Raw genomic sequence first — 72,089 nt, forward strand, 5'->3', positions numbered from 1 at the left:
GATCTCGGGTCGTGAGCTCGAGCCCTTGGCGAGGCGTATGTTCTCCGTGACGATTTGATAAAAGATATTGTGTCTGAAATCATTCGTCCTCCACCTCTGATTCATGTGGGGAAATTGGCAGTTACTTGCGGAGAACAGGTTTGTACTAGTACAGAATCCAGGTACACTGGTTAGGTTAACTGCCCACAGTTACATAACTGAACTACTGTTGAAAAACGGGATTAAACCCAAAACAAACAAACAAAAGAATGATTTGATGTCATTTACAGCTCTCCTCGAATGCTTCTAGATACAAACTCTTTGGACTGATCCATGTCACCGTTTATGTCTTCTCAGCCAGAGCAGCTACTTCTCTCAAGTTCTCTGTGATGCTTTCCAAGAGACAGTATTTAAAGACATCATTTTTACAATGCATCATGGCATTTTGTTTCAATATTCGGTACTTTCAAAAATATTATATTCTGTAATCTCATTGTTCTAGTTTTACACACATCTTTGCAGATAACCTCTCTAACGATGTCTTTAACCAAGAAAAGGAAGAGTTTGGTTAGTGACATTTGCACCAGTCAGTCATTTAGAAGAATCAGACTGACGTCACGCATGCCTAGTAGTGTTTTTTTGTAGAACAAGAAACACTAATTATCACATATTTGACGTCGTGGGAATGACATAAATTTGATAATGCACTAGTGTAATAAAGCTTTGACATTGACGACTTTTAAGTATAGCGTACGTTGGTCGAATTTACTTGTTAAGATAGAAGAAATTTTGATATTTCAACAGGAAAGAGCTTACATTTGATAAAAAGAATATTACATTTATGTCTTTCCACATTGAATGCATTTAACTCGTTGAAAAAATTTGGTAGAACCTCGCATTTTATTATTTTATTCAATGAATTTGATAAATTCAATATTAAAAGACACTCATATAAATTCTGTTTATTGTGTCTTTATTTCATGACATATTACGCAATTTTAGTTTTGGATCGATTAAGTCATTTATAAATGTCTTTGAATAATTCTAGTATCTCTTATTCATGACGTACAATATGATACTCGTTGAGAGTAGCATACTCATTTACTCACTTGAGCGCATTGTGAATCTTTTATTCAACTGTAACAATATAACATTCGTTAGGAAAAGTAACACACTTAATCATTTACTTACTTGGAAACTTCTCTTATTCGTGAAGAATAATGGGTCGCCACTGGTAACATATCTTATCATTTGCATACTCAACCAAAAACCAAAAAGCCAAACTGAAAAAAATCGGTTTAGAGGAGATTTTTTTGTCAGTTTAGTGTCGAGTTTTAAAGAAACAAAACAATGAAGACAGTGCTTAAAATGGAGAATGAATTTCGCGATCAAGAAAATTGTTTGGTTTGGAGCGGTTTCCTTTTGGATCATGGAGTCCATTAATTGTTCATTCAAATATATTTCCACGAAAGCGTAAAAAGCGTTTTATTTTTCATAACTTCTCGTGAACAGACTCATTTTAAAGTGTTTTCTGTTATATGTGTTCTATCAGTGAGGTCAACACACCTTTCACCCTTCAGACCGATTATGTTACTACGGAATTCAATCTAACGTGTTTCTGTTTACTGAGAACCTTGGGGGCATATGTGTGTCATCATATTTATCCACAACGTAACTCTAAGATTGCTTTTGGCTGCTGACAGTGAAACCAGTGTTTTCTGCGGACGGATATAGACAATCAAAGATCCATTTCATTCCTGCAGGAGCGCTTTGAGGATTTAGAGTTTTAAGAGTGCAACAATTCTAAGAAAAAAAAGGCATCTTTAAACTGATAATTTAACTATGCAGAACTGGTCCAAGAGTTGCGTGTGTGTGCGTGCGTGCCTGTGTGTCATCGTGGGAATGGCTGGGGGACGGGGAACATTAAATAGTCCCTACGCTAGAATTTAGGTAACCGACTCTTCCGCCTTTCCAAACTCAAAATCGAATAAGTAGTTGACCTATGAATGGCTGTGTCTAGGAATTTTGCATGTCTGTATGGCATATAAGTTAATGGTACAAAATAAGACAATGAACATATTTACTTAATGAATCCAATTTATCATCGTTCATTCAATTATAGTAAATGAAGCTAAATTTATATCTAGCGGAAACAGCTAAAAATATACTCACATTAGCATAGTTACTGTAATGACTTTCCATATTTTAAGTTTTTGTTTTTAACTTCGCAAAATCGCTGACTGTACAGGCAAAGTATACCTCATTATGTCAAACGTTAAGCGGTGCCTCCGTGACAAAGTAGTTAAAGTCGCTTATTTCGAATCGTTGTTGGGTTTGAAAGATCGCCAGGTGTGGGAAACTCATTGATCCGAGGAAAACAATCATCTAGCTTAGGGAAATAATGCACGAAGGGGAATCTGGAATACTTTTGCCGGAGTCACCGTATGATAATTGTCTTTGTGAAAATAAACCTAAATTACTTTGCAGATATGTTTTAATTATTAGGCATCATCTTGTTTCCATGAAACTAACAAATACAGAATTTAAAAGGTCGTTTTTCCAGCTGTACACTAGTTATCATTCATGAAAAAGACAACAGCATCTATTTGATGAAAGCAAATTCTAAATCATATTTATGATACGAATAACAACTACAACCGTTTGTAATTATGCATAAAATAACACTCTTTTATGCGAATTGTTGAAGTCTAGACCTTTTTATAGGAATGTTGAAAATTTATTCAGCCCTAAATTGCGTCAGGGACTGCACAGGAAAAATGATTTAGAAAATTCGAATATCATACTACTATTCTTCAAAGACTTCAAAATATTCTTTGAAATATAACACCATTTTACACTTGTGCAGTATATATATGCGGGTCGCACGTATGGGAAAGTCAACTGTTTTGAATTTATTTACAGCTTTATCACTGTAAAATTCATCGTATCCTCCAGTTCCAGTAGAAATATAATTATAGCTTATCTGTACCAGACTAAACGTCATTATAGATTTGTGAGGCATGATAACAGAGATTTGAGTATATTTGCAAATTATGTGTAGTACAATTCGGGTGTGTATATAAAGTGACATCGAAATTAATCTTAGGCCACACCAAATTAATTTCTTGGTCATAGGATTTTTCCCAAAAAATTTAGGAGCGAGCAAGCCAAATAAAAATAAAAATATTTATTTTTTGGATTTCACCTACTTTTGGAGCGGGCGAGGAGTGATTTGAAGAAAAGAATAAAATACTTTGTCACAAAAGTCAACAAGCACTGCAAAAACATATCAAAATGGCTTGAAAATACATATAAGAACCAAAGATTTTTAAATGTAGAAGGTTTAATTACAAACAGGATCAGATTAACTGCTGTGCACATATTGCCTCTTTTTTTTGTGGTGTTTAGGCCTAGTCCGCCGCAAAGGACAGACTTCAATTCAGTTTTCACAGAAGGAAGAACATGAAGTGATGAATGCGTGTGACATTTAGTATGTGTCTAAAAAGGTAAATATAAACGCAAAGAAGAAGATGAAAAATAAAGAAATGAAAAATATATAAGAAATACAAAAAAAAAATGGAAAACAAACTACATCCTCATCGCTAGTGGCGTGCGCGTCGCGAGGGGGGTGGGGGTGTAGGGTGGGGAAGGGGGGAATGCAGATGATTACCTGGTGTGTTGCAAGTATGTTAAAGCACATATTTGTCAATCTACTGCAACAAACAACCAGGATAAGCCAATGAAAATTTAACCCAACGAATAATAATGAATTCACAGTATTTGCTTCTTTCATTACTTTACATGTATAACATGCCTATGTGTACCCCTTCAAACATTTGTATAGTATTTGAGTTACAAACAGATGTAAAAATATGTGACTATCAATTTATTAAAATGAACATAAAAAGTATTGGTTACTTCACATTTGGGAACACCCTGTAGTTATATTTTTTTGTTTAAAAGTACTGTTTCACCCCTTGCATCAACACAATAGTCACAGAAAATGTGTATAATTAATATCTACATATGCTGGCCAAATATGGTTTTGATGCACGGGTGGGAACAATGTTATATAAAGCAAAACACTTTTTATATCTATATAACAGGGTACGTAATTCTATTTAGAACAAAAATCACTGTTCTATGAAACAAATATTGAAAATTTGACTTTAAGAAATAATCTCAGATATGTATTTTAATGGCATATGTAATTAAATACTTATTTCTTAGTAGTTTATTTTTCACTCTTAGAGTAGGCAAATTCATATAGAAAGTGTCCGAAGTCCTTTCCACTATGACACTGTCATAGGCATGAAGGGGGCATTTAGCCGGATATGCCTCCGTGGTCCACTCGAATGTAGTCCATATCAATATATAGAGCAATTTTCCCGCCTAGTAAAGGCCATTTTCATGCCAGATATAAGCTTTATTGGTGCTTGATTGTAAAAAGGAATGTCCGCAGATGATTTTAAGCTACGTTATATGCTTCAAAATTGATTTGAAGCTGCCTTGTAAAATGAAAGTGAAAGTAGGTATTTCCTGATGTCTACCTACGCAATATTAGCGTTTTCATCACGTGTCTCAGTCACGTGACCATGGTTTCACTGCATTATGGTGTACCCCATATTTTTGGGTATATTTTGATTGCCTAAAGACAGACCTTCAAGACAAGGGTAGTCTCGCAAGAAGTGAAAGGCTAGAAATCTTGATAAAAATATGTTATAAGTTGTTAATTTTATATAGAAAATGGTAGCGGAGGCATTTTATACCATCATACCTATAATGAAAAATTCGCAGTTCGTGAAAATTGCTTCAACCGATGTAAAACTGGTACTTTCTGATCAGAATTGAGCAATAAGCACCATTTTAAGACAAACGTGGCATATCATTTGCATATTTTGGGCAAATTTGCGATTTTTTCAGGAAAGTAGGCAAAATTCTGATTTTTAAGGTGTTCCCCACATCTCAGTTTTGCATCAGCGACACCATTTTAGGTAAGAATGACAGAAACCGATTATTTTTCGTGTACTTCTAGCTGTTTCTTGCAAACGAATTCTAGAAATAAGAAAAGTAAGGCCGTATGATACTATATTTAATGAAAAATTGGCATTATCTATGCCTCTGACACGTATTTTGCAGGTGTGGACTGTCTGTCTGAATGGGGCATAATTCCGACAGTAGCCATTCTTTCAAACTGAAAGTTGGCAAAATTGTTGGCAATTGACTTACGTACAATAATTGACTGCAACAGAACGATTTTGAAAACTTTGGTATTTCTTATAGGCATGAAGGGGGCAATTAGCCGGATATCATACCTGTCACACACACCACAGGGGCGCCATTTTGCATTTATTTTGCTTATGCCGTAGACAGGGCACCAGCCAATAATGAGTCATACTGTCTTCCGGTAGAAGTACAGAGTGTGTCTAAGCTAATACACACACGATTTTCATACAGATTATATGCAAAACTATTCACCAATTTTGTCTTTTTTATCGCATCACTAAAATCCAGCTTCTAATTCAATGTTCTAAGAGTAATGATAATCTTTGAATTTTTTTAAAATGTTTTTTTCTAATATCATAGGCGTAGCCAGAGCTTTGAAATCCTCTCCTCCCTCTTAAAATCCATCGAGTTAAGACGTTTTGATGTTTCGCCTAATACTGATATTTCATTCATTTTTGTGTAGTTTGGGGATGTTACGTAAAATTTGGTGTCCTCTAACCTGTAGGCGGGACTTAATTTGCATAATTAATGAAGACAAATGCTGATCAGCTGGTAGACGAATTTGTAAACATTGCAAACATTTGCTTAATCCATGGATTTTTTTTGGATTTTTGCAATAGATATGTGAAAAATACGATTTTAATAAATATTGATTGTCTAAAAAGTTGTTATATTTCGAAGAAAGGAATTCCTCTCGGGCCTCAAAGAGTTTTTGTTTCACCTGTGCATTCCCAAAGCCTAAATAATTCTTTGTGTCCGGTAACATGCCTAAAAAATAGGTAGTAAAAAGGCAGGATTTTTTATACTCTTTTTGTTCAATGAGACTTTACGGAAATTATTTTTATGTAAAAAAAATGAATACGAATAATTTCTAATATCACTGACAATTTTTAAAGAATAGAATGAGCAGTTTTTAAAAACTTTTTATTAAAAAGTTTTTAAAAAATCTCAAAGACCATAAAACATTTAGGGTCATGTAAAAAAAATAGGATAGGTCGGGATAGCGATTACGCACGAAGAATTAATGCAGCGTTGAATATTGAAAAGTTTTACACACGGTACTCCGTATTTTTTAAAATATTCCTGTATAAATATATAGAAACAAATACTGAGATAGGTTTGTTCACGCAGTATTCTGAGTATCTCTTGAACTTAGTCGACTGAATTGACGTACGATGAAAGTCACAAATTGAATATATTGTGGTACATTGCATTTTGTGGCATAGCCTTTGCACTTTCGATAATCGATTTCATATTCGGCAGGTTGCTATAATGTTTTAACATATTTTTTATTTTTTTTAAGTTTGCAAGTAATCTCTGAATAAAATGACTTACTTAAGTTATATTCAAATTAGTTCAAAACTATACAGAGTAGAATCGAGATACAAATTTTACCTTTTTTTCATTTTTGTACGGATGTCTCGTAAACCGGAGGTCGCGGGGTCGAATCCTGTCAGCAGATTTTGACCGTGACTCCAACAGTCCCTTCTTTCGGTGCGAGTTCTGGTTAGTTTCCAGGAAGCAGTCATCGAGTGTATTTCACATTAGTTGGTGAACCAAAACTCGACGCGAAAAAGAAATCTTTTAAATGAGAACAAAATTACCATTTAACTGCACTCAATATACAGAACGATTCACACTGTTTCGTGAAAAAAGACCAAGTAAAAACTTGTTAATGTTCGTTTGGATATTTATCAATGCTCTACACTTTCAGATTATGAATTTAGATACTTCAAAATTAAACTTCAATGGTCAGACATATCTTGCAAAACTTTGCAATTTATTTAGGTTGATTTGATATATTATTGTATACAGAATGCCTTTTCAGTCAGTTTGCTAGTGCTCGGCATTTTTGATACATAACAACTGAAGAATCGTTTGAGCCCGCTAATCATAATTTACAAATAAGACTGGAAAAGGCTAAATAAAAGTTTCAATGGATGTTGTTTCTTCAAATCTCACAAATTTCTTCATTAAGATTTTTTTTTTGTAAATATATCAATATCACAATGTACTACAGACGATTTACTCTAACACTGCTTACTTTACTATGGTCACGTGACCACACCGGAAGTGAACTGTACTTGGATCTATATGCTGTCGCATTCTGAGACCTTACGTTTTGTGAGTTTTTCATTGGTAGAACCAAACCTATTGTAATTATGCAAATAAAACTGTTGCTCTTCTTTTGTATACCGAGTAATTGTACGATAGTTTGCAGTTTTTTACGAAAGATCTGAGTGTAATTCTTCAGCTATAATTGGTTTGTTAAACTGCCCATGTGTGGCCAAATCCATAAAGCATCTCAGAAAAGTTTTAACCTTACAATTTTTTTTCAACTTTACGGTAAAGAAAGTGTAATGAGCGGGATTTTCGAAAAACAAGTTGCATCCTTCATAACTTGTTTAAATAATAGTAAAAGTTGATCTTCACCCGATATTACATTGTATTGAAAAGGAAAAATTCGTACTCCTTACGCAAATCGCGTCGAGAAATCACATTTTAGCTCAACCCTAAATATATATATATAGTTGTGACGTTTCTGTTTTACGGAGATTAATTTATTTTTTGGGTTTCCATTATATCCAAAAAGTAATTATGTTTCATTTGGTATAATAGGCCCATTGAAACCTATATGTTTTCAAATGGAATGACTACGTAGTGTGTTCTTTTTTCACAAATACAATTATGATAAAAAAATTTGAATTGTAATATGAGCGAAAAATAAACAGGGATCTCCTTAGTTTTCGCGGTATTGTCTTAATTTTCTCCTGCCCTTTTGTCACGCGCTGCTGTTGCACACTCAATTTTTACATACAAATGCTTGTATCTAAGGGAAAAATAAGTTAATCACCGCAAAAAAGTTTACAACAGCATAAATTTCATTTAATTATATTCTTATTTTGTTAGCCATTTTCGATTTTTTCCAATCTTTATTGTTACGCGTGTATCCCTGAATACGTGTTACACACAAAAAGCGGCGTAATGAAAAACATAATATCGAGGGGTAAGTGCCAGAACCTGCTATGTGCATTTTTTAAAATTTTACAGGAGAGCGTTTTTTTTCTTTTTTCTTTTTAATAGTAGGGTTTTTTGAGATATCAAAACTATGGTTTTATTTACTTTATCATTGTTTGATACATGATATATGTATTTTGTTGATATCTTTAGTAAATTAGGTCAAATCCTAAAAAATTGTTTTGGCACAACTAAAAGGCCATTTATTTGCAAATATCAGAATAACTAAAACATTCCATTGAAAGATATCTGGTTTTGGCATGTACAATTCTGTTAAAACTTTCGAAACAATACTGAGCCAGAACATGCTATAAATTGATAGCTGGTGAAGATGTTGCATGTCATAGTTTTTGTAAGTGTCGAAAACATTCTATAAAGCAATAGAATCTTCTAGCATATGCAAAGTTGACATAAATGTAAGTTTTTTGGCATACAAATATATTCTATAAAAACATAGATTCTTATGGCATGATACTTTCTTTGTCTTAGCTTAAGACTTTTCAAGTCACAAATAGCCTATATGTATATAGCTCCATTTTAAGCTCTTATTAGAATGTCTTATCATGTATTAACAATCATCTACAACGTTTTAGGTAATGTGTTTATGTATTTCATAATACATTAATGTAATGTTATGAAATATAAACACTGCATTAATAGAGATATAAAGTTTGATACACATGCTTATGACTGTAATCTATGTAACTATCATTATTGCCACACACTAAAAAAGATAATAGGCAAGGGTAGATTTCTCGAAAGCACAGAGCACCAAAAACACAGACCCAGAGCCACGCATTTACATAGTAGGCCCACAACAAAAAGAAGCTGTAATGGAAAAATATTTCAGACGGGTTGCTTCAAACATTCAACAAGTACATATTAATATAAGCTAAATATAGATAAAGGGGAAGGAAACGGTAAGGGGCGAAATTGGGTTGGGGGTAGGGGAGGAATCCGAAGGGGGAAAGCTGAACAAGGACAAATATACAAGGGAATGCCATGTTCTTTAAAAACAGTCGCACTACAACTTAGACTACAGTAGCGCAGACACTCATGTACCAAAGACAAACACACAACGACGATCAACTGAATAACATAGAAAAACGAACAAGCAACACATAAGAAAACAGTAGGGCACCGTTATAGACTCACAAGCATACAAACACACCCGCACAAGTAGGAAAAAACAATCAAGTACCGTCTTGGGATTCGGCTGCCAAAATAAAGAGGAGCCACGAAAACTTACTAAAAGTAAAGGGGATGGGATACAAAAAGTAGCATAAATGCAAGGGAAAGGAGAGGGCTAAGTCTCAGGAATCACATTGTCAGTCACATTTAAAATGTAGTGGTAAATTTATCTGACTCTCAGTGTTAAGTTACTATTGGAGTCATTGCTTGAATCTTGAACAGCATTTGGTTCTGGTAAACAATCTCTGGTACTGTTTATACTGTTCATTAAAGCCGTGTAATACATGGAAATATTCAGGAATATTACCACTCTTGCATAGTTGCGATAGATACTTTTTCTCTGCGGCAGAAATAGGTAGCTTTGAATGATACTTAATTGGCAACAGTATTTGCTTGTTGTCTTCTGGAGGGAAACATTTTCAGTTTTTCAAATTCATTACCTATAACCTTTTTAAAACTCTTTTTGTTCACCGATACATATAAAAGGGAGGTTATATATAAAACCAAATATTAAACATTTTTTGTCAAAATATGTTGTTTTAAAAACTATTGTCCCTGATTGTTGAGTCTTAATATCTACTGATCACTACAAATATTGTTTAATAAAATTGTTTAAAATTAATTTTTTTACACCCTAAACTTATTAAAACTGTCTCATAAACCTAAACAATGTTTGCAAAAACAGTTAAGTTTGCAAGATTGCGCAACCTTTTTTATGTTTACAAAGTTGCACGGGACTCACAATGTTTTTCAGTACACTGATATGTGTGTGTGTAAGCTTGCAAGTTTGCGCAAGCTTACAATCTTGTTATGATTGTGCGAGTTTGCAAGATTGCGCAAGCTTGCAATTTTATTATGATTGTGTAAACTTGCAAGGTCGCAATTAAGATCGCTGTGGTTCCAGTCGCAAGCATGCGCAACCTTAAAAGCTTGCAAGATCTTAAATAGGTTGCAGGAAGCGCGCAAATTACTTTGCGCAAGCTTAAATTATGGCTGCGATAGTTCCAATCGCAATCTTGCTGCATGCTTGTTAAGATCGCAACTGCAATCTTGCTGCGACCTTAATGCAATCTTAATTAAGCTTGCCATTTTGGGTTGGGTTCTTTCTTTGCTTAGGTTTGTCAAAAGCATTATTTTGTTCATAAATCATAATTCATTCTTGCCATGCCATGTAAAACTGATTACTTCTGTTGCACTGGTCCTTCTTAGGTACAACATTAATCTGTATCCTTCCAATAAAACTGGCTTTGTTTTAATTGTTTTACTCCTCCAGATAGAGGTATTACATTTTTGGCAGTGTGAGATGCAAATCCAGGAACTGTCTCCTTTTCCCTTCTCGTACATAATGTGAACTTATGGGTGGGAAAGATTCAGTATGCTTTTTCACTGCATCTACTTTGAGAAATTACGTTACAAGGGTTTGTTTTCCTCTCTAAGCACTTCCTGTAAAATGTCCATCCTTTATGTTCTTCAACGTATGATCAATATAGTTATGCCTTACCTATTGAAGTTTTCTTTTAAAAAACGTCTTACAGACTGAATACCTTTATTTTCAGTTTCGAAAGAAATTCTTCTTGACACCTGTTTTCATTTTGATTTGGCTTTGATATGTTTTAGTGTCTGTCTCTTCTACAGCTGACAAACATTTTTTTGTCTATCATAATTTGTCAATGACCAAACTGATTTAAAGAATTGTTGCCTTTGTTCTGAGGTAACTTTTGTGTCACATTTTGTCTGCAGTTGCTACAGCCTACTGGCTCAACTAGTGGTGTTTGGCTTTCAATCTGCTGATTTATACTCTGCACCTGACAGCCTGTAACGTTTTTTCACATTCATTCCATGTTTCTTGTATTGCTTTTCCTTTTCTAGTATGGAACTCCTCAGGCATTATAATAACTGCTTTTTTCTTGATGTAGCTCTTTTCTGTGGTGTTGATTTATCATTGGTGGTAGGTGTATATTTGTTGTTTCTGTTAGTCAAATTGTTCATCTTGTAACGGCAAGGCAAAGTATATTTTAGAGCCTGGATTTTAAAGGTATCTTTCAAACTGATCCAACATTCCAGAAAGGATGTATAGTTACACTTACTTTTATCTGCAGTGGCAAGTAAATCACTTTTGGTTGGTTTCATTGGTTGACTGGCTCTTCAACATTATTTGTGTAGAATATAACATTGCGCCCTGTGTAATTAGCCAGTACTAATGGGAAAAGGTCTGCCACTGACACGTAATCAACCAGAATCTTCTATCATAACATAGCACAATATGGCTATTGCACTACTGTAAAATATCAGTAAGATTTAGGTCCTATCTTTACATGACTTTTTCTGGCTCAGTTGGGTTAATGCATAATATGTAGAAAACTGCTCTGCTAAAACGTGCTATCTTTACATAGCATGTTCTGGATTCAGAAAAATCCTCCCAAAGCCTTAAAATGCAGTCTGCCAAAAGCAGCTATTAGTATATAGATTGTTTTGGTTCATTTCGAATAAGATAAACTTACTTTGATAACGTGCTATGTAATGAAAACTGCTTTTGGCATAACTTATTAACAGAGATTCTGCAATGACTGGTTTGATCCCAATTAAATAACTTAGGAAAGAAATATGATATAATGATGCAAATTGGTGCAAAATGTGCAGCTTGAAAAACTCTACCAGAAAATGCAAAAAAGTGAAAAACGTAAAATGTGGTACATAGCACCTTCTGGCACTTACCCCTCGATATAGTACTTCTTATTAAACATTTTACTGATCGTTCGCCGCTCAGTATGTATCTTTTATTTTCTGAAAATGTTCCTGAAATGTTTTTGAATGAGATAAAATTATAAAATGACTATCAGGTTCATTTTTATGCTGCGGTGCTAGGAAAATTTTTGTGCATATCAAAGTCCCGACCAACTTAAAAGTCAGAATTAGCCGGGAAGAATTATTTCCTGTTGTGGCCTTTTAGGATTTTAAGCCCATTTTCGTCAACATTTTATTATACATTTAAATTTTAAATACAAAATTCTTTCTCTAAAGTAACATACAATTGTCGCATTGAAAAATATTAGTCACGGATAGAGTTATTTTGAAGGATCACACTCTCAGGAATACATTATTTATTTTATTATACCGAAAAAAATAATGAAATGATTTATTAAACATTAAAAAAAGTTATTACTTACCAAATAATGAAGACAGAATTAAGGAGGCTTTACTAGTAAGCACTTAGAAATTGTCGCGACTTTGCTGTATAAAAATCATTACTTTTTGATAGGTATAGTCTTGAGGTTACATAACTACGGAAGCCCTGGAGGGACATTTTAGTTACTTCTTATGACTTATTTGTTACTACTTATTTGTTATTAATTAATTGTTGCTACTTATTTGTTACAACATATGAAAGGTAAAACGCGGTAAACTGCATCATAATGGAGAATAGCCCTAGTGTAAAAGAGGTATGTATACGTCGATTTATCTGGTACAATTATTTTAGTTTAAGAAAAAGACAGTCAGGATGACAAATGTGTTCAAGTGTTTAAAAAACCATGTTTATTGCTTTATAATGGCTGCAGTACTAAGTAGCATCGGTATACTGGGAATAATACCTAATACGTTCTAGTGTAATTTTTACGTTCAAATAATTTTCTCTGAAGATATCCCACCATTTGCACCTATTAGGCCTTCCTCCTACATGTGTACCTATGTATATGTGTTTTAGTTTATCTTTTCCGTAGGATTAAACTACATGATTTCATGTACGAATATTTAATATCTTGTGGAATATCTTGACTTTGGAAAATATGCGAGTTTGTAATACAGTTTATATATAGATGGGAATATTCGTCTCCCAGCTACTAGTAACTGTTTTGCGGTAACTCTACAGAGCATTAGCAACGCCAGAAATTTGCACACGAGCCGAATCTGCAGCAAGTGTAAAGAAGTATTACTAGTAATATGCTTTGGATCCTTCTACTGCATTACATCCCTTTATTCGTGTAAATCTTTTTATACGCTGTGCGCCAAAAAAAGTTTTATATGAATTATACTGGACTCCTGTTGTTGTCCATTTAAGTATGTCTGCACTTCTTCTTCAAAAACCAAGGTCAGAATTGAATGGAGCTTTTTGAGTGACTGATAAGTGCGTTTGCTTTTGGCACGATTTGTCATTTTTCATATAGTTGTGGCCTTTTTCAAATGCAGATATTTTATGCAAACTTAAATATAGGACTTTTGGCCAGATTTGAAAGAAACTTTGAGAGAAGGGCGTATGAGTTCTTTCAGCAGATTTATTTACAGCTTTTTGTTTTGGGAATTTGTACATGCTTCAACCTAAAAACACTTTGCTCACACTAAACGAAACTTGGAAATAACTAAATAACTAATAACAGTAGGAGAACATCCCTGTCGGGAAATCAATGGTTTTCCCCTACTTTCCGAACGGGAGACTTGTTACTAAATATAGTAAATCGTTTCCCATTCGTGAAGCAAAGTCATCATTTTTTTTTTACTTGTTTCCATCAAAATGGTCCGGTGCATACCAGTATACATGGTGTCATTAAATGAAATATGCCAATGTTAACTTAAATATTTTATCTAAATTTCTACTGTTCAGCTTTTTTTTACTGTCTTAACAAAATATTCATTCAACTTTTATATTTCTTAATTTCAAAGTTTACCAAACAGGAAACGTTACTTCCCAATCGGGAAACACTGGTATGTATATTTACATTAAATTTCATTCAGTCAGAATTATGTCCCACTTGGAAGTCGGTCATAATGTTATGAATTTAATGGCATTTCTGTATTTTCAGAATCAAGCTAATACTACAAGTTCAAGAAACATAGTCCAGAAATTAAATGTGATGGGAGCATTATTCGTTTGGGAAGTACAGAAATGTGACTATTAAAATAGAGGGAGCTACCAAATTGCTGGAACCTAAAAGCCAAAGAATTTCCCAAAATGTCAGGGGTTCTATTCATACTGGTGTGCATTTGTGCCATTGAATATTCTCCTGACTGGAAATGGTCTGACAAGAAATGAACTGATTAAAATCTATTTTGCGAATGACTAAAGTATTCGGAAATAATTGTTTTTATTCTGTAAACACAACATTAAAATCAGCATACGTCATTTGAAACGAATTATGCGCGAACTGCGTTTACGGAGACGTCCTCAGTCCTACTCCTCTGCAGAAGATGTGGTGAACGCAATAAAGCGCGAGTGCAGTGTCTAGGGTATAGAACTATGTGGAAAAGACTGATAAAGAAACGACGTCATGAAATTCTTGAAACAGCTTTGTCCACATGCCACAGAAGAATGGAAATCACATAGGTTGAAGAGAAGAGTGTATACACTGAAAGGGCCTAATTATGTGTGGCATGCGGATGGATACGATAAATTAAAGCTGTATGGATTGTGTATTCATGGATGTATTGACGTTTACTGTCGTTGAATCATGTGGCTTGAAGTTGCCTTCAGTTATAATGACCTAGCTGTTGTTGCCAAGTACTACATGGACTGTTTAAATCATGTTCAGTGTGCTCCACGAATTTTACGAGCAGATATGGGTACTGATCATTTTGCAGCCGCATTCATTCGTTTATGGATGCTTTGGAAACGGATTACTTAAGACAGAATTGAACAGCACTGGAATTCTCGCAGTACACGACCACAAAACCCGATGTGTGGTATTTTTTCCCTGAATTGACTGATGCCCATTACGTGTGGTACTAATAAGAAAAGGGGGATATGAATGCGTGCATCAGTCATTTTTTTATACGGAAAGACTTTTGCAGTAGAGAATTTAGAGCGCTTGAAAAAAAGTTATAAAACCAGGTGTACATATCCATGTTTATCCATTTGATGCCTTAAAATTTTTCATCGAGCTAAATAGTCGTTTGGAAGAATACATATAGGGAAAAAAGAAAAGAGTTGCATAGCTATATTTGAACAGGAATTCTTCTATACCAAATCTAATATGTCCTTTAAGTGTCATTTTAAAATGTGTCACCCTCCTACAGATTTTATTTGAACTGTGTTGTGGAAGTATATGCATGTTTTGTTAAATTCATGTCCCCTGACTATAAATGATACTCAAATAAAATCGATGGGTTTAACATATTGATACTTTCTATATTTATAGTCTTTCCAATGTGGTAAACATGGACGTTTTCACGTAAGTATATATAAGTACAATGTATAACGATAATTTTGCATTACAACTTCTGGGGTTTTGAACTTACATGTACATGTACTTGAAACTAAGCTTGATATGGCTTAGACCATGTTGTCGTGCGTGACTGATGGAGTTATTTTTTCACCGTACTTACAAGAATGCAGAAATAAAAAGTAATCACCTCATTCTTAATTTGTGTTTTCTTAGCAATGTTACAAATATTGGTAATAAAAAGGATTATGGTATAGGGTACTTCAAGATTACATCATTGTTCTGATGTTGTTTATCGTCAAAGGGTGGTATATGTTGCGCAGTTTTCCGCGTCTAGAAAGGACTGATCAAATTAGTTCAGAATGTTATCAAACTTCCAACATTACGCATATAAAGTTGGTCTACTGCATTTAAAAGAGTATTTTATAAGTTCCATATAATTGCTATATAAGGAAATCTTACATGCCCACTTGGCAAATCAAAATTCCGTGACATTAGGTGTCTGAAAGAGTAATTTTAATGTTTTTCACATGGTGATGTATGTAGGCTAAACCCCTGTCCCCTTGTGGCTTTCTTTCGCATATCAAAATTACTTGAAGACATTTGGTAGAAATCTTACAAGTAGTTTTTGAGAAGATATCCTTTGGTTTCTAAGGTAAACTTAGCTCTGCATTCAATTACATTATTTGAAGGAATCCTCAAAACAGCCATCAAAGCAAAAATCATGTAATGTTTAGGTGAACTTATCAAAATCACCTTCCAATGTACTTACGCAGAATTCAATATCTAATATGCACCGGACTGTCTCGCAACTATTTCATATCTATCCGCTGTACAACGTAGTTCAATGCAGAGGTATTTTATCACCTCCGATCTTTATCACCATCGTTACAGACCAGAAAATGAATACGGAATTTTCCGGTGATGCTGAGGGGAGCTTTGCTTAAAATGAGTTCGGGGATTTCTCGCCCAGGAACAACGACTGTTAAAATTCTGTAAAGTTGACAAGACTTATGTATGCAACTAGTTTTTCATCAGTCTTAAAACTGACTGTGCCAGATAAAATGCTGAATTGTCTCGATTTACTCAAACTAAAAAATCGCCTACTATCTGTACGTCTGTACTTTGATTTAGGAGATATTTTTTGGATGAATTGTTGACGACGCACGAGGACACTTCACGGCAACCGCTAGTCATAGGGCAATTACAATAGCTTGAGCCCTTTGTGCTCGGTTGAGCTTCTTATGTTACACATGCTCGAATCAACTCTAGTCAACCCGAAACACTTTATTTTCTCGTTACTGTTGATGTCTTAACATGATCACATGAGGTATAAACATGACAGGAATAAAGTGTGATTCGCATGCAAATGTAGAACTGACTACAATGTGACTTTAAATATTACAACATTAGGTAGCTTTTGGACATCTGATATTATATTTGATGAATCAAGATACTAACAAGAGCTGTCTGCCCGCCCAACTATTCGAAATTGGTGGAGGTATGGGGTCAAAGTATTACCAGAGATGTTCAGACAAAAGAAGAAAAATAGATAAGACAAACAATTTGGATTCATCTTGCACTATATGGCAATGTGTGGCTATGATTGTAAGCAAGTGTTCAAAGTTTCAAAGCCAAATATCAAACAGCTTTGACAAAGTAAGGAATGGTATGCCAAATTTAATTAATTTCTATGTCAAAAAAGGTCATAAATGAGCTAAAGTCCTTGTTCTAGTTATGTAGTCTTGCCTACATATGTAGACTACGGCGGTAAACAAGTGGCCAAAGTTTCAAAGCCATATGACAAACAGGTTAGGCAAAACATGGACTGGTATGAAAAATTTACTGATTTCAAAGTCCAAAAATGGCCATAATTCAGCAAAAAATAAAGGTTGACAGTCTTAGGTTATGTTATCTTGACTACAAAAGGAGATTATGACAATAAACAAGCTTCAAAGCAACTTTTCAACTAGTTTTCACAAAACGTTGACATGTACGAATAATGTGACAATTTCCAAGTCCAAAAAGGGCCATAACTCAGCCAAAATAGTTGACAGGGTTATGTACTCTTGTCTGCAGATGGAAATCATGATGGTAAACAAGTGTTTTAAAGCCACATGTCAAATAGTTTTGACAAAACATGGGCTTGTACGAAAATTGTACTAATATCCAAGTAAAAAGGACCATAATTCAGCCAAAATACTTGACAGAGTTATGAGCTCTTGTCTACAGATAGAAATTATTATAATAAACAGGTGATAAAAGTTTCAAATCCATATGTCAAACAGTTTAAACAAAATATGAACTGGTACGAAAAACTTAACCAAGATTTGTGAGTTAAAAGGGGCCATAATTCAGCCAAAATCCTTGATGGAGTTATGTACTCTTGCCTCACACTTGACATGGTGATTTTACATCAGTTTTGAAAGTTTCAAAGCTTTATCTCAAAAGGTTTTGTCAAAATGTGGACTGGTACGAAAAACTTAACCAAGGTGTGACGCCGATGCCGACGCTGACGCCACGGTGAGTAGGATAGCTCTACTTATTCGAATAGTCGAAAAGTCGAGCTAAAATTAATTTATTAGTAAATGGAATCATCAAATATGATATCAGATGTAATGCTTAGCATTATAATACGTCAGTTTGTTTTGGTTCACACAGAATTGTGTGGAAAAATATGAGAAAAATATGTAAGAAATCATATTATTAAGGGAAAGCAATTCTGAAGAAAATACACCATTTTTACTTGGGTCCATATGACACATTAGCGTATGTAAAATATTGTACAGATTGGACAGGAAAAGATCAATTTGGACTTTTGACCCTCAGGTGTTACCTTGACATTTGCACTAGGGGTCTGGGTATTGCATATGACACATTGTTTCATTATGGTGAACATTGGTGTCAAGAAATATTAAAATCCATTAATTGGTGACAGAGTTATCGACCAGTAAGAAAAAATATACTATTGACCTTTGACTTCTGACAGTTACCTTAACCTTTTAGGGATATTGGGTTGCGTAAGACAAGTTGTCTCATTATGGAAAACATTTGTGCTAGGAAATATTAAAATCCCTTCATGAATAGTAAAGTTATAGATCATACAGAAAAAAGGTCTTTTGGACTTTGACCTCCAAGTGAGACCTTGGCCTTTGAATAAGGGGTCTGTGTGTTGCACATGACACATTGTCTTATCATAGGGTACATTTGTGTCAAGTAATAATAAAATCTCTCAAATGATGGTTGAGTTACAGACCGGACAGGTAAAAGGTCCTTTTGGCTTTTGACTTCCAAGTGTTACCTTGACCTTTCAGCTAAGGGTCCGGGTTTTGCACAAGTTGTCTCATCCAGGGTAAATATTTGTGCCAACTAATATTTAAATCCTGTTTTGCATGTCAAAATTATAAACCGGACAGAAAAAATAACCTCACCTTTGCTATCGAGGTGGGACCTTTACCTTTATGTTAGGGTTCTGGTTGTTGCGCATCATGGGGAACACTTACGCCAAATAATATTGCAAACCCTTAATGGATGACAGAGTTATGGACCGGACACGAAGCATACCTTGTTCATGCCATGTTATTATTATTATTATTATTATTATTATACCAGATTTATATAGCGCCCTTTTCATGATCAATTTCACGTTCAAAGGCGCTTTACATAGTTCAAATGCAGCCACACAGGGCGCATAATTCATCCTCTACTAGTACAGACACAGAGCGATCTGACCAGAGGGACAGAGTGAGACAAAGCCCCCACGACAGAGAGATCAGAAATCAGATACAGGCTTGTCCGGCTAACTTAGCCTAGCTCGTTGCGAATAGACAGCCTGGTTCTTTAACGTGCCCAGTGTATAGCACTGATACACGCAAGGATTGCCTGGGTTCCTGACCAGTACACCTCTAGTTAGGTGGGAAACACTGAAAAGCGTTTCTGAAAATTCCCGAGTAGCTGCCGGGGATCGAACCCCCGACCTCAGGATTGGAAGGCCAGTGTGCAAACCACTGAGCTATCCGTCCACCTATGTTAACATTTGACTGCCAAGTGTGATCTTGTCTTCAGAGCCAGGGGTCTGAAAGTTATGTATGCCACATTGTCTTATTATGGGGTACTTTTGTGACAAGTAATATTAAAATCCCTTCGTCGATAGAGAGTTATGGACCGCCCTGTTCACATCTGACTTCAAATTGTGTCCTTGACATTTGAGCTAGGGATCTAGGGTTTGCGCATGGCACATCGTCTCATCGTGGGGAACATTTGTGCCAAGTAATATCAAAATCCCTTGATGACTGACAGAGTTATTGACTGGACACGAAACAGACCGTGTCCGTGCCATGTTAATATTTGACTGCCAAGTTTGACCTTGACCTTTGATTCAGGGGTCTGAAAGTTGTGCAGGATATATCGTCTTATTATGGGGTACATTTGTGTCAAGTAATAATAAAACCCCTTCATGGATGGCAGAGTTATGGACCGGACAGGAAAAAAAGCCCTGTTGACCTTTGACCTCCAATTATGACCTTGGCCTTTGAGCTAAGGGTGCGGGTTTTGCACATGACACGTCGTAACGAAACACTTTATTTTACTGTGAAGATATACAAGAGACTAGAAAGACAATAATGTGTAAATACAAAAGATTTCTTAAAAGTTGCAAGAAGAATACACAGAGGTTAACTTTTTGGGCACTGAAAAGGTTTGCTGCAACACAAAATGACAAATTAATCAAGAGGACTAAGAGACACTAAGTCGTTCATCTGAGCACGCATTATTCTATTTTTTAGCAGAACATCCAGTAGTTACTAAAGTATACTGCAGTCTACAGAGTCTACTGTAGAATAATTGTACTTCTGAACATTTCATGTACTGAAGAATACCAACAGAATATATCATAGTATACTGTTTATACAGTAGTACATTTAATATACACTGAAGGTAGTGTACTGTATCTACTATAGTTTACTGTATGTACTGAATTATATTGTATGCAATGTCATATGTTGTGTCTGCTCTAGTATATGGAACATGTATGTTCAGCACATGTACTGTGTCAAGACAAGAATACTGATTCTACTGTTACCGTAGTATACTGTATGCACCACAGCATACAGTGGCAACTGTATGTGCTGAAGTATTGTAGTAAAGTATGTACGTTAGTGTGCAGACAATTATTTCCTGTTTTTAGAGAGAAGTCAATGTTGGGATGTTATTATTCAGACCAAGTTTGGAGACAGTGCATACACTGGTTCCCGAGCAGAAGCCATTTTATCTACATTAAAGGTTTAGTAACAGCAGCCCCATGTTGCACATTCAGATGTTTATCTTCTTTAGTTACAGTGGTCCATGTGTGCTGTGGGCCGAAACGATTTCCTACTTTTTGAAAGAGATCAATGTAAGGATGCTACAGACCAAGGTTGGTGGATATCTGGTTTGTAGTTTCTGAGAAGAAGACAACTAAATGAAATGTTCATGATGAACGTTGCGCAACGGACGACGGACGATGAACGCCGGACAACCCACCGATACTAATCGCTAAAAAGCAGCATTTAACTGTATGTTTCCCTGAAACATTCCTTAATCCACTTATTGAGTTAAAATACATATAAAACAAATGAACAATTATGTATGAAACAATGGATATTCTCTCTGAGTTATCCAAACAGAGCAACGCTTTCTGCTGCTATGTGTCTTTATATAAACATAAATATGATTAAACACACAGTTCTTTTACATAAGACGCCGTTAACACACAGACTCATGTAACAGAAAAACATTTTGACAGGCTCTATATAGTGTTACCAATATATCATTAATTGTTAAAATTGTCACTGGTCCGTAGAAGTTCACAGCCAGTATAAATTTTTATCTGATATTTTAAGAATGACTAATGATTCACTACAAGTAACAAAATAACATCCCAAGTTCATAATTTCACTTAACATTATTTCACACTCTATACTAAGTTCAAAAAATGAGTGCTACTCTCGACACCTATCATTTTTTCTTGGGGTTTTACACCTGTTTCAACAGTATCTTTAATTTTTGTCTAACATCAAACAATGAAAACATTATTTCAAGTGTATGTGGTCTGTCGCTAGCACTGTAACTTAGCCCCTTATCCAAGATGGTTGTAGATTTTCCCCATGATATCATCAACATCAGCAATTTTGCAAATAAATCTAAATCATCCAGGTTTTGCCTTCAATTTCATTCTGTTTAATATGTACTGCACTTGGTTCCAGACAGGTACTTCAACCATCACTTCTACCAAAGTACACGCAAGCCTCCACACATCTGCTGTTGAAATTTGAGCTGCTTCTTTCCAGCATCATCTCGGATGCCTGGTAAGCAGGAGTGCCAGGCTGTGAGGACCCACCAGCCATAGTTGTCATGACAGTATTCATGCTCCTGAGCTTGCTCAAACCCATGTCACGTAACTTTACCACATGGAAATTTTGTGAAACAAGTAAATTTTCCGGCTTTAATATCCCTGTGAATGATTATTGGACCTTGTGTGTGCACAGTGGCTTGTGATACCTTTAATGAAACAGTCAACTTCACTGACATAGTCATGGCATTTTCTTCATTACAGAAGAGACAGTTATGCAATGTGCATCCTTCAGTAAGTTCAGAAACCAGGTATAGCTGATCACTTGCTAAGGCATACGCCATCAGCAGTGCACTATTTGGATGCCTTAACTTACTATGTACACAAAGTTTACGGTCAATGAATGGTTTTGCAATCTCCATTCTCTTCATAACAATCTCCTTTCCAACGCCCTTCATATATAGTACCAAATGCCCCATTTCCTATTTCTTTACTCTTTCTTAATGTTTAAATCGTTTAAATGCATCCTTGGTACACATGGAGATGCCTGAGTTTGTGACTGAGTGGTGAGTGCCTAAAGCAGGACACTTCCTCCATTTTGTATTCCCACGTTTTAAGTACGTAACAAATAAGTAATAACAAATAAGTAATAAGTAATAACAAATAAGTAATAACAAATAAGTCATAAGAAGTAACTAAAATGTCCCTCCAGGGCTTCCGTACATAACGCTGTATTTATGGGCATACTTCAACAAAATCAGCAGCAGTAACATTCGAAAAGCGGCGATAACTACGGAACATATGAGAGCACTCATTTTCTTAGTAGTTAGTAGTTAGTTAATTTCCATTCTGATGGTGATAGTTTCAGTTTGATATTTGATGAAAAATTGTTTTCAAAATGTTGCATGTAGAACAAATCATTCAAAAGCAGAAAAGAAAAATAGGCCGTGTTCACACAAAGGCTAATATAATTACGAATGATATCGTGTGGATATCAATTTACATATTTATAATTTAGTACAAAAAAAACCCACTGAACTTTATGATGCCCGCGAGGAACTTCTTTGATGAATGCCATGGGTTAAAACTGCGTGTTCTTTCTGGTTGCAATAACGTCTTAATATAATTTGTAACCGTATGAACACAAGATAAAGTAATTTAATCCTATGTATAAATAAGCGCATCGTCTTTTAATCTTGAATAATATATACTTATGAGTAGGCTGGATTTGATAATAAAACAATTGTCGTTTTTATGTGTGGTCGATATGTGGATTTATCGACCTGTTAAAGCGATATCAAGTCGATAAATTCGCCCGAGGTTGATATTGCTTTTATCAGGCCGATAAATCCACATACGAGCCAAGCCATGAGGAAATCAACATTGTCTATTGCGATTAGTTTTTAGTTTATACTAATTTGTGATGAAAGCTTCAAGCTTATTGTAACCACTCTCGAGTCCGCTTCCTGGAAAAACCAGTACTGGTGTCATATGAGAAGTCATGGTCGTGACCCCAGTGGGGCTCGAACCCACGACCTCTGGATTGAGCGGCCAACACCTTATCCACTAGATCACCGCTCCCTATTGCGATTAGAGAAACGGTTAGCAAACAGCATGGATCCTGACCAGACTGGGCGGATGTTGGTTTTCTCATGGCGCGGCTCATATCGACCTCACCAAAAGGCAATTATTGTATAATATCACATGCGCAGAAATTGAAAATAACGATTTTGCGCACGAGATATAAAAACGCTTATGATATATTATTCAAGTTAAACTAATGGGAAAAGTGCATTGGACATTGTGCGGGGTATAATAATTTAACATCTGAATTGCACAAAAACAAAAAAGTTAACATTGTGTGAATAGTTGTATGCATATAGCAAAAGCATAGTTCGTAGTCCGACCGGACCGGGTTTTTTTTAATTCTGTGTTAAAAAGATATGCTAGTATTATTTCAAATATAAAAGAAAGAGAAATAAAAAATTAAATAATCTAGCAACAAAAATAACGTTAGCAGTAAATTGTTAAAACATGAAAGTTCATTGCTATCATTACCCTCCCATTTATCCATATTAGATATTTTTATTGTTTTGTTTTAAACAGACTGAGCGGACATGTTTCGTTGGGGGGGGGGGGGGGGGGGGGTCCGGTTCGAAACTTTGCGACCGATCTTTCATATTTTATACTCCAGTTCATTCATTCATTTCTACAACTTACTGTAACTCCGGGTATCATCTCCATACATATCACCCGGTTTTGTTTAAAGCTAAATCATATGATTTATCATTTGAGCAACATTTTATGATATATTTTTTCAGTTTTCTTGTATTTCAGGAACAAAGACCTATTATATAGAGGTATACCTCTTCTGGAAATGTTTACTTTGATATTTTTATGAAATTTTGTAATTGCCTCCCTTTAATATGAAACAATGTAAAAAGTGGACTATTTTTTTTAGATTTTGATATAATTTTTTAGTTTATTTAGTTTTATATTCAAATTTGAATACTTCAACAACCTGAAACAAATGGCAAGTATGAAAACAGCGCATAGCTTCGTAGTTCATCTATTTTCGATCTACCTTGGTTGTACAACCGAGATAGGCAAAAGGAGTATAATAATAATTTCATAAACTTACATTTCTAGTTAATTTTCGCAAAATGTGTACTTATCAATGCAAATCTTTGACAACCTTAATATAAGAGTGTTTATATTCATATGTTCCCTAAGGCAAGATATTTTCATTAAATTAATACTTAATATGCTAAAACGCTATCTTGGTCGGGCAACCAAATTTTATAAATACTTCCAGTGTACGGTATAGACCCCTTCACCTTACTACACAACCTAGTGTCACATCGTTAGGTGTGAAATAACGACGTACATTTAACTAGCCTGTCCAGTTCTGTTGAAAGTATCCTGCAAACTGCTATCTCGTGTCTGTCCTGTACACAAAATGACACATCGACTGCCGAACGTATAACTTCTTTGATTGAGTGTGATTCAAATATCTTGTTATTTTAGGTCTTTGCTTATGTCAAGTGCAATACTTCATCAAACATACGTATCATCAATATTAAATACTTTGCTTCTACTTTTGTAATAATGAAATAAAATACACATAATTGCCTTGATTAAGATGACGGTATCACCATTCGTAATTATATTAGCCTTCCGTCCGTAAGTTTCCGGTTGTTTCCGTACAATCGGGATCGGCTATTTCCGTGGTTTGGGCCGGGCCGGGTCGGGTCGCGCCGGGTTTTATTAATAACCGTTTATGGTTTCAATAAACAACACAATTTTCACATCTTTCAACAGTATATTTTTTTTAAATCTTTAAAATTTTCGAAGAAAATTTTACAAATCTGTCTCTACATACCCATAAATCTCACAAGGCCTCCTCCGAAACAAAATGAATTTCGTGATCATTTTTTTTTAAATCATTTTTTTATTTGGCGAAAATAAAGATGTTTGTATCGTAATCACTTCTTTATTTAGAATATACCAATTCATGTGTATGGTATATCTTAATTACTAGTATTTAAAATGAATTCTAAGTTCAGTCTGCATCATTGCCAGCCACGGCTTGCTGAAATACAAGGGCAATGCGCCCATGACCTGTTGCATTGAAATCACTGACAACACGGTCGATATTGATGTTTTGATTTCGATGAATATGAAGCAAATCAAGCCTGTAAGGCGATGCTTCGACTAAAGCTGCTAAATGACCTCTCTGCCGAGGCTGACGATACCGGCATTGTCGGCAGGATTTTCAAACTTATGTGTATATTTGGTAGCAGCTGGTTACTAGTTGGCATCGACAGCCTCAATGAGCTTTTCAGGTACAAAACCCTGCCCAGTTTTGAATTTCCAGAGATCCAGTCCAGTATCAATAATCAATGAAACTGACAAAGTAAAGATTAAATTGCACCCGAACAATTTTGATTTTGATTCTAACAGCTTATAGATCTAGTTAAAATTTGTGAGTGTGTGGTTGGGGGCTCTACTGTGTCAGGATCAAATTGTTCCACACCGGGTCTGTTTCACTGTAAACGGAATAAAATACACGGATGATCAATTGTAATGACGGGTTGTTGGGAAGGGCAGTCGATCTGGCCACTCAGCTGAATATGCAAGTCAGCCGACCTAGAGTTGCTTCCCGTCAAACTCAGCGAAACATTATATGCGGACACAGTCAAGGAGTACTGGCGTTTGAATTTATTTCTTCCTTTTATGGATCATTTACTTACCCAATTAGACAGACTGTGTCACGCCAGTACAAGGATGAAGGCCCAGTATATCTGCTATCGCACATTATCTGCGATATGGGCAGAAATCAAGGAAGAGTATGGTCCTTAAATTATTGTATAATTATACAAAATTTGAATAGCCTCAAGAGTTATCTCCTGTGAACGTAACAGAGAGTCTGAACATATGATACATGCCCAAAATATTCCAGACGGAATGCATATATATATCTGGGACACCATGTAAAAAAAGATATTCTGCTTCAGTTGCATTACTGGTACACATTTTACAACGATCTTGTGTACTAATAAAATGCTGATCTATCAATCCGCATTTCTAAATTATGCGATACAGCTAACAAACTCTGAATGAAGTGACTGTTTCCTTAATTTGTTTACAGAAACCAAAGATAAGTTTCAAAGCAGTATACTGACCCTTAAATTTGAAATAAATGTCAAGTTTTAGATATTATTTTGAATCAATGCATTCCAGGCACGTGTCCAGGTGGGGGGCCAGGGGGCCCGCCCCCCCCCCCCCCCCCAGCTGGCTGGCTAGTTACGATTTTTATTACTATGGGCCCCTCAATGAATAAATTTATACACCAGCGCAACTGGCTTGATTTGACAGCAATACACAGGCTAAAGAGCCATAAAACTGTGTCCGGTACCCAGGCATGTCACAGGTAAAAGTTTATCTGTACATGCTTCATTGATCGCTTGATCGGTACTTGATTGGGTAGTGGAGAAACTATTATGTTTTTACTCTTTGGAAATGTTATAAAATGATCATAACATTATTGGTTTTGTGAAGTAAATCTTAAAATGAATCTGAAAATTGAAACATTATGATGGTTGTATTTTGTTTTTACATTAAGGCACATTCCCCAAATTTATTAAATTGATAGATATTTATCCTATCTTTTTATTTTACAACAATTATGAATTTGAAACTACTGAATCAATTTTACTCTTTTGGGTCCAATAACCTTACTTAAAAACTCTCATAGTTTTAAAAGTAGTTTCTCAGTAAATCTTACAAAACGCATCTAAAACTCGTTACTTATGTGGGGTTTTATACATAAAAATATCATTTAATATGTGCTGTGATGTTATAGTTTGTACAATTAAGAGTTCATTGTCATTTGAAATCTATGATGTAAATAGTAATTGTCATAATACTTTGTTTTGTTGGAAATCTAAAAACATTTGGCCATTTTGCAAATAAATAATCATCTTAAAACTTCAACATTTTTTTTCAACTGGGTATCATACAGAAAAATAAGTCCATACACTGTGACTGTACAATCATACATACATTGAAAAGGTTTGATGAAATGATTAAAAAATAGACTTTTTCTTAAATATATGATACATTCATGCATCCTTAAAGGTGTTTCAGGTAGCAGGAAAATGCATCTGTTCATGTGCCATATTAAAAAAAAGTCGCCATCGGGAGGGGATACCCCTCCCGAACCCACCCCAGGTTGGGCCCCCCCCCCACCCCCAGCAAAAAAATCCTGCACACGGGCCTGCATTCCGTTCTTAGATATATTAATCTCTAAGTCTTCTGTTTAAACAAAGCAAGGTAACTTTTGAGTTTGAGTTAAAGTTAACATTATTCCATAGTTCGCTATATTTCAATTTTAATATCCTTCAAATGTTTGACTTGACTATTACCTCTCATGAACAGACTCGGTCAAACCGAGTTTGCTGTTATTCTTCTAAGTTACGTTCTACATTTCCAAAGGATCTTCTTACAGATTTTATTAACTATCACAACAGCAGTCTTCAAGTGCTGTGTTGTGACTGTAAAATGTTTCCCCACACTTGGATTCAGTGTTGTATTTTCTGGTCCTCTGGAATAATTGAGAGCATTCAATACCTGTGTAATAAAGCTCCACTTAAGTTGATGCTAGGGGCATGAGAGGTGTTGCACTTTCGATTACCTCTCATGAACAAACTAAATCAAGAACCAAGGATAAACCGAGTCTGCTGTTATTCTGCTTGGTTGTACTCTATGCTTTCAAAGGGGATGTTTCTGTATTATGGAAAAGGAGAATCTTCCAATTTTTAAGCTAAAATTGGCATCTTAGATTACATAGACTCTCAAAATATTATCACAAAATTTAAATTCCCCGTACTTCAGCTGCATAATAACAAAACAGGCAAAACCGAGTCAAAATGGGAAAGTTTGGTCATCAAGGTTGAATCTACTGAAAATTAAAAATTATTACATGCTCTCAAGGCTTCAACAGGTCCTAAAGAACTTTAACAGCAGTTTTCATTTTTTTACACACAGATAGCACAAGTTATCAACAATTACAACTTTCTTTTTATTCAATACCATTTAAAATTGTTAACATGTTTCCTTTTTTTCAAACATACACTTATTTTTTTTTTTGTCTTTTTCACCTGTTAATCTTGAGACCCCACTAAATAGAATATTGATGAATATTTCAAGTGGCACTTGAAAACTAGGGGGATACGACTGGTAAACAAGACTATATCGTCAGCAAAAAGTAACATATATTTTGCAATTACTGCTTTAAGTCATTTCCAGTCAGATTATTGGAATCTGTACAATTATGAATATCATTGAAGACCCCTTGTTTTAATCCAAGTGTAACATCAAACTCGTATCTGTAGACTGTTCAAGATATGATTTAACACGCAAACTTTTTTTTTGTAGTCAAAATTTGTCAAGTACAAAATGTAATAGAATATAATAAAAATATGCAGTCTGTTGTATTGTGGTTTCTCTTAGAACAAAATTGGGAATCATATTAAATAGAGACTTCAGTCTTACCTGCGGTCCCGAGGGAATGGTACCAAAGATTGTGTTTTATTTTTTATAGTTAAATTCAATACAATACCGTGGGATTGATGAGTTTTTTTAGGTTATACGAGTTACAACCATTCTGTACTAAGCCCTCAATTTTTAGCCCCTCAGCATGTTGCAATTTCCATAACCTCTCATAAACAAACTCAAACAAACCAAGTTTTCAATTATTTTGCTTGGTTGCACTTTATGCTTCCAAAGGATCTTCTTGCAGATTTTATTGACTATCACAACAGCAGTATTTAACTGTGCCGTGTGACGGATGTAAAAAGACTCCCCGTACTTGGATTCAGTATTGTTATATTTTCTGGTCCTCAGGGATCATAGAGTCCATTGAATACCTGGGTAATAGAGTTCCACTTAAGCAGGCGCTAGAGGGGGTGAGAGGTGTTGCACTTTCAATTATCTCTCGTGAACAGACTCCCTCAAACCAAGTCCTGCTATTATTCTTCTTGGTAAATGCATTCTATGCTTCCAAAGGATCTTCTTACACATTTTGTTTACTCAATAAAAAAATTGAATAAAAATGACTTGTTATCAAATGAATTTTAATGAAATTACAGGATATCATCAGTTTATTGTACAGTTTTGTTCATGAGCACATTTCACATTATTTATCCTATTTGTCATTCATGTCTAAAAATAATGTATGATATGAGCCGCGCCATGAGAAAACTAACATAGTGGGTTTGCGACCTGCATGGATCCAGACCAGCCTGCGCATCCACGCAGTCTGGTCAGGATCCATGCTGTTCGCTTTTAAAGCCTATTGGAATTGGAGAAACTGTTAGCGAACAGCATGGATCCTGACCAGACTGCGCGGATGACTGCGCGGATGCGCAGGTTGGTCTGGATCCATGCTCAGCCTGTCGCAAACCCACTATGTTGGTTTTCTCATGGCACGACTAAATTATAATGACCTTTAGAATTTCATACTGTTTGTAGATTTTTGGCTTCAGGTACTGGAGATAATTGTAACGGGAACTAAAGGAACAAATAACTCACTTTTCTAACCCTAAAAACTTTTGAGCACAAATGCTTAAAGGCTCATAATGTCTTTGTTTAAAATGTGGTCTGATTGAATTCTTGTTTCAAAATATGTTTAAAAACATTTGTTTTGGTGTTATTATTGTCACAGATTTCTTGCATTCCAAAAAAATGCTGAACTTCGTTTTTTCATAGTTGCAGCACAAAGCCTTTAAATGACCTTTAATCAGTCTCACCTAGTACTCTATCTGGAGATTCACTGGTTTGTGTGTGTTCATTTTGTTTCCAGGATTAACAAACTGTCCATAAATAAGTAAAACGTACATTAGGCAAGTCCATATTCAATGCAGTGTTAGTGTCGTACACATTGAAGAGCATGAACGCTGCTTTCACATAGATGCTGCCAGTTCCTTACAATTGTTGTTATCGTTTTTTAACGTTTTCATTGGTATCTTTCCATGTAAGGCAAATCTTTTGTGCATGCAACATGAAAGGCTTGGTGTTTGATGTATAGAATCTGATAGAAGAGGTCAGTACTGTTATCTGGAGGTGAAATAATTGAAAAATCATTGGCGTTAAATGAGCAGATTTCTCTGATAGAGTCATTGTGGCAGCTTGTTGATTCTTGGCAGCTGGAAGTCTTTCCCATGTGAGTTGATCAAAATCTGTTCCTGCATCTTCATAGACTGTTTATAGAAGAGATTTAAAGTCATCTAGGATTTCCACAATATCACCATACTTATCCGCAATGTTGGGCATTGTGCTCCCTGCTACAAGTAGACACCGTCGTTTATATGACTGAAAAATTGTTGAAAAAGACGTTAAACCCAAACACACACACACACACACACACACACGCACACACACTCATTTTTGGCAAAGTTGTGAAAATGAATGTATTCTCCCATCAAAGTTATAAAATGCTGTGTAGATACATGTATTGTGATATTGTGATACAGTGATTTTTTTAACATTCCGCGACAGTATTGTGCGTATTCATTTTCGTTTTGAAATATGTTTAACCAGAAGTCATAATACATGTATACATATAAATACAGAACAGTTATAACACACACTCAAATTCGCCTAAGAAACCAAATATTGTGTATGTGGTCTCTAAAAATTATGTGAATAGTATCTTTTATTGGCTACTTACTGGACAAACTTCAACTGAGCTCATTCATACCTGAGACTAGCCAATTTTTCCTGCTCATTTTCATTTGTGATGAAATTGTTAATAGGTAATGTGTTCAGTTCACACCAGGGGTTTCTATGAAGATGGATGATTAAAGATGAAGTCCGGGACTAGTGCTGCTGAACCAAACCAGAGTTCCATGTGGTCAACTTTTTCAGAGCTTTACCTTGCATGAGATACACTCACTTGGAAATTAACCCTTACCCTGCTAAATTTCTAAAATGGACTGGTTCATCGTTCAATTTGGACAATATCATTTTTTATTCAAAGGGCTGTTCTATGAAAATTTACTGACTTAATAGCGAACAGTGCATACACGGATCATCTTGGTCTGTACTGGTCGCAAAGGCAGAAACACTTGCCACAGGATAAGGGTTAATATTAACACCCACCAAATGGAAAGACTTCCCAGCTTTCAATTAATCATTTAACTCCAAGTTGAAGTGACTGGATATATTTTCTATTGTGTACAACATCCCAAACTGAACTAAGGTAATTCCTGATGGCTGTGATCTATCATAAACTGGAAAAATTATGGAAGTGTCTCAGTCATCCAAAGGACACAGACAGTTTTGGGTTTGATTGAAACAAACTTGGTGGAGGTCCACTAGACTGCTATATACCAAATATCTGAGCTCTGAGCCCTACAGCTTCAGACAATATTTTTAATTTTTTCTTATAAACAAGCGACTTCTGGGTGGGGCCAAAATTTACTCCTCCCCTCCACCCCCAGAGGACTTGGTAGAGGACCAGTTTATACTGCTGCATACCAAATAAGGCCTTGCAGTAAAGAAGATATTTTAATAAATCCTGTTGTGATGATAGCAACAATAGTCCTGAATTGAGTAAGATCCTTTGAAAAATTTTGGTAGGGGAGCATCCAAGTAACATCATAATTTCCATCACATGGTTTCAGAGCAGATGTTGTGGATGGACAGATAACATGCAACCGACAGGCAATGTGTGATCTCAATAGCTCACCCCTAGCATTTCCTGCTTGGTGAGCCAGAAAATGAGACCATAAATCAAACAACTACGAAGAAAGTAAGAGTTTATCTGTTTACTTTTCAAAGAGATTGTTATATAGGAACATGCCTCAAGATGAAAATTTAAATTTCAATTTTAAAAGCAGCAACTGGCATTAGATATGTTAACCCTTACCCTGCTCAATTTCTATAATGAATTTGTCCATCTTTCAATTTGGACAGTACCATTAACTGTAAAAAGGAGTGCTTACCAAAAAGATACTGACTGAATGGCGAGCAGTGCAGATCTTGATCAGACTGCACAGATGTGCAGGCTGATCATGATCTACACTGCTCGCAAAGGCAGAATCAACCGTGTCCAGCATGATAAGGGTTAAACTATAAACCAGTATTGTTACGTAAATATTCTAGGTTGTATTATATAAAATATAGCTAAATTCCTTTTATTTTGCATGTATTCAATAGCATGACTGGAGTTTTTAGTTTAATGCTGACTGAATGTGTGTTTTACATATATATAAATTATGCATATGAAAAGGACAAAAAGTTTCTAATCATTTTATATTTTCTTTTTATTGCAATTTACTAACTATTAATAAGATTTTCTAAATTTCAATAAATCTGACAGAAATCTAGAGACAGCAGCTTTAACCTTTAGCCTGCTAAATCTCTAAATTGGACCGGTCCATCATTAAATTTGGGCAGTACCATTTATTATTCAAAAGGGTGCTCACTGAAAATTTACTAACTAACACATCTGTGCAGGCTGATCTTGGTCTGCACTGATCGCAAAGGCAGAATCACTTGCTGCCTGCAGGCTGAAGGTTAAGAGATTCTTACTAACTGAAATGGTTTTGAAAAGTGTAAATTAAATGTTTTCTTATATAGAAACAATTTTAAAACCAGACATATATTTTAATCTTTTCAATTAAAGTAACATTTACTGCCAAATAACAGTGTGAAGACAAAAATGATTGTTTGCAATATATTTACTGAAATATTATCAGATCATTTACTTTATTTAACTTTAATTGCAGTCAAAAGAATTACGAACAGTGGAAAATTGGATGTTGCAAGCATCAAAAAGAATGATTGGGTAGATTTAAATGTTTTGTCCCCTGCTGCTGATTACTAAAATGCCTCACTAAGTTAAATTTTTCTGTTTGGAACGGTCTTCGTTTTATCAGAAGTTTTTTAAAACTGTACTTTCAAATTGTCTTGATTTCAGAGTAAAATGTAAATTTACTGTTAATACACTATCTGCTTTAACCCTTACCTTACCCTTGTCCATCTTCCAATTTTGACAGTACAATTAACTGTTAAAAGGGGTGCTTACCCAAGATACTGAATGAATAGTGAACACTGCAGATCATGACCAGACTGCACGGATGTCCAGGCTGATAATGATCTACACAGGTCACAAAAGGCAGAACCAATCTTGTCCAGCATGGCAAGGGTTAAAGTGAAAACTAAACCGCCACAAAAGTAATAATTTCAGCTATTCATTAAAGTTAAACAGTTTTACAGAGAAATGAGTATTGTAAAAACAACTTGAAACAGGAAATACCACCTGGAATAGGAAATACAACTTGAAACAGGAAGTACAAACTGAAACAAGAAAGCTTTCTACCAAAACAAAGATGACTAAAAGAAACACATGCTAATTTATAATGCACTTTGGATATGTGGTCATACTATGTGACTGCTAAAGTACTAAATGTTTAAGCATCAAATGGGGCATCATTAACTGTATAAATTATTGTTTAAAGTAACAAGGGTTGAGAAAACACAACTCTAAATATGTATGACTATCTTTGCAATGTATCTAAATGTATGTGCATGATCCAGAGTTGTTCCCAAAATACAGATTGTATCTACATGTTTTTTTATGACTCTCGACTATTTCTTGAAAATGTTGAAAGTTATAAATGTAGTGCAAGCTCTGGCACATCAAAATAAACTAGATTTGTGTCTTATAATAGGGTGTCTATATGACACAAGTGCCCCCCCCCCCCCACTCCTGTCACTGTATATGGTTTTATGACTAAAGGTTACATATTTTTTAAATTGTTTGCAACAAAAACCTTTAGGAACTTTATGTGTATTTTTTACTTGGTGAAGGACCATAACTCTGGCCTAGCTGAGTAAAATCCCAAAGAGAACACCCGGAGCAAAATTTCATAGGCTATAAAACAATCCTCTAATGTTTAATGACTCTAGATCAAATAAATTTTGACATACATGCTGAATAAAACTTTGATTTTTCGACTAAGTCAAGGGCCATAACTCTGGTCTTGCAAAGTGAAAAAAAAACACACAAAAACTCAAGTGCACAAAATTACATGATGGATAATACATGTACTCTTACATGATTTCATGACTATGCAAATTTTGTAGATATATGCAACATTAAGTCAAGGGCCATAACTCTAGTCTGACTGTGTGAGATCCAAATTAAAACCCCTGGTCCCATCTCACACTGATTAACAATCATGCGAGGTTTGATGACTGGGTCAAATACTTTTAGAGATATGAATGACACAAATTTGGACAGACGGACAAGGTGACAACTACGCCCCCACCCATTCAGGAAGCATTAAAACCTTGTAGTAAATTCAGCAAATTTTTGGAGTGCTGTCCAGTATTTAAGACTCCTACTGTCTTTAATACAAGTGCTATCCGAAAGAAAGCACGCTTCACTTTTCTCAGTGCTTGACTCCGAATTAGCGCTATGCCAGTAAAAACTTTATAGAAATTTAACCGAAACATTCTATGTTAAAAAGGGGCATAACTCTGTCGAAATTCAAATCAGAGTTATGAGGATTGTTTCTCCTGATGTAGACTTTGATAGCATATAACTATTTTAAGTTTCAAGTCACAAGTTTTGATAGTAACAGGGACATTTGACTTTATCAAGTAATTATAAGTTAAAAAGGGGCTTAACTCTGTCAAAATTAAACAAAATTATGGGATTGTTTCTCCTTTAATAGTAAATAAGTGTTTTAAGTTTCAAGTCAAAAGCTTTGATAGTAACAGAGATATTTAACTTTATCAAAAACTTTAACCAAACAATTCTAAGTTAAAAAGGGGCATAACTCTGTCAAAATTCAAATCAGAGTTATGAGGATTGATTCTCCTGGTGTAGACTTTGATAGTAAATAACTATTTAAGTTTCAAGTCAATAGCTTTGAAAGTAACAGACATATTTGACTTTATCATAAACTTTAACCAACTGCGACACCAACGCTGAGGCGAGACTGCAATAGCTCTCTTTTTGCTTCGAAAATTTAAGCTAAAAATAAGTGTTAACAGTCTAACTTTTAATGATAATTTCAATAAATCTTTTAACTCATATGTTGATTTTCCAATGTGTTGACTTCTGTATGTTTTCGGTACAATAAAATAAATGTTACATTACTAAGAGGTTGATATGAAAAATGTTCACCTCGAGATATATGAATATCAACTGAGGCATCTTTAAACCCTTAGCTTGCTGGCGGCAAGTGTTTCTGCCTTTGCGACCAGTGCAGACCAAGATCAGCCTGCACATCCTTGCAGTCTGTAAATTTTCAGTGAACACCCCTTCAAATGATAAATGGTACTGCCCAAATTGAATGATGAACCAGTCCATTAAAGAAATTTAGCAAGCTAAAGGTTAAAGAACTACCTAGTGTCTGTACATCAAGATACACCGTTCAAACCCTTAATTCACAACTTTAACAGTATGTTGAATAATCAATCTATTTGATTTTGCTGCTAAGAAGCATATACTTGTGAAATTGCTTTTAAATATCAGTTGAAATGTAACATTTTGGTAAAATGAAATTATTTTAGCAAGTGGCCCCACACAAAGACACCAAGTTCTTTTGATGTGTCTTCCTACGCTTACACAGTTTTATCAGCTGACAAACTTCAAAACTATTTGCTTATTTTATTACACAATTAATGTCACTTTTATAATCTGGAGAATATATAAAGTTTGCTGTCCATGATGAATTATATGCAACAAACATCAACTTTCTAGAGTGCTCCTGTGTACCAAAATTTGCTTTGACATTAATTTTCCTTTTTCTGTATCAGTTCATAGTTTGTTAAAATGTTTCCAAGATCATAAATGAGAATTTCCCTAAACTCCTCAATAACATCTCTACTGAAATTGTGAAAGACTCCAGTCAGTACCAGACTCCAGAATACCAAACGCCATATTTGATTTAAAAGTTGCATAGTCCTTTAATATCCATGGTACAGGTGTTGGTTTTCGGAAAGACTTCCTGGTCATGTAAGAAACTTTACGAAGGTTCTGGATCAAATCCTAAGGGAGGGACTTTATTGGCTCCTAAATGGCAAACACTTAATCTTCCAGTATGATCCGACTTCCACGTTCCTCTGAAATGGTAAACAACAAAAATGTTACACTAGTGCAGACTTTCTATTATACTATGTTCAACTTTATATTTCTGTTATATTATATATTGATCATTATTGTTCGATTGTTTTAAACTGTCAAATGTGCATAATTATTATTATTATTTTTTTTTTTTTTGAGGCCCAAATGGTAACCCTGTTTATTATCCCCGTAAACTGGTATAACAGGGGTCAGAGAGCCATCCACCTATTAACCTTACAATATATATGGTTACAATATATAATATGAAATTATGAAATAATACAATACAACAATATATATTTTGAACCGTACAGTATGTATGTATACTATGAGATTATACAGTTCAACAATGTATATTTTTAAAATCCAGCAAATACAAGTACATACACAGTAAATGCATAAATGCATAATTATATGATATATATGATACACATGATATTTACTTGATATTAAAACAAAACCATACATATTGGACTTTCTCAGATAATTCTCAGATAAAATGGATTTTTTTTGTATGGAGGTGGCCCTCAAAAATTTTTTTACTGAAAAAGAAATGACAAGAAAAGCTGCTGACCCCCCAAATGTGCATAATTACATGATAGATTTAGTTATAATTAAGGAAAACAAGAGCTCCGCCAAGAGGGGCAATATACGCTAAGGGTTACATCAGAGGATGGGAGCAAAATTTAAAGACTTGACTGTTGGAGCCCAAAGGACAGGAACAACAAATGGAAGAAATTCAAAAAAAAAAATCGAAGTCCACAAAAAATATTCTAAGTCCACAAAAAAATCCTTACCAGGTATAGGTATGTCAAAATACACCTAAAATTTGGAGGTACCATCCATCTTGTACCACAGAAAAGTGGTCTCGGTTTTTCCCTACAACCAATAATAAAAAGTTTTTAAAATAAGCTATTTATAGTAAAATAAAAGGGAAGTAATTCAAAAAAAAAAAATGTAAGTGAACAAACAAGAGCTGTCACAGGAGACAGCGCGGTCGACTATTTCGATTCTGGATAGTGAAACTGGGCACATCTGACGAAGCTGGAGCTGTCACTGGAGTGGTTAATGACTCCAACGTGGATGTAATATTGGATAATAGCTTGAGTTTGTGTCAAAAGTATTAATTAATAAGAGAGATAAGGATCAAAAAAGTAAATATTAAGTATAATGTTTAGCAAAAAGGGGGGCATAATTCATGAAATATTGATGCAGTGATGAACCTTGTGTCATGTTGAATCAAATCCATTTTGTAATAACTTCAGATATAGAGAAACTGCATCAAAATTAACCTTTAATTTTAAGTAAAATGGGCATAATTCATGAAATAATGGTGCTAGAGTTACGGCCCTTGTGTCATATGATGAGAGTGAAAATGTTGAACACCTATTTTAAGTTTGAATCAAAACAATTCAGTAATAACTGAGTTGGAGTGTAAGAGCATCAAAACTTTAACCTGAAATTATAAGTAAAAAGGGGGGATAATTCATGACATAATAGTGCAAGAGTTATGGCCCTTGGGTCATATGATGTAAGTAATGATGTTGAACAACTATTTTAAGTTTGAATCAAATCCATTTAGTAATAACTGAGAGAGTGAAAGTGCACCAAAACTTTAACCTGAAATTCTAAGTAAAAAGGGGGGATAATTCATGAATTATTGGTGCCAGAGTTATGGACCTTTTGCCATATGATATGGGTGATAATGAGGAACAACTATTTTAAGTCTGAAGTAAATCAATCAGGTAATAACAAAGATAAAGAGAAGTGCATCAAAACTTTAACCAAAGTGCGGATGCGGAAGGACGCTGACGCCGATGCCAGGTCGAGTAGGATAGCTCTCCATACTTTGTATAGTCGAGCTAAAAAGGGATCTGCCAAATAAAAGCAAGAGCACTGCAATGCAGAACAATATTCACAAAGCAAAATCATATATGACCTTTAACCCCTAAGTGTGACCTTGACCTTGAAGCAAGTCATCCGAAACATGCGCTCTGCATGTCGTCTGGGTGTGGTGAACATTTGTGCCAAGTTTGTTTGAAATCCTTCAAGCAGTTCAAGAGTTACAGAGTGGACACGAAACAAAGTGATATGACCTTTAACTCCTAAGTGTGACCTTGACCTTGAAGTGAGACATCCAAAACATGCGCTGTGCACGTTGTCCTGGTGTGATGAACATTTGTATCAAGTTTCTTTGAAATCCTTCAAGGGGTTCAAGAGTAACAGAGCAGACACGAAATTGCTAACGGACGGACAGACAGATGGACACCGGTGGTATAAAATAATACGTCCCTTCGAGCGTATAAAAAACACACTTGGTAGAACGAGTTAATCATTACTATTTTCTAGTGTTTTGAATATGTTGAAGCTCTTAACTGCCTTAATCTTGCAGTAAATAGATGAATACATTGTCATTGCTCAATACTTGGTAAATCAATCTTACTCCCACAAGGTGTCCATTTCCTTTGTTATGCTTGAATACACCCAACAGCCATGTCATCATTATTAATTGTCTGTCATCATCATCATCATCACCATGCATTACAGAGATAGAAAACACTGTGGAGAATCAAGTTACATGGACAATGTTAATAATTTTCAACAAGTATACACCTAATACAAAGATTTCATCTAGAACACATTTATCATAAATCAGTAGTACATTCTTACTGAATGGCATGCCACCCAAAAGTTAAAACTACTGCCAGAGGTCCGAAGGAGGAAAGAGTATGGAATATATCTCAGGATTTGGGCTCTTTTAAAGTTCAAAAGAGCTTTTATATTAAAAGCAGATAAAGCAGTTGTCTAAATAGAGAATATATGTGTGATTAGAACTATTTTCATTGTTGCACATGAACTTAAGTTAGCCATAAAGGGAGGTAATAAAAAAAGAATGCTTTCAATAATACATGCTGCTATAATATTGAAATAGGGAAACCCGTTACAAATATGATTAAACAGTTTTTGAAAAGGATTCATTAAGAAATTTAACATATTTTAGGTTCATATGATTTCCTAAACCTACAACAAAAGTATAAATAAATCATTATAATATGCATACATCTTGCATTGAAACTAGCAGTAACAACTATTATATATTATTCTTCATTTTCTTTACATACTGTCTTCTTAAATACTAGTCACAAGGTATTAGTATGCATAATAAGCTGTTGCATACACATGGTATAGCCTTAAAATGCAGTTTAAACAGGGATTGGGATACTGTTTTCATGTTCTTAGTCTTTAAATACTTTGTCTGGTTAGCTGTCTCCACACAGTTAGTTTTAATTGCACAAAACAGACATTTCGAGTATGTTCAATTAACATACTTACATTACAAAATTTTTCAAATGGGAGATTTTTCTGTCTATCTGTATGTATAGATTTTAATACAAATGGAAATCCTTTTTTTAATCTTTAGCCTGCTGGCAGCAAGTGATTCTGCCTTTGCAACCAGTTCGCTCTTCAGTCTAGTAAGTTTTTAGTGAACACCCCTCTGATAAACAAGTGGTACTGCCCAAGTTGAATGATGGACCAATCCATTTTAGAAATTTAGCCGGGTTAAGATTGTAGAAATGAATGCTTAGAGATTCATGTACGACTAACCCAAATACTCGCTGGTTTGAGACAGTTAACTAACAGTATTAAAACTCTTCACCTGTGAGCATTAAATATGGAAGTGTCTAAGATACCAAAACTGAACACACTCAAAATGTCAATTTTGTGCCATTTCAGTAGGAAAGCCTGCTCCTCTTGTCAACTCCAACTTTGAACAACTTACGCTCTTAGGAATTTCTAAAGTTAGTTTTACAAGCATTGTAAAGGTTTCACAATGATGGCCACTGGTACCTGATGGTTTGCCAGTGACTAACAAATTTAATCACCTTCATGTATTAGTGCTAAGGGGTATATTGTACGGTAAAATCTATTTTAATCCCAGCGAGTTTTGTTTTGTTCTGTAAAGTGTAGCCAATAAAAGTATGGAAAGCAAAATCTTATTTACAAGACAACTATCTGATATGTTTTACCTACATCGTCACAATTACGATTTCTAAAAATATATGGACTTGTGAAATGAAATGGGAAAATGACAATTTGCCAACAAGAAATTGTAAATAACATTAAATTGGAGACTGAATTTCAAGTGTGTTAACACTCAGTCTGGTTATTATTGACAAACTTGCTTGAAATTGTTGCATGTTAGCTGAATGCTGTGAATGTCATTCTTAAATATTATGTATTAAGTAGGCGTACCTTATATATGTAATTAAAAAGTATCTTATCTATGAATATCAACTTTAAAATTAAGTATCTATACTGCCAATTCAAAAGCATTCTTGGGTAATTTATTTATATTCATCTATATTTTAAGTGTTTGGAAGTTTGTTTGTTTTGGGTTTAACGCCGTTTTTCAACAGTATTTCAGTCATGTAACGGTGGGCAGTTAACCTAACCAGTGTTTCTGGATTCTGTGCCAGTACAAACCTGTTCTCCGCAAGTAACCGACAACTTCCTCACATGAATCAGAGGTGGAGAACTAATGATTTCAGACACGAAGTGTTTGGAAGAGTTAGTAATACATGTACATAGCAATACTATTTTTCTGTAATAGGCACTTTAGAAAATAAATTTTCTCTAACTTTTGGGTATTTAATAGATCGAATTTGGTCAGTTTTATTGCGAAAATGCTTCCAGATTGGACAGACATTCTTGAAAACAAAACTTCCCAAAGCAATATGCCCCTGTACCCCTCAAAATGATTTGCAAACATCTTCTCAGACCCCTAGCTACACCCATGTGCATCTCTGTTTTCACTGCATTTGCCTTCCCTTTTGACATAAACTAACCTTGTTGCTTTTTACCAGCTTAAAACATTTTCATTCAATTAACTCAAAGTATCCAATACTGTCTGCAACAATTCAACCTTGTATTTAACCCCAAAAGACAATTACTACGTAACAGACCAGAAACTGCAGGAAAAGTTGCTCAGTAGCAACTGTCAGAATTGCCCTTAAATTAGTTTGTATCTGAATAGTAGACTTCAGAGTCCTGAAATACACTGAACAGCAAAAGAAACTATCTAGTTTTATTTTAATTAACTGGGGTATTTTTTATTTAAAAACTTTAATTTATAAATGTGTTTTTCAAATATTCAGTCTTCTCCATTGAAGAGTGTGACTGGTTGCTCATTACCATAAGTTAAAGCTATATAAATGGCAAGAAGGAATTCTGTGATGGAAGTTTAAATGAAAACTTTGGAGCTGGTTTCTTAAGAAAACATTGAAGTCAAAATCTTGAAAGCAATTTTTCAAATATACAAGATCAAATTTCCCATCACTGGCAGAGCACAAGTTATTTCTTGGTGTACTTCGTCATGACACCTGGGGGTCTGTCAGGATGTAGCTTCCTCAACAGAAGTAACTGGTCAAATTTATTTAATTTCTATGACGTTTTCTAGAAATAGCAAAATAGAAACAAAATGCCTTCATTAACAATTCACATATTACGTAAATAAAAGATTTTGAAAAAAAAAATGAGGCAATTTCCCCTCTGCTTTTCTGAGGACTTGGGACCTCCAGATTTCAAGTCTGTCACTGTTCAGATTCACATCCATTCACTTCTCATTAATATGAAGTAAAGTGCTAGTGTGAATCAATCAAAGACAAACCTTAAATCAGGTAGCATTAGAAATCCTTCATTCTTTATGGGCAAAATTCACCCTTTTAAATTTTTGAATTCCAAAACAACTACTGTAAACCTAAAGAAGAGCTGTCCGTAAGACAGCCAATGCTGGACTATTCAAATTGTTGTTCCAGAAGCAGGAATATTACCCTAAATGTTAAAGTATCTATAGAGCTTCAATCCAGTATCTGCATTAGTTTTTACGCTTACTCTAGGGTGAGTAGAATAGCTATTCTTCAAATAGTCCAGCTAAAAATGATTTTGCCCACTTTAAGATAAGCTATTTAATTTAATTTTTTTTTCTTTCTGCAATATTACTGTGAATGAATGATTTCTCTCTGTGATAATGCACAGAGACAATACCTTTAGTTACTACAGATCCACATCCATACTGTATCTTCCAGGACAATTGACTGCTGGACTGTATCTTCTTGGAAAGTTTGCAGCTGGCCTTTTTCTTCTACTGAAAGTAAACAAGAGAGCATAACTCGTCAACAGTTCAGCAAAACCAAGCAATATATGCCCATACTTTTACATCTAAGAAGGTGCCGTGATAAGGATGTAACTATATATCCAAGCTAATTATCTTAGGGTTTATTTGACCAATCAGTTAAACTAACAAGAGCACTGCCTTGCGGGTGCTGACACTTATCTGATTTTTTTGTATAACAGAAATATTGTCCTACCCATGATTTTCTAAGTCTAAAAAGGGCCATCATTCTTGCAAAAAGCAAGATAGAGTTATGTTTCTTGATGTACAGCATCCACTTATGATGGTGAAAAACTGTTGCAAGTTTCAAAGCAATAGCTTTGATAGTTTAAGAGAAAAAGTTGACCTAAACATAAAACTTAACCAAGAAATATGATATGTTCCAAGTCCAAAAGGGGCCATAAATCTTGCAAAAAGCAGGATGGAGTTATGTTTCTTGCTATACAGGGTCAGCTTATGATGGTGAACAAGTGTTCCAAGTTTCAAGCAACAGCTTTGTTAGTTTAGGAGAAAAGCTGACCTAAACATAAAACTTAACCAGGCAACACCGACGCCGACACCGCTCAAGTGATGACAATAACTCATTTAATAAAAAAAAAATCAGATGATCTAAAAATGGAAATGATATAACTCATCAAAAAAGTATCCATAGAGAATTTTACAGCACCCAATTACCAGCCAATCAAGCACATCTTTTTGTCAGTGTAATATGTGCACAAGAAGATAAAATATAAAGACTGTGTGTTCAGGTTTGGCCTGGGTGTGGTACAGTCTGCATTGTTTGCTATTCAGCTGTAGACAGGGGAGGGTGACAGCTTTTGTGGTGACAAGATACCAAGGCACAACTAAAAGTGAAAGAAATTTTTGTAGGGAGTTTATGTTTGGGTGGGTGAGGGTTGTATGTATGTGAGTGGAAGGGCAAAACAAAGCTGTCAAAAAGACAGTACACATGAATATTTGAAATGATAATAACCTGCAAAACCAAATTTTCCCAAACAAGTGCAATAATTTCAATTTACATTCTATATTATCATGCATGCAAAACTTTAACCAGAATTTTTAAAGTTCAAAAGGGGGCATTATTTGCCCAAAATAAGTGTCAGAGTGATGGGACTTGATCCTGTAATGTTGGCTATTGACAAGGAAAAAGAAAAATAAGTATATATGTATACCATCTGCTTGTCACTCCATTCTCTCCAGTATCATCATGTGAACTGTGTGCTTTTGATCACCATTTCCCATTTAAACTATCATCATCATCCTCGTAACCCTAAAACATTTAGAACAGATTGTACAGTATATACAAACTAAAGATTTTGTACCTGTAACAGTTAACAATATTGTATTTTCTGTCTTGTAACAAAATCACTAGTACTGATCAATCATAGTAACTCAGAATTTAGCACCATTTTACACAGAGGACAAAATAAAGTGAAAATAAATGAAACAAGATAATGCATAACATGTTATTAAGTCCAGCTTTAAAACTTTATGTATTTGCATTTTTTCTTTTAAAGTACGATTCCCGATGTTAAGACTGAACAAACACTTTGAAATTTGAACTAGGCTACACTACAGTGAGCAGAGATAATATCTGGTGAAAAGCACAACTTATACACATACCTCAACTTCATCCTTTGCAAAATGCAAAATCTGTATTGATTTTAACAGTCATTGCTCCTTCTGGGTTTGATGGCAAGAGCCCCATATTCTTCTGAGCCAGAATAGTCCAAAGTTACATATGCTTGAACTTCACTTCTAATAATGACCATAAAATAAGACAACAAGCATCAGTCTTTGCCTGTGAAATAAATAATATAGACAACAAATCTACATCAAAATGGTAAAATGCAGTCTACACATGTATGACATCATTACTACCGTAATAAAAAACAACATTTAACTGTTGGCCTTCTGGTCGCAAGTAATTCTGCTTTAGCGATTTGTGCAGGATCACCTTGGTCTGCATTGTTTGCTATTCAGTCATTAAATTTTCAGTGAACACCCCTTCAAATAAGTGGTACTGCCCAAATTGAATGATGGACCAGTCTATTTTAGAATTTAGCAGGGTAAAGGTTAAACAGAAACACTAAAATTGTGGCATACTGTATGTAACACAGATTACCTTTATATAAAATCAAATACAACATTTTTTATAAAACACTGACACATACAAAATATGAAATTATAACAAAAACTTTGCTTTGACAAAATCCAAAAGGAACACTTTCCATCTCCTAACAAAAAGCAACCAGATTAGAACAAAACACAGGCACAAGCACTTTACATCCTTTACTTCAATCCTGACAAAACAGCTTGACTGCCAAGCAACCTTGAACATAAATCAAAAGTCTGTTACCTTCAGTTTGGCAGAGCAAACACACAGTTTAGATGTCCATTACTTTCATTTCTCTAGTTGAGAGCAGTGTCAGCTGTGGCATCCAACACCTGTCTTTGTAGTCTGTTGCAGTTAACATGCAACCTAAAAAAACAATAATACAAAACAACTGCTACTTTATGCCGACATGAAAAATACTGGTATAACACAGTGCACAAATACAAACCATCAGCCTGTCAATTCGCAGCTTTCTGTGTTAAAAAGACAAAATAAAAATTATACAACAGCATACATAACATGAAAATAAACATGAAAATGGTATCTATACACTCTATTCATTAGTTTAAAACATATGTTAAAACATATTTTAAAATGTGTGGTGAAACATTTAAATATACATAAAACATACTTATACAAACAAGCAACTAAACGCCGTTTATATGACTGAAATTGTTGAAAACACCGGAACACACACACACATCAAGTTGAAGCTTTCTGTGTAAAAAGACAAAATAAAAATTTGTAACAGCATACATAAAACTAAAATGCAAAGCACAAGAATGGTATTTATACACTCAATTCATATTATAAAACATCAAAATATACATACCTGTAAAACAGAAGTACAAACCATCACCTTGCTCGTCTGAAGCCTATCTAAGCCATTTAGTTTGATATCTAGCTGAAAGAGAAAGGTATCTAAGAATTCTTCTCTGTCAGTGCAGAGTTCCCTATCCAAAAACAAAAACAAACTTACCCTAAAACCTGAATTATATAGACCTAAACCACAGCAAACAAAAAAAAAAAAAACGCGCGTCCTGCCCTCGTTCACACATTGCAACCTATGCACGCAACTATATCACAGATAAAGCGAAAAACACTTAAAAATTAAAATATATATATGGTATTTATACATCTATGTATATTTATAAAAAAAAAACAACATCAAAATATACATACTAGTAAGACAGCAAGTACACAAATGCCGATCATCAGCATGCCCATTTCAAGCTTTCTATGTAAAAAAAGACAAAAAAGTTACACAACAGCATACATAAAACAAAAATACAAAAATTTAAAAAAAAAAAAAAACACCAAAAAAATGTCTTTACATTCTTTTCATATTATAAAAGGTAGGTTAAAATTTTAGGTTATACATACCTGTAAAAAAAGAAGACACACACAAACCATCAGCTTGCTAATGTAAACATAATCTGGAAGGTAGATCCCTCAGAAGCACCAAGCTTTCTGTGTAAAAAGATAAAATTAAAGACTATCGCAGCATACATAAGACAAACATAAAAACACAAAAATGGAATATCGATGTATTCACATTTTAAAACAGGTATTAAAACATTTAATACATAATACATAAAAGCGAAAACACACACATACCAACCATCAGCTTTCCAAACTTGAAGCTTTCTGTGTAAAACATAAGTGTCTATTACCATTACAGCAGTGTCAGCTGTGGCATCCAACGCCTGTGTTAGTAGTCTGTTGCAGTTAACATGCAACCTAAAAAACAGTAACACAAAAACATGGTAAAACTGATAAACATGTAGAATTATATCATAATTAAAACACAAACCAATCTGATTCCCAGCTTCATTTGTCTGAAAAGAAATCATCGGATGCCCCACCTCTGAACAAAAACAATCAGCTCTCTCAATTGCAGATCCCTCTAAAAAGAGAAAATAAAAAGCTATATGACACAAACAAAAACATTATCTCTGTAATTCCGGTTGCAATAGACATAACTCAATTTTCATTCAGAAAAAGAATTAAACACCCAGCAGCTTAAGAGATTTAGCTTAAACAATTTTCACTGTCCGCCAAAATGTGAGCCTGTCCAATGTAATGTCTTAATCCTCTTTCACAACTTGCAATTACTTACTGCTCTTGACACCACCAATTTGATTCTAAAGACCATTTATATTATTTTTAGCAGGATTCAAATGCCTTTCCACACGAGAGGCATTATCCGCCTGCATACTTACATAACCTTATACTTGAGAGATCTTCCCTATCTACACAATTTTGTTCCCTATCTAGCTGAAAGAGAAATGGACACCTAAGAATGGCTCTGCAATTGCAGAGTTCCCTATCCAAAGGACGACAGACGAACGGTGATCACAAAACCTCCCCTTGTCACTATGTCGTCACCTCAACGCAACAAAGTTGTATCTTATTATAAATTTATAATAAGATACAACTGTTGCGTTGAGGTGAAGACGTGACAGGTGAGCTAATACTTACCCTAGGTTTCACATTTTGGGGGAACAGCAAGAAAGAGGAATAAGGAATATTGAAATAACCAATAAAAAACACCTACTACAACCGGAATTATAGGTATTAAGATGTACATAAATTACACTGTTAAAAAGTTAAAACTGCAATGTTTTGTATATTATAATACCACTTTTTATTAAATTGTCAGAGGATTAATGGTATGTAAAAAAGGTGTCTATTACCTTTAGAGCAGTGTCAGCTGTGGCATTCAACACCTGTGTTAGTAGTCTGTTGCAGTCAACATGCAACCTAAAAAGCAGTAACACAAAAACATGGTAAAATTTATCATACTTAAAACACAAACTAATCTATTTGTTTGCTGAATTCACAGCTTCCTTTGTCTTAAAAGAAATCATCGGATGCCCCACCTCTGAACAAAAACAATCAGCTCTCCCAATTGCAGATCCCTCTAAAAAGAGAAAATAAAAAGCTATATGACACAAACATAAAAACATTATCTCTGTAATTCCGGTTGCAATAGGCATAACTCAATTTTCATTCAGAAAAAGAATTAAACACCCTGTAGCTTAAGAGATTTAGCTTAAACAATTTTCACTGTCCGCCAAAATGTGAGCCTGTCCAATGTAATGTCTTAATCCTCTTTCACAACTTGCAATTACTTACTGCTCTTGACACCACCCATTTGATTCTAAAGACCAGTTATATTATTTTTAGCAGGATTCAAATGCCTTTCCACAGGAGAGGCATTATCCGCCTGCATACTTACATAACCTTATACTTGGGAGATCTTCCCTATCTACACAATTTAGTTCCCTATCTAGCTGAAAGAGAAATTGGCACCTAAGAATGGCTCTGCAATTGCAGAGTTCCCTATCCAAAGGACGACAGACGAACGGTGATCACAAAAGCTCACCTGGTCACTATGTCGTCACCTCAACGCAACAAAGTTGTATCTTATTATAAATTTATAATAAGATACAACTGTTGCGTTGAGGTGACGATATGACAGGTGAGCTAATACTTACCCTAGGTTTCACATTTTGGGGGAACAGCAAGAAACAGGAATATTGAAATAACCAATAAAAAACACCTTCTACAACCGGAATTATAGATATTAAGATGTACATAAATTACAATGTGAAAATGTTAAAACTGCAATGTTTTATTTATTATAATACCACTTTTTATTAAATTGTCAGAAGATAAATGGTATGTAAAAAAGGTGTCTATTACCTTTAGAGCAGTGTCAGCTGTGGCATCCCTACACCTGTGTTAGTAGTCTGTTGCAGTAAACATGCAACCTAAAAAGCAGTAACACAAAAACATGGTAAAATTTACAAACATGTCTAATTATATCATACTTTAAACACAAACTAATCTATTTGTTTGCTGAATTCACAGCTTCCTTGATCTTAAAAGAAATCATCCAAATGTCCAACCTCTGAACAAAAGCAAACCATCTCCAAACAAAAACCAACTGCCTCCAAACAAAAAACCTACAAAAATCAACACCTTCCAAAAATCCACCACAGCAATGGAAAAAAAACCGCGCGTCCCGCCCTCGTTCCCACAATGCCGCCTACGCACGCAATTCAATCATAACGTATATAAAAATGGTATTTATTCATTTTATTCAGATTTTAAAATGTGTCATAACATTAAAATATGTACAAAACTGAAAACATAACTATCAGCTTTCCCAACTACAGATCCCTCTGAAAATAGAAAAAAATCTATGACAAAAACATAAAAATATTGCAATAAAAACATTATCTCTGTAATTCCGGTTGCAAATTTTTAGACAACTCAATTTTCATTCAGAAAAAGAATTTAACACTCAGTAGCTTAAGAGATGTAGCTTAAACAATTTTCACTGACCCTCAAAATGTGAGCCTGGCCGATGTAATGTCCTGATCCTCTTTCACAACTTGCAATTACTTACTGTTCTTGATACCACCCATTTGATTCTAAAGACCAGTTATATTATTTCTTTTTAGCAGACTTCGAATGGTTTTCCATAGGAGAGGCATTATCCAGCTGCATACTTACAGACTTCAGATACCTTTCCATTTGAGAGGCATTATCCAGCTGCATACTTACAGGCTTCAAATACCTTTCCATAGGAGAGGCATTATCCGGCTGCATAGTTAAGGTTTCAAATGCCTTTCAATATGAGACGCATTATCCGATCTTCCCTATCTACACAATTTAGTTCCCTATCTAGCTGAAAGAGAAATGGACACCTAAGAATGGCTCTGCAATTGCAGAGTTCCCTATCCAAAGGACGACGGACGAACGGTGATCACAAAAGCTCACCTTGTCACTATGTCGTCACCTCAACGCAACAAAGTTGTATCTTATTATAAATTTATAATAAGATATACAACTGTTGAGTTGAGGTGACGATGTGACAGGTGAGCTAATACTTACCCTAGGTTTCACATTTTGGGGGAACAGCAAGAAAGAGGAATATTGAAATAACCAATTAAAAACACCTTCTACAACCAGAATTATAGATATTAAGATGTACATAAATTACACTGTTAAAAAGTTAAAACTGCAATGTTTTATATATTATAATACCACTTATTATTAAATTGTCAGAGGATAAATGGTATGTAAAAAAGGTGTCTATTACCTTTAGAGCAGTGTCAGCTGTGGCATCCAACACATGTGTTAGTAGTCTGTTGCAGTCAACATGCAACCTAAAAAGCAGTAACACAAAAACATGGTAAAATTTACAAACATATCCAATTATATCATACTTAAGTTACTAGTATTAGGTTTCACATTTTAGGGGACAGCAAGAAAGAGGAATATTTGAAATAACTAAGAAAAACACCTTCTACAACCGGAATTTTAGGTATTATGATATACATAAATTACACATTGTTATTTCATACCACCTTTACAGAACTACAATGCTTTATTCATTACAATACAGCTTATTTCAAATCGTCAGAGGACATATCGAGGGCTCAGAGCGAAACTAGTCTAAGTGTATATAGAAATAGAAGCAGATAGACTAGTTTCGCTCTGAGCCCTCGATATATGTATTCAATACCACTTTTATAGAACTGAAATGCTGTATACATTACAATACCACTTTTTATCAAATCGTCAAGAGGTCATATGTATCAAACGCTCATCCAAATGATCCGCATATCTGTGCTCTCCATATCGAGCTAGGCAGTTTCAAATCTAATTCTTTAACAATATTACCATATCATCTAATATCTATATACATATATATACAAATTATACATTAAAAGACCGAGACAATTACAAGCCATTCCTCAGAAGGGCAGGAACACTATAGGAATAAAAGTACCAAGATCGTCTCCTAACAACAGCTGTCTGTTGACAGCGCGCTCGACTATTCGAAGCATTGATATAAGTATACGGTCAAAATATTACCGGAGATTTTCAGACAAAAGAAAAGGAACAGATAAGACGAACAATGTACCTGCATTTGTGGATTTGGATAAGTTTTGCACTATAATGCAATGTGTGACCATGTTGGTAAGCAAGTGTTCAAAGTGTCAAAGCCATATACCAAACAGTTGATAGACAAAATATCGAATGGTGTGCGAAACCTTACTAATTTCTATGTCCAGAAAAGGACCATAACTGAGCTCAAGTCCTTGTCCTAGGTAAGTAGACTATGAAGGTAAACAAGTGGTCAAAGTTTCAAAGCCATATGACAAACAGGTTAGGCATAATATAGACTGGTACTAAAATCTTCACTGATTTCCAAGTCCAAAAATTTAGCGAAAATAGCTGACAGAGTTCCCTTACAGAAGCAAGCCTCTGTGGCGTACATGCTGCGTATTTGCTGTGTATATGCCGCGAACACAGTAGTACGCCAGAGGAGTACATTTTACATACACTGCAAGTACACAGCACAGACTCTGAAAATTTAAGGAGTACTCTGCATGTACGCAGGAGGGACTTGTACAAGAAAATTATAGTACACTGCATGTACACCGCAGATACTTTGAAATGTGTGCAGTACACTTCATATACGCGGGAAAGACTTGTACAATTTCTTTTGGCATTTATACTTAGTTTTTTTTTTATAAGTTAAAGTCTGAAGTAAACTTCATATACGCGGGAGGGACTTGTTCATTTTCTTTTGGTGTTTATACTTTGAATTTTTTTAGGTAAAAGTCTGAAGTACACTTCATGCAGGAAGGATCTGTACATTTTTTTTTTGGAAGCAATACTTTTATCTTAATAGCATAGAATAGTTCAGATTACCGGTATTCTGAACAATGAAAATTTGCCAAACTATTTGCAATGTTCATTTGTGAAGCTTACATCTTAGTGATTTCTGAGCTGCACCTTGCATGCAGTGTAAAAATATATCCTTTTTCATTTTGAATTAATCCTGGAGCTTTCTAACTTGGATAATTGAAAAGCCTTATTTGAACTTCGTTGCATTACATTTTGTAATACATGAAATAATTACCAACATAATACCTCATTAGCGCCCGAATGAGAAGAATTAATAGCTCTCACTGTTATTTGAATACTCTTAAGCAAAACACCATTCTATCATGTTTTATAAAGGCTTTAATGCTCATTATGTTAACTCATTAAGGCCTCACCAAATTAGAAAGCTGTTCATCGGATTTGCCGCTCGTATATTTTCAGAATGTTTTTGGCTAATTGCGCTCGCCGCATTGGAAAAAATCTATCCAAAATATTTTGGTGCGCTACTTTTTACGGACATAAAAGTGTATAAATGCTTATATAATTCCAGTCCCAGATTGTTCTCAGATGGATTTTAATCAAAATAAATACATACTACGCACACATCGTCTATAATAAATCATAACACTTATATTTAGTTGCATTAAAGTTGTTTCCCCTTGATGCAGTTATGCCATTTTCTTCAAATGTTTACCAGATTACATGCTACAAAAATTGATTTATTTCATTGAAAAGTGGATGAAGAAAAGCACTTATTTATTTGATAACATCAATCTACATTATTTTGGTAAGGGTAAATACTTATTGATGCATGTCACTTATCTTATTTCTGTTTTTTTTTCTGTCCAAATGATCAGCATTTGCGTATGAAAGTTGGTGGGGTAAGGAATTTACATTATCACAGCAGTTTCGCCACAAGAGTACACAGCATGTACGCAGCAGGAGTACACAGCATGTACGCCGCAGGACTCGGGCCAGGAGTACACAGCATGTATGCCGCAGGAGTACACAGCATGTACGCAGCAAGTAGTACGCGGCAGAGCTCATTTGCATGTCGAAAGTGTACTACAAACGTACTATCGGTGTATGTGCGGTGTATATCCTGCGTACTATTTAAAGCCCTTGATTTCAGTACACATCATGTACGCATCATATACGCTGTATGTACACAGCAAGAGTACGCAGCAGGCCTTTTTCTTCTGTAAGGGTTATGTACTCTTGCCTACAGACAGAAATCATGATGATAAACAAGTGTTCAAAGTTTTAAAGCAAGATGTCAAATAGTTTTGACAAAACATGGACTTGTACGAAAATTGAACCAATTTCCAAATCAAACAAGAGCCGCCAAAGGAGACAGCGTGCTCGACTATTTCGATGCTGGATAGTGAAACTGGGCTGATCTGAGGAAACTGGAGCTGTCACTGGAGTGTTTATTAACTCCAATGGTGAATGAAGATATTGCACAATTGCCCGAGTCTGTGTCAAAAATAGTAAGTAACAAGAGAGGTACAGATAAAGTGTATCAAAACACTATACAAGTATAACCCAAGCAAGAAGGGGGCATAATTAATAAAATATTGGTGCAAGAGTTATGCATCTTGTGTCATATGATGTGGGTGATAAAGTGGAACAACAACTTCAAGTTTGAATCAAATGCATTTCATAATAACTGAGAAATAGTGAAAATGCATCTAAATTAACCTTTAATTCTAAGTAAAAGGGGGCATAATTCATGAAATATTGGTGCCAGAGTTATGGGTGATGATGTTGAACAACTATTGTAAGTTTGAATCAAATCCATTCAGTAATAACAGTGATAGAGCGAAAGTGCATCAAAACTTTAACCTGAAATTCTAAGTAAAAAGGGGGAATAATTCATGAAAAATTGGTGCCAGAGTTATGCACCTTGTGTTACATGGCATCGGTGATAGTGCTGAACAACTATTTTAGTTTGAATCAAATCCATTCAGTAACAAGAGCTCGTCGAACACGAAATGCCCCCCCCCCCCCTCCACCTTTGATGCATTCAGTAATTGCACAAGGAGCAGAAATTATGAGCTCACTGTAAAAGTCCTACTGTTCTGGTCCAATCTGACCTTGACCTTTAACTAATTAACCTAACAAGAGATCACAGAGTGATCTTGGCACCGACCACTGAGCTATTTTTTAATGTTCAAAATTCAAGACTAGCCCAAGATCAAAATCAATGTTAAATTTCATTTCAGTACAAAACACTGTGCATGTGGTCCAAATTTGAAAGCTGTGGCTTGAGAAATGTGAAAGTAGGTAACTAGATCAATTTCAAGGTCAAATTTTAATTCAGAACACATAAATATGCATGTGCTTCAAATATGGAGGCTGTAGCTTGAGGAATGTGAAAGTAGATGCTAGGTAAAAATCAATGTCAAATTTTAATTCAGAACACAAAAATATGCATGCAATCCAAATTTAAAGCCTGTAGATTCAGAAATGTCAAAGTAGGTCACTAGGTCAATCTCAAGATCAAAGTTCATTTGGGTACACAAAGCTATGCATGTGGTCCAAATCTGAAGGATGTAGCTTGAAAAATGTGAAAGTAGGTCACTAGGTCAAAATCAAGGTCAAATTTTATTTCGGAACACAAAGTTATGCATGTGGTCCAAATTTGAAGCCTGTACCTTCAAAAATGTGAAAGTAGGTCACTAGGTCAATAACAAGAGCTGTCTGATGAAAGCGCGCTCGACTATTCGAAGAATTGATTGAAGAATGGGGTCAAAATATTTCAACAGATATTCAGACAAAAGAAATAAATAGATTAGATAAACAATGTTCCTGTATTTCTTTGATTTCGATAAGTCTTGCACTAAATGGCAATGTATGAACCAATTTCAAAGTCCAAAAAGGGCCATAATTCAGTCAAAATAGTTATGTACTCTTGCCTACAGATGGAAATCATAATGATGAACAAGTGTTCAAAGTTTAAAACGCATATGTCAAATAGTTTTGACAAAACATGGACTTGTATGAAAACAGAACCAATTTCAAAGTCCAAAAATGGCCAAAATTCAGCCAAAATAGATGACAGAGTTATGTACTCTTTCCCACAGATAGAGACTATTATACTAAACAAGTGATAAATGTTTCAAAGCCATATGTCAAACACTTTACAAAAAATATGAACTGGTACGGAAAACTTAACCAAGATTTCTAAGTAAAAAAGGGCCATAATTCAGCCAAAATCCATGATGGAGTTACGTACTCTTGCCTATAACTGGATATGGTGATGGTAAACAAAAAATCCTTGATAGAGTTATGTGCTCTTGCCTATAACTGGACATGGTGATGGTAAACAAGTGTTGAAAGTTTCAAAGCTTTATCTCAAAAGACTTTGTCAAAATACCAACTGGTACGAAAAACTTAACCAAGATTTCTAAGTCGAAAGGGGCCATAATTCAGCCAAAATCCTTGATGGAGTTATGTACTCTTGCCTATAACTGGCCATGGTGATGGTAAACAAGTGTTGAAAGTTTCAAAGCTTTATCTTAAAAGACTTTGTCATAATATGAACTGGTACGAAAAACTTAACCATGATTTCTTACTTAAAAGGGGCCATAATTCAGCCAAAATCCTTGATGGAGTTATGTGCTCTTGCCTATAACTGGCCATGGTGGTGGTAAACAAGTGTTGAAAGTTTCAAAGCTTTATCTCAAAAGACTTTGTCAAAATGTGGACTGGTACGAAAAACTTAACCAAGGTGTGACGCCGACGCCGTGGTGAGTAGGATAGCTCTACTTATTCTTCGAATAGTCGAGCTAACAAAGTCAAATTTTATTTCGGTACACAAACCTAAGCATGTGGACCAAATTTGAAAGCTGTAGCTAAAGAAATGTGAAAGTAGGTCACTAGGTCAAGATCAAGGTCAACTCATGTCAAGGTTCATCTTGCCACTTTAAACAATAGAGGTGGTCCAAATTTGAATAATGTAGGTTATAGACATCAAGATTCTAAGTTTTTCCCTATATAAGTCTATATAAAATCCATGTGACCCCCGGGATGGGGCCATATTTGACCCTAGAGGGATAACTTGAACAAACTTGGTAGAGAACCACTAGATGACACTACATTACAAATATCAAAGCCCTAGTCGTTGTGGTTTGGACAAGAAGATTTTCAAAGTTTTTCCCTATATAAGTCTATGTAAACCATGTGACCCCAGGACGGGGCCGTATTTGACCCTTGGGGAATAATTTGGACAATCTTAGTAGAGGACCACTAGATGATGTCATATATAAAATATCAAAGCCCTAGGACCTGTGGTTCTGGACAAGAGGTTTTTTAAAGTTTTTTCCTATATAAGTCTATATAAACCATGTGACCTCCTATGCGGGGCCATATTTGATCCCAGGGAAATAATCTGAACATAATCTTGGTAGAGGACTATTAGATTTTGCAACATACCAAATATCAAAGCCCTAGGCCCTGTGGTTTTGGACAAGAAGATCAGAAACTGTTTTAACTGTTTCTGGCAAATGTGTCTGTGACCTTTGACCTAATGACCTCAAAATCCATAGGGGTCATCTACTGGTCATGACCAACTTTACTATCAATTTTCTTGACAATAGGCCTAAGCGTTCGAGTTATTGTCCGGAAACCATTTTACTGTTCCTGGTCACTGTGACCTTTGACATACTGACCTCAAAATCAATAAGGGTCATCTGCTGGTCACAACCAACCTCCCTATCAATATTCATGATCCTAGGTCCAAGCGTTCTTAACTTATCGTCTGGAAACTGTTCTACTGTTCAGGGTCACTGTGACCTTGACCTTTGACATACTGGCCTCAAAATCAATAGGGGTCATCTGCGGAAGATGATCAACCTGCCTATCATCTTTCATGATCCTAGGCCCAAGCGTTCTCGAGTTATCATCCGGAAACTGTTTTACTAATCAGGCTTACTGTGACCTTGACCTTTGATATACAGATCTCAAAATCAATAGGGGTCATTTGCGGGTGATGACCAACCTCCCTATCATCTTTCATGATCCTAGGCCCAAGCGTTCTAGAGTTATCATCTGGAAACCGTTTTACTAATCAGGGTCACTGACCTTGACCTTTGATATACAGATTTCAAAATCAATAGCGGTCATCTGCTGGTGATGACCAACCTCCCTATCAACTTTCATGATTCTAGGCCCAAGCATTCTTGAGTTATCATCCGGAATCGGATTGTTCTACATACAGACCGACAGACAGACCGACCGACATCTGCAAAACAATATACCCCTCCTTCTTCGAAGGGGGGCATAAAAACTGAGATAGAGTGAAAGTGCATCAAAACTTTAACCTGAAATTCTATGTAAAAAGGGGGAATAATTCATGAAAAATTTGTGCCAGAGTTATGCATCTTGTGTCATATGATGCGGGTGATGATGTTGAACAATTGTTTTAAGTTTGAATCAAATCCATTCAGTAATAACTATAGAGTGAAAGTGCATCAAAACTTTAACCTTAAAAACTAAGTGGAAAGGGGAGATCAATCATGAAATATTGGTGCCAGAGTTATGGCCCTTATGTCAGATGATGTGGGTGATGATGAGGAATAACTATTTCAAGTTTGAATCAAATCCATTAAGTAATTACAGAGATAAGTTGAAAAAAGCGAAAGTGTAAAAAAACTTTAACCAAGGTGGGGACGCGGAAAGACGCCAACGCCGGGTCGAGTAGGATAGCTCTCCTTGTACTTTGTACAGTCGAGCTAACAAGGGTCATAATTCAGTCAAAGTAGTTGAAAGAGTTATGTACTCTTGCCTACAGATATAAATCATGATGATGAATAATTGTGCAAACTTTCAAAGCCACATGTCAAATAGTTTGACAAAACATAGACTTGTACACAAATTGTACAAACTTCCAAGTCCAAATAGGGCCATGATTCAGTCAAAATAGTTGAAACAGTTATGAACTCTTGTCTACAGATACAGACTGTTATAATAAACAAGGGATAAAAGTTTCAAAGCCATATGTCAAACATTTTACACAAAATGTGAACTGGTACGAAAAACTTAACCAAGATTTGTGAGTTAAAAGGGCCATAATTCATCCAAAATCCTTGATAGAGTTATGTACTCTTGCCTACAACTGGAAATGGTGATGGTTAACAAGTGTTGAAAGTTTCAAAGCTTTATCTCAAAAGACTTTGTCAAAAAGTGGACTGGTACGAAAAACTTAACATAGGTATGACGCCGAGGCAGACACTAACGCCGTAGTGAGTAGGATAGCTCTACTTATTCTTCGAATAGTCAAGCTAAAAAGTGTTTTAATGGGTCGAGTACTGTTTTTGAACAGCAGACAGTTCTGGTGTTCCTGGATCCTGAATCAAAGGTCTAGGACAAATGATTTTAGGCAGTGCTTTTAGAACTTAAAGAAATCTTACTAACTCTTGCTTGGTACACCAAATAACTAATAGTTAGAAGGTCAGCATTTTCTATGAAAGATCTGGCTGAAACACTTAACAGGAATACAACCTAGTCAAGAAGGTCTGGAAGACCAGGCTCAGTCTGCGGAAAAGCAAGACCCACCTTGGAAAGAACTATATCTGGGTAGAAGAACCTCCGCTGGTCCTGCCTCAGTCAGAGCCAACTCTGGAAACTGAAGATCTTCCCATCCCCAAAGAATATGCTATAGGCTGGCACCAAGGGAACCCCATTTGACACCTGGTCAGCAGAAAATCCTCGTCTAGTGACTGGGTCTCATCCACAACCATGCCGACCTCCTCACCACATACCAGTGGCAGTTCCCAAACCACCTAGACAGCTGACAAGTCCTTCACACATGAAAAGAGGAAAGTTTACATTCATAAGTTCATTTCATTCTGTTTAAGTATGACATAGCAATCAGTAAGAACTAAGTGCCACTTCTTTTCTAATCAATAATTATATTCTCCAAGGGATATTATCCACACCCTGGTACATGCATGGCATGCTTGCGTACATGCTAAGTATTTATGGTTGATCTTCCTTTTGCCACTGAGTGAGTATAACATTTTTTGGGGGTATGCATGGGGGCCCTAGAGTTGCCCTTGTCTGTCCATCCCAATTTGTACCATTCATATCTCAAAAAGTATTTGACCCAGAGTCATCAAACCTTGCAGGATTGTTATTCAGCATGGGAAGCAGTGCACCAGGGGTTTTAATTTGGATCTAAGAGTCAGACCACACCTATGGCCCTTGACTGGTGGAAAATAGGCATAAAAAGGGCCTAATTTTGTGTTGCATTTGTCTCGATAAGTATTTGACTCTGAATTAAGAAACATTGCATGAATATTATTCAGCATGTGAAATTTTGCTTACAATACAATATTATATATTTTATTTAAAGTCGGCAAGATATAGTGTCCACAAGCCGGGCAAAGACCGGCCACTATCCTCCACCTCTGATTGATGTGGGGAAGTTGGCAGTTACTTGCGGAGAACAGGTTTGTACTGGTACAGAATCCAGGAACACTGGTTAGGTTAACTGCCCGCCGTTACATGACTGAAATACTGTTGAAAAACGGCGTTTAAAACCCAAAACAAACAAACATCAATATTTAATTATAGGGTTTTTTTTTGTGTTTTTCTTTTCTGTCATATGTTTTTGCTTGCTTTTTATGTTTTACTTTTAGTCTCTTACCAGTTACCCCGTATGATTGTCTATCAAGAAATTTAGTCGAATATACGTTGTTCAGGTTGTGTAGCATAAATTTGATATATGAGTTTTCTTACTCATACCCATTCATAGGGATTTGCCTGTACTGCAGTGCTTTCATTCAGTTGTTGATTTTATTATTTTCTATTAAAACGTTGTTTGTAATACAAAGAAAATGATCTTGTTGCATTTTACTTTTACTTAATTTGTCAGCGGATCGGACCATACGTTTGACTGTCTATCATGTAAACACTTCAACAATACATTATTCAGGTTCATTTAAATTCATACATATTCATAATCTATTTTTGTGGTGTATATTATGCAAGTGCCAAACCAAAACTCAAATGTCGAACTAGAAGAATTCGCAGGCTTAGCAAAGTTTCATTAAATTGTGTCAAGGGGATGAGGAGCGATGGTGCGCACAAGATTGTGTCTATGTATAGTAACAAAAAAAAAAGTCCCATAACTCTGCCCTTTTTTTTCTGAAAGAACCTAACATGCCCCATGTACAACTGCTGTTGTAACTGATCACTTGTGTGAAGTTTCATTAAACTGTGTCAAGGGGATGAGGAGAGATGGTGCGCACAAGATTGTGTTTACGGACAGACAGACAACTGAAACCAGTGTACCCCCCTTACAACTTTGTTGTCGGGGGTACAAAAATAAGCATGAAAAGGGCCTAACTTTGTGTTGCATTTGTCTGAATAGGTTGATGCAGTATTATGAAACATTACAGGAATACTATTCAGCATGTGAAGTTGTGCATATGGGGTTTTGTCAGAGCAAACAGTCAGACCAGAATTATGACATTTGACATAGTAAAACAGATACTGTGGCATTATTAATATTCATGGGGGACTAATTTTCGTGGATTTCGTGGTCGAGTCAATCCATAAAATTTAATCCCAACAAACAAGTAAAATTCCCATTCATTTTATGTTCTAAAGTTGAAATCTATATCCCCACGGAATTGCCGTTTGAACCAAAACCACTAAATTTCATGCCCACAAAATTAAATGATTTCACAGTTTGCACGAAAAGTCATAAGTTGTGCTGCACATCTCAAAAAGTATATGACATTATAGGGTCATGAAACATCATAGGAATATTATTCAGCATGTAAAGTTCTGGATTTATATCAGTCCGACCAGAATTATGGCTCTTGATTGTCAAAAATATGCATAAATGGGATACAAGTTTGTATCACATGCATCTCAAAAAGTATTTGACTTAAGAGTCATGAAATGTTATATTATCTAAGCATGTGAAGTTGTCCACTTGTGTTCTGTTTGGGATTTCACTTAGCCAGATTGGATTTAAGGTCCCTGACTTTAATGAAAAATACACATGAAGTACTTGTGTTTCATATATTTAAAAAAAAATCAAGTATGGACCTAGAGTCATGTTATCATGTACGAATATTATCCATCATTTGAATTTGTGAATAGGAGGTGTTTTTTTTCATTTTGCAAGACCAGAGTTATGGCCCTTGATTTAGGGATGTCATCCAGAATGTGAATTGTTGACCAGAGTTTTTTCACTTTGCAAGACCAGACTTATGGCCTTCAACTTAGTCAAAAAAAAAAGAGTTTAAGCTGCATATATGTCATTAAATGTACCTGACTAGAGTCATAAAACATAAGGATTATTTTATTGCCTATGAAATTTTGCAATTGGTCGACAGTTCTCATTTGAATTTTACTCAGCTAGGCCACAGGGGTTCGATTCATGCCTAGGTCCAGGCCCTATCCTATTAGAAAAACACAAGGAAAATCATTTCACCTAGAGCCAAGTTCTATGTCCCTTTGGATTTTTCTTATAGGGTAGGGACTGGACCTAGGCATGAGCCGAACCCCTGTGAGCTGGGCCAGAGAAATGATTCTTCATTAAGTGAAAAATACACAAAGTTTTTAAAGGTTTGTGTTGCAAACATCTTATAACTAAAATTAAACTTTGACATGAAATAAATTTTTTCATAACATATTAAAAAAAGTTTTATGTATGCAAGCAATTCAAGGCACAAGAACATACACTAGTTTTATCAATACAGTAATTTTTTTAAAATTTAATTTGTCAAATTTACCTCCGGTCTCCCTTATTTCCAAATTGGAAAATAAACAAGACAGCACGCTTGACTTTTTTCAGTGCTCGATTCTGAATTAGAGCTTTGCCAGTAAAAAAAAATCCAAGTCAAAATTCAGATCAGAGTTATGGGAACTGTGTCTCCTGGTGTAGATTTTGATAGTAAATAACTATTTAGAGTTTCAAGTCAAGACTCAAAAGCTTTAATAGTAATTACAGAGATATTTGATTTTATCAAAAATTTTAACAAAAAATTCTGAGATAAAAAGGGGCATAATTCTGTCAAAATTCAAATCAGAGTTATGAGGATTGTTACTCCTGGTGTAAAATTTTAAGTTTCAAGTCAATAGCTTTGATAGTAACAGAGATGTTTGACTATCAAAAACTTTAATCAAATATTCAATGTTAACAAGGAGCATAATTCTGTCAAAATTCAGATCAGAGTTATGGGGCTTGTTTATCCCGGTGTAGATTGATAGCAAATACCGAAACTATTTTAAGTTTCAAGTCAATAGCTTTGATAGTAACAGAGATATTTGACTTTATCAAAAACTTTAACCAACGGTAACACCGACGCAGACGCCAGGGCGAGTGCAATAACTATATTCATGGAAGGTGGCCCTATATCGCTCACCTGAGTACCATTGCTTTAACCAAAAACAAAAAGAAAAAATTCTTACAAGGTACAAATATGTCAAAATACAGCTAAAATTGGAGGTACCATCCATGTTGTACCACAGAAAAGTGGTCTCAGTTTTTCCCTACGGCCAATAATAAAAAAGTTACTAAATAAGCTGTTTATAGTAACACAAAAGGGAAGTAATAAAAAACAATATAGTAAGCGAACAAAAGATGGATCTGCCCAACAAGAGGGCCATGATGACCCTATATCGCTCACCTGTTATCAATGCACTTGAGGACAAGAAGGTCCTCAGAAAAAAAATCTAAGTCTAAAGGACAGGAACAACAAAGGGAAGAAATCTAACCAAAAAGTAAAAGAAATTCTTACAAGGTATAAATATGTCAAAATACACCTAAAAATTGGAGGTACAATCCATATTGTACCAAAGAAAAGTGGTCTCGGTTTTTCCCTACAGCCAATAATAAGAAAGTTACTAAAAATAAGCTATTTATAGTAAAGTAAAAGGGAAGTAATTAAAAAAAAAATATTGTAAGTAAACAAAAGAAGGATCTGCCAAATAAATTTGTTGACATAAATGAAATTTCAGATCAGTATCTTCATTAGTTACGGAGATATACACATTTTAATTTGAAATAAAGGGAGGTAATTTGACATAAAATCAGTCCATAGTTACCTAATCTGATTGTCTCAGTCCAATGACAATAATGAAATTTCAAAAAAGTTCTATAAGTACTTACTGATATAAATCCATTTTGATTACAATCAGGGGAGATAATCAGATATAAAATAACTCCCGAACCTACGATTGGATCTGATTTGTCATGGAATCCAAGATTTATTGTTGTTGAAGATATTTTAGAAGTTTGTATCAAATAAAACCATAAATGAAGTTTCTATATGGCTGCAAAAGCCAAAATAGCCAATTTTGGACATTTAAGGGGCCATAACTCTGGAACCCATGATGGAATCAAGCCAGTTCAAGAAAGGAACCAAGATCTTGTGGTGATACAAGTTGTGTGAAAGTTTGGTTAAAATCAAATCATAAATGAAGCTGCTATTGTGCAGACAAGGTCAAAATAGCTAATTTTGGCCTTTTAGGGGCCATAACTCTGGAACCCATAATGGGATCTGGCCGGTTCAAGAAAGGAACTGAGATCTTATGGTGATACAAGTTTTGTGCAAGTTTGATTAAATTCAAATCGTAAATGAAGCTGCTTTTGTGTAGACAAGGTCAAAATAGCTAATTCTGGCCCTTTCAGGGGGCAATAACTCTGGAACCCATAAGGGATCTGACCAGTTCAAGAAAGGAACCCGAGATCTTATGGTGATACAAGTTGTGTGCAAGTTTGGTTAAAATAAAATCATAAATGAAACCTGTATCGTGCAGACAAGAAATTGTTGATGGACGCACGGACGGACGGACTGACGACAGGTAATCACAAAAGCTCACCTTGTCACTATGTGGCAGGTGAGCTAATAAAAACAAGAGCCATGTTAGACATGGCCAATTCCCCAGCTGGGCATATTATAACTGAAGCCTAAAGTTCCTGGCAAGTTAGTGTCTGAAAGTATTAATTTTTGGGAAAGCTTTGAAGAACCATTTAGTTGTGGTCCGCATCAGGGGTTTTAAAGATGTGGAAGAAAGAATAAGTCAGTGGTGAGGTGGTTTACTGCTAAATTTTATTATTTTCATGAACAGTATAGCTATGATGTTTTTCTATTTTTCTACTGTAAAAAGAAGGAATTGAAAGCTAACAGGGAACACGAGTGCCAGAATGTCACAATATATGCCCGTCACAGCAAATTTCTTTATTCTAGCAGCTGTATTTGCAAATGGAATTTTAATTTTGTGGTTGTTTAGTAATCATTGTAAGTCTTTTGTTTTTCTAAGTCCACAAAAAAAAACTTACCAGGTAGAGATATCTTAAAATACACCTTAAATCGGAAAATAACATCCATGTTGTACCACAGAAAAGTGGTCTTGTTTTTTCCCTACGGTCAATTAAAAAACAGTTACAATATAAGTTATTTATAGTAACAACTAAGGGAAGTTAAAAAAAAAAAAAAAAAAAAAAATTGTAAGTCCACACAAAAATCTTTACCAGGTAGAGATTGGTCAAAATACACCTCAAAATTGAATGTAGCATGCATGTTGTACTATAGAAAAGTGGTCTCGATTTTTCCCTACGACGAGTAATGAAAAAGTTACAATAAAAGCTATTTAAAGTAACAACAAAGGGAGGTAATTCTAAAGAAGGGAACTGTGCATGACACTTCGTCTCATGATGGTGTATTAATAGTGCCAAGTTACATCAAAATCCATCCATGCATGAAGAAGAAATGCTTCGGACAAAGTCATTCTTGTATCTGACCTTTGGCCTCTAAGTGTGACCTTGACCTTAGACCTAGGGACCTGGTTCTTGCGCACGACACTCCGCCTCGTGGTGGTCTACATTTGTGCCAAGATATATCAAAATCCCTCCATGCATGAAAAAGATGTGCTCCGGACAAATGTTTTTAAGAAAATATGATAAAGGGGAATAACTCAAAAAACAGGCAAGGTAGAGTTATTGTTCTTGCATACTGCACTTCCTCCCAATGTGTTCTGTCAGTGTATGAAGTTTGAAGAAAATCCCTCCAGTACTTTTGGAGTTATGCTCCAGACAACATTTTTTAAGAAAATAAGATAAAGGGGAATAACTAAAAAAGTAGGCAAGGTAGAGTTATTGTTCTTGCACACTGCACTTCCACCCAATATGTTCTATCAGTGTATTAAGTTTGAAGAAAATCCCTCCAGTACTTTCGGAGTTATGCTCCGGACAAAATTTTTTAAGAAAATAAAATAAAGGGGAATAACTAAAACAATAGGCAAGGTAGAGTTATTGTTCTTGCACATTTCACTTCCTCCCAATGTGTTCTATCAGTGTATGAAGTTTGAAGAAAATCCCTCCAGTACTTTTGGAGTTATGCTCTGGACAAAGATCGTAGCGGACGGACGGACGGACTGAGAGCATTTCTAATATCCCCTTCACCTTTGGGAGGGGGGGGGGATAAACAAGAGCACTGCACTGCAATATTCACATAAAACAAAGCCATATGACCTTTGACCCCTAAGTGTGACCTTGACATTGAATTTAGCCATCCGAAACATGCGCTCTGCACATCCTTTCAATGAGTGAACATTTGTGACGCATGGACGGACGGACTGACGACGGACGAAGGGTGATCACAAAAGCTCAGCTTGTCACTATGTGACAGGTGAGCTAATAAAAACAAAAGCACTGCAATGCAACGCAAATGCAGAGCAATATTCACAGAAAACAAAGTCATATGACCTTTGACCCCTAAGTGTGACCTTGACATTGAACTTGGCCATCCGAAACATGCGCTCTGCACATCCTTTCGATGAGTGAACATTTGTGTCAGGTTTCTCTGAAATCCATCAAAGGGGTTTAAGAGTTACAGAGCGGAGGGGAAATTGCTAACCAACACACAGACAGACAGACAGATGGACACCGAGGCGATAACATAATACGTCCCTGCAGGCGTATAAAAAAGAATCAAGATCTTATGGTGATACAAGTTGTGTGCAAGTTTGGTTAAAATCAAATCATAAATGAAGCTGCTATTGTGCAGACAAGGTCAAAATAGCCAATTTTGGCCCTTTCAGGGGCCATAACTCTGGAACCCATTATGAGACCTGGCTGGTTCATTTCTTTGTTTTGGGTTTAATGCCCTTTTTCAACAGTATTTCAGTCATGTAATGGTGGGCAGTTAACCTAACCAGTGTTCCTGGATTCTGTACCAGTACAAACCTGTTTTCTGCAAGTAACTGCCAACTTCCCCACATGAATCAGAGGTGGAGGACTAATGATATCAGACACAATGTCGTTTATCAAATAGTCACAGAGAACATACGCCCCTCCCGATGATTGAACTCGTGACCCTGAGATCCGTAGACCAATGCTCTTACCTACTGAGCTAAGCGGGCGAGCTCTCTGGCCGGTTCAAGAATGGAACCAAGATCTTTTGGTGACACAAGTTTTGTGCAAACTATAATTCAAATCATAAACGAAGCTGCTATTGTGCAGACAAGGTCAAAAATAGCTAATTCCGACCCTATCAGGGGCCATAACTCTGGAATCCATTATGGGATCTGGCCGGTTCAAGAAAGGAACCAAGATCTTATGGTGACACAAGTTTTGTGCAAGTTTTGGTTAAAATCAAATCATAAATGAAGCTGCTATTGTGCAGACAATGTCAAAATAGCTAATTTTGACCCCTTCAGGGGCCATAACTCTGGAACACAATAGAATCCCAGGCCAGTTCCAGAAAGGAACCAAGATCTTATGGTGATACAAGTTTGGTAACAAGAGCGCCGCCAAGCGGGGCAATATACGCCCAAAGGCTTACATCAAAGGATGGGAGCAAAATTTTAAGAACTTGACTGTCGTAGGACTGGAACAACAAAAGGAAAACTACAAAAAACAAATCTAAGTCCACAAAAAAAATATTCAAAGTCTACAAAAAAATCCTTATCAGGTACAGGTATGTAAAAATACACCTTAAAATTGAAGGTATCATCCACGTTGTACCACAGAAAAGTGGTCTCGGTTTTTCCCTATGGCCAATAATACAAAAGTTTCAAAATAAGCTATTTATAGTAACATAAAAGGGAATTTATTAAAAAAAATTTTATTTTAAGTACAAAAAAAAGAGAGATCTGCCAAATAAAAACAAGAGCACTGCAATGCAGAGCAATACACACAAAGCAAAGTCATATATGACCTTTGACCCTTAAGTGTGACCTTGACCTTGAAGCGAGTCATCCGGAACATGTGCTCTGCACATCGTTACAATGTGGTGAACATTTCTGCCAAGTTTCTTTGAAATCCTTCCAGCAGTTCAAGAGTTATAGAGCAGACACGAAACAAACTGATATGACTTTTGACCCCTAAGTGTGACCTTGACCTTGAAGCAAGTCATCCGGAACATGTGCTCTGCACGTCGTCCTGGTGTGGTGAACATTTGTGTCAAGCTTCTTTGAAATCCTTCAAGGGGTTCAAGAGTTACAGAGCGGACACGAAACAAACTGATATGACCTTTGACTCCTAAGTGTGACCTTGACCTTGAAGTGAGACATCCAAAACATGCGCTCTGCACATCGTCTCGGTGTGGTGAACATTTGTGTAAAGTTTCCTTGAAATCCTTCAAGGGGTTCAAGAGTTACAGAGCGGACACGAAACTGCTAACCAGCGTCATAACATAATACGTCCCTCCGGGCGTATAAAAATCAAATAAATAAAGCTACTACTGTGCAGATAAGCTCAAAATAGCTAATTTTGGCCCATAATGGGATCTGGCCAGTTCAAGAAAGGAACCGAGATCTTGTGGTGATACAAGTTCAAGAATAACAGATAAACAAAAACCTTTAAAATTTGCCAATTTCAAACCGAAAGTATGTTTTCTAACTAATTACAAACCCATCGCGCATCTTAGGTTTTTTTCCGGAAGAATGCTCCGAAACGAGGCTATAATTTATAAATAGATGCAAACTAGTTACAAATTGTACCCCCACAATATGGCCTTGTCACAGAACTAAGCCAAAGTCTAAGGTGAACATGCTTGACAGTTGACCTACTGACCTCAAAACCAACAGAGGTCATCTGCTGGTCATGATCAACCTCCCTATGAAGTTTCATGATCCTCGGCCTAAGCGTTCTCAAGTTACTGTCCGGAAAAGGTTTAGATGTTCCGGGTCACTGACCTTCGGAACTTAAAATCAATACAGGTCATCTGCTGTTCATGAGCAACCTCCCTATTAAGTTTGGTGATCCTAGTCCCAAGCATTCTAAAGTTATTGTCCGAAAACCGTTTAAATGTTCTGGGTCACTGACCTTGACCTGTGACCTACTGACCTTAAAATCATTTTGGGTCATCTGCTGATCATAACCAACCTCCCTATCAATTTTCATTAACATAGGCCCAAGTGTTATCAAGTTACTAACCAGAAACTGTTTCGTGTTATTGTGACCTTGACCATTGACCTACTACCCACAAAGTCAAACTTGACCTGTATTTTATCATGTTACACCTGTGTACAAAAATTTATGAGCCTAGACCCAAGCGTTCTCAAGTTATTATCTGGAAACTGTTTAACTGTTCCGAGTCACTGTAACCTTGACCTTTGACCTACTGACCTAAAAGTAAAACTTACCTGTATTTCATTTTGTTACACCTGTGTAACAAAATATATGATCCTAGGCCCAAGCATTCTCAAGTTATCATCCGGACACCATTTAAATGTTCCGAGTCACTGTGACCTTGACCTTTGATCTACTAGCCTCAAAGTACAACTTGACCTGTATTTTATGAAGTTACACATGTTTACCAAAATTCATGATCCTAGGCCCAAGCATTTGCAAGTTATCATCCGGAAACCATTTAACTGTTCCGAGTCACTTTGACCTTGACCTTTGACATACTGACCACAAATTTAAACATAACCTGTATTTTCTGATGTTACACCTGTGTACCAAATGTTATTTAAATCGGTCAAGACTTTCATGAGTTATCATCCGGAAACCATGAAAACAAATGGACTGACCTACCGACTGTCCAACCAACCGCCAAGCTATATACTAACCCAAACTTCGTTTTTGGGGGTATAAATATATCATATGCCCCAACGACGTGATGTTAAACATTCTAGCATAAAACTGCTGTTCTTGTCACTTTTTGGGGGCGTTTTAACAGGAGAAAAAACGTGTGTTAACAGAGATTCTCGCGCTCACGTGCTGTTATAACACCTTTTTATATATGCGCGTTCCGTGGAAGAGCGTTAACGCATTACGGCCCCAAATGGATAATTCAAATGGAAATGACGTCAATGTGAAAAAAAAAAACAACTCGGATATTCCCACACATTTCATGGAAATTTAATGACGTTGAGGGATAATGTATTCATTTATTCATTTTTTCGCGTTTTATGCTAGAATACGTGTTTGCGCATGTTATTTTCGTGTTATAACATCTTCAGAATCCCTCCGGATACGTTGGTACCCTCGCCCTACGGGCTCGGGCACCAACCAATTCCTCGGGATTCTGCAGACGTTATAACACGAAAAAACATGCGTTATCCCTACATAGGATAGGGAATTGAACATTTTTGTAACTCACAAAATCTTAAGTACATATTGCTAAATTAATTCAATAAAATTTTAGAAATTAAACACAAAGTCACCTAATGTATGTCAAAGTCAATTTGAAACTAAAATCTTGTTTACTCAATTCATGTATAACTACCATCATGGAAACACAAAAGAATACAGTTATTTTGCGGCACCTCTTAAATATTCGTTTGAATTAATTTTAATAATCACGTGATCCTGAAGAATTTCCTATCGATTACTGAAAAGCGATAAACACGAAAGTAGGACAAAATGACTACCCATGTCAGTCTAAGAAAACACAAAAAATTATTCACTTCTCTGCACATGTTTTGATGACTTCTAGGGAATATTTCACGGCTATCGTAATGTTTAGAAGTATATTTCAAAATGTGTAGCCTCTTTTAAGATTTATGTTTTTTATGTCTTTATTTGGCACCTTTAATGAAAAATATGAATTGGCAAAAATCATGAAAATCAGACTACAAACAAAAGATACTGTAAAATCATTAAATTTCATGGGCATGAAATTCCGTGGTTTTGGTCAAAACAGCAGTTTCGTGGGGACATGAATTCATGAATTTCAACTTTTGAACATAATGAATTGGAATTTTACTTGTTAAATTTCGTGGATTGACTTAACCACGAAATCCACGAAAATAAGTCCTCCACAAATATTAATGATTTTACAGTATGCCAATTTAAATATTACCAATTCAATAAAATGGCAGCAATTTTGGGCACAGCTAAATCATTTTTTCCTTATGTAGGCATTACCAAATATGGTATAGTGAGTTTTAATCTACCTGTCTGGCGCAGTTTAGAGACGGTCCACTGCATTATTGTGCAGGATATGTAGTTTATTCGGCAAACTGGTTTCTTATCCAGTGGTCATCTACGTTACACTGTAAATAATGTAGCATTAAATTTTAGATGTTAGTTACAGAATTAAACAATTATGTTGCTCCATCTATTTTACTCGTTTTTATTGTTTTTTTTTAGATTACCATTATTTGCATAAGTCAGAGATTATCTCCGCCCTGCTAGGTCAAATAAAATGCTCTATATAATTGTAGCAAAATTATGTCAAATATAATTTATATAAGGAATACACCTTTTCACACAAACTAAGGCTCATATTATATTATGGCCAAAAAATATAATTCTCTTAGTTGTTATTAACTGATTTACCGTATTTATAAGGTAATGCTCATATAAGGAAAGAATGATGCCGTCATTGTGCTATAAATGGCAGCAATTTCGTTAGATAGATGGTATTCAAATGGCGTTTCTTTTTTTGTTTTTAGTCTTTCTAATAAGTAATGTTGCCAAATGAAATGTTGCATATTCCCCTTAAACTGTTACAACATTTTAAAGTAGTGGTTGCAAGTACAACATTCTAAGGTAGATGATGAGTAATGACTCTGCGATGTACTTTAAGCAATTCAGCATTTTCTGGATGAAACTCTCGCGATCATTGCTTTCCATGAAAAAAAAAAAAACGAATAAAAGCTGAAAAAGCATATCAGAGATTACCTTATTTGATGATTTTCGTTACAGGTCAACTACCCTAAAAAACTAAAATGTGTTTATTTATTGTTGCAAACAATTAATTAAGCAGGCAACTTCAGATATCAACATTAATTTACAACTTAAACTGTTTACACAACCAGAATTTTCTAAGTCCAAAAGGGGGCATAATTTGGCCAAAATACATGTCAGACTTATGAGACTTGACCCAGTAAGGTTGGTAATTGACCTAGAAAAAGAAAAAATAATTCAAATCTATATGCCTTTTAGTAATAGCTGTTTGTACTTGCACGCAAAACTTTAACCAGAATTTTCTAAGTCCAAAAGGGGCATAATTTGGCCAAAATACATGTCAGAGTTATGGGACTTGCTGCTATCAACTAGTTTTATAACCCCGGAGACACGTGAAGTTTCAATTCAATATCTGCATTAGTTTTGGAGATAGTAACTTGCATGTAAAACTTTAACCAGAGTTTTCTAAGTCCAAAAGGGTGCATAATTTGCTCAAAATACATGTCAGAGTTATGGAACTTGACCCAGTGAGGTTGGTAATTGACCTAGAAAAAGAAAAAATAATTCTTAAAGCTATATACCTTTAAATGATAGCTGTATGTACGTGCATGCAAAAACTTAACCAAGGTGTGACGCAGACGCCAGGGTGAGTAGAATAGCTAGACTGTTCTAACTTCTTCGAATAGTGGAGCTAAAAAGGGTTCAATGGCTTTCTAATGCTCTGAATTTTTGTGCCAGTACATGAATGTAAACATTTTACTGTGCTTTCACTTACAACTTTATAGAAAAATATTAGTTGTAAAAAAATGTTCAAACATATCTGCACTAGAAATAAAGTATTAACCCTAAATGTATAGAATAAAGGTATTGGCGCACAAGTTTCGGGCAATAGAAAGCCATTGAACCCTTTTCTGTTTTAAACACTGCATTATAACATTTTTTTTTACTTCAAAAATTATGCATCATAAAAATCTGAAAAAGGGAAGTAATTTTAACAAAACTGGAGGCAAGAAAATTATATAATAAATGGACCAAGTTTGAAAGAAATATCTTTATTATTTTTCCAAAAATGTTAGTTTTTATGTAGAAAGCCCGACTGGGCAATGTTACCGTCTCGATCATTTCATTCTGAAAAAAATCTATAAAGATGATTTTTTTTAGGTACCATCTCTATACCAAGAACCTGCAAGTGCCAGTGATTATATCATTCATGGCCTGAAGGTAAATATTATGGTTTGAAAAGAGTATAAGTACAAGGGGGTTTGAAAACAGGTACGTTGGTTATAAGTTTTCTGTAGATAATACACAAATTTGTGCGTTCTAGTTCAACCAATCCTTTCGAAAAAAAAAAAGATATAAAATGTTCTAAAAACACAGCCAAACAGTCTATTACATGCGCGGGTGCTAGACACGTAACCAAATATTTTACTCATAGGCCTATATTATATGTATATATGAGACATATATA

General features: G+C 35.4%; 1 long non-coding RNA gene across 4 annotated transcripts; it reads right to left on the minus strand.

The window, feature by feature from the left end:
• Positions 1-34,178: 34,178 nt before the first annotated feature.
• Positions 34,179-47,006, minus strand: LOC128545925 (uncharacterized). 4 transcript variants are annotated; one of them, XR_008371742.1, is made up of 11 exons: positions 46,444-47,006; positions 46,210-46,296; positions 46,009-46,063; positions 45,659-45,730; positions 45,070-45,192; positions 44,334-44,511; positions 43,883-43,980; positions 42,584-42,683; positions 38,982-39,097; positions 37,336-37,417; positions 34,179-36,537 (listed from the first exon to the last, which is right to left on the minus strand). It is a non-coding gene; the product is annotated as an uncharacterized LOC128545925 (long non-coding RNA). The 4 variants fall into 4 exon arrangements; XR_008371743.1 differs by lacking the exon at positions 37,336-37,417 and having other exon boundaries at positions 42,584-42,680; XR_008371740.1 differs by lacking the exon at positions 37,336-37,417.
• Positions 47,007-72,089: the final 25,083 nt, after the last annotated feature.

This window comes from Mercenaria mercenaria, chromosome 7 (assembly GCF_021730395.1).
Source record: "Mercenaria mercenaria strain notata chromosome 7, MADL_Memer_1, whole genome shotgun sequence".
NCBI classification, from domain to species: domain Eukaryota; kingdom Metazoa; phylum Mollusca; class Bivalvia; order Venerida; family Veneridae; genus Mercenaria; species Mercenaria mercenaria.